Source organism: Mytilus californianus, unplaced genomic scaffold (genome assembly GCF_021869535.1).
Source record: "Mytilus californianus isolate M0D057914Y unplaced genomic scaffold, xbMytCali1.0.p SCAF_8, whole genome shotgun sequence".
NCBI classification, from domain to species: domain Eukaryota; kingdom Metazoa; phylum Mollusca; class Bivalvia; order Mytilida; family Mytilidae; genus Mytilus; species Mytilus californianus.
This window is the reverse complement of record NW_026262734.1, coordinates 10452828-10524916: the sequence shown is the minus strand read 5'-3', so window position 1 is coordinate 10524916 and position 72089 is coordinate 10452828. Positions and strand designations below refer to the sequence as shown.

General features: G+C 32.5%; 1 protein-coding gene and 2 long non-coding RNA genes across 4 annotated transcripts; 2 read left to right on the top strand and 1 right to left on the bottom strand.

The window, feature by feature from the left end:
* Positions 1-31122: 31122 nt before the first annotated feature.
* Positions 31123-71597, top strand: LOC127710776 (mRNA export factor GLE1-like). Of its 2 annotated transcripts, XM_052216735.1 has the most exons (13): positions 31123-31299; positions 34650-34777; positions 47022-47235; positions 48717-48865; positions 49765-49825; positions 55943-55989; positions 56392-56663; positions 58103-58227; positions 59096-59177; positions 59788-59897; positions 63087-63299; positions 65682-65872; positions 67751-71597. In XM_052216735.1, exons 1-13 carry the CDS (start codon positions 31228-31230, stop codon positions 68193-68195), a joined length of 2109 nt encoding a protein of 702 aa, XP_052072695.1. In that variant the 5' UTR covers positions 31123-31227; the 3' UTR covers positions 68196-71597. The 2 variants fall into 2 exon arrangements, with proteins under 2 accessions (XP_052072695.1, XP_052072696.1); XM_052216736.1 differs by lacking the exons at positions 31123-31299; positions 34650-34777 and having other exon boundaries at positions 47060-47235; positions 48717-48899.
* On the bottom strand, positions 55432-65416 carry LOC127710789 (uncharacterized). Its single transcript, XR_007986332.1, has 2 exons — positions 65267-65416; positions 55432-55781 (listed from the first exon to the last, which is right to left on the bottom strand). It is a non-coding gene; the product is annotated as an uncharacterized LOC127710789 (long non-coding RNA).
* Positions 60017-61667, top strand: LOC127710788 (uncharacterized). Its single transcript, XR_007986331.1, has 5 exons — positions 60017-60125; positions 60183-60239; positions 60585-60641; positions 61443-61499; positions 61614-61667. It is a non-coding gene; the product is annotated as an uncharacterized LOC127710788 (long non-coding RNA).
* Positions 71598-72089: the final 492 nt, after the last annotated feature.

Sequence of the window (72089 nt, the reverse complement as noted above, 5' to 3'; positions counted from 1 at the left end):
ACATAACCATTATATTGATTACAATATCACATATCATACCACTGTACCATACCATGTTTTAAAGTATGCCCCTAAAATGCATCATACGGATTAAATAAAAAAGTACTCATTATCGCAGCTACTTCTCGTCACTCTAAATACGTTTTGACACTTGTTGTGTATTGGTGATCAACTTCTTACTTACTACAACACATAATATGGGATTGCAAAATGATAGATTTCAATAATTTAGGAGGGGCTCTTCAGCAAAGCAACCATATGTTATCAATGTAAGATATAAAGTTTCAAATAATGACATCTTGGTTTAAATACAATTGTTGAAATAATACACATCAATTATATCACTTGATACCTTTAGTTTTAGTTGGGTTCGTATTGCTCAGTCTTGGATTTTCTATGTTGTTTGGTTACTGTTGTTTGGCTGTAACTGTTACTGTTACTGTTACTGTTCATCTTTTTTTCTTTTTTAGCCATGGGGTTGTCAGTTTATTTTCGACTTGTGAGTTTGTCCCCTTGGTGTCCTTCCCCGCTCTTTTAGAACTTTATTCGTGTGTTGTATATTTCTTATGTACATGTATCATGTGTATATAACTGTAATTTATGTTATGTTTACTATTTAACCCTTCAAGTTTTACTGTAATTATCAATAAATTATTGGTTTTTTTTAATAATCCTAACTAAAAGAATTATTCAGACACTAGTCTAGGTCTGTAATAAAAATTGTGTTTATACAAGAAGAATATTGATTGATTGATTGGTATTTAATTTAACACCACTTTCAACACTATTGTGCTATAAAAAAGTTCTGTAGGAAAACTGACAATCCTAGTCAATTAAGATTGGAGTCGAGTGCACCTGCTCTGGCTAGTGATACAGTAGTTCGACTACTTAGACCACTTGGCATAAAAGCCCCCTACAAGAAAAATAATCAAAGCACCAAGGACGCTATAGGCAGTTAATTAAAAAATTAAGGCAAACTTGGCAGAAGAAAAGATGAATATTGTGGAAGAATTGGTAAAAATATTTATCTCGGCTATTTCCCAAGTATCAAATAATGTTTGTACCGTAATGTTTCCGCTATCCAATCCTACCACTTTCAAAAGTTATTTCTAATTCATTTTTTAAAGATTCAATGTCTGAGATTATGCACATACACTGTCCCATGTTAGGGGAGAGTTTTGTGCCAGCTAACATGTTTAACCCGCCACATTCTGTATGTACCTGTCCATAGTGAGGACCCAGTAATTTGGTGATTGTTGATGGTTGCTGTATATCATATTTATTTTTCATAATTGTTTTGTACATAAATCAGGCTGCTAAGTTTTATTGTTTTACTTTTGTCATTTCATGGTCGTTTATAGCGAAGTTAGACGAAGTTAATATTACCGCCAACTGAGACTGAATATTCCTGCGCTTTTTGCCATTTGGCAAATGTAAACGACTTGTAATTGGAGATTTTTGGCGATGGAATAATACATACAATTGTTCTTTGACATCTTAGCCAAAAGCACAGGGGATAATAAACTACATAAGGATTTCTATTGAGCACTACTTCCTATGTGCAACTTCAAAACTTTTGGGTGGTTCGACCATCATTTAAGGTTTTTCTGGTCATATTTTTTGTATTCCAGAATTAAAAGTATGAAAAAATTGTTCAATTAGTTATAAATAACATAATAGCCAGCTAGATAATAACAATGGCACCTATTTCAGCATTTATTGGGTAGAACACAAATCTAGGGTGCTAGCATAAGGCAACTTAACTGCCTAAAATCGGTTTAATGTTTTGGGGGAAACGCATCAAAACGTGTTCCATAAGAATAATTTAAGAAAAATTCGTAAAGGGTTACGTGAAACCCTGTGTTTCGCCCACGGTTGCTGCTGTCCGATTAAAAAAAATGTTGACTTAAAAGTGAGTTTGTTTATCAGTAAAATACAGAATTTAAAAAAAAACTTTGTCTTCGGATGCTATTTCTTGGAGATTAGCTTATGAATAAGTTTAATGACAATCCATCAAGTTTTACAAACTTATCATATATTAACTATTAAACTAAGTCCATCTATCAGAAAATACTGAAAAAGAAAAAATATTTTCAAACGTTTGTTTCATACATTTTAAAAATCTTAATTATAAAAAAAAAAGCTTCTGTCAAAGTTTCATAAATTTCTATGAAGGTTTAACAAAGCATTTGATGTGTAACAAACTTCAACCCATACTGTATCTACTTGTTAACTGCAAAACTAAGTCCTTTTTTCAGTAAATTACGGAAAATGAAAATACATATTATCAAAATTTGTTCTGGATACTGTTCTGTGGTTATTTAAAAGATTCTGTCCACATTTCATAAAATTTCATGAAAGTTTTACAAAATAATTGAATACTGAAAACTTCAACCTGAGACTGAATCTGAATGTTAAGTGTAAAAAAAAATAGTCCATTTATCAGTAAAATACGGAAAAAAGTTTTGCTCTTGATACTGTATTTTGGTCATGCACAGCTTCTTTCCAAATTTCATAAAAATTCTGTGAAGGTTTGACTAAGTTATTGATGACTGAAAAGCTTTAACTTCAGTCGGGCTGAATCTTAATGGTAAGTGAAATAAAAACTAAGTCCTATTCCATTTATCAGTAGAATACGGAAAATGAAAATAAATATTTTCAAATTTTGCTCTGGAAACAGTTACTCTTTTCACAAAAAATCTTAAGAGTAAAAGTACTCGTAAGTCATAAACATTTTAGTATAACTTACGACCAATTTTTAATCTTAAGACTTTGTTGGGAAAAGAGTCGCTGTATTTTGGTAATAAATAAGCTTCTGTTCAACTTTTATAAAATTCCATGAAAGTTATTGAAGTCTAAATAAACTTTAACCACTAAAGACACGGATAACTAAGAGCAGCTTAGTCCCAAGTCAGGAGCCTGTAATTCAGTGGTTGTCGTTTGTTTATGTGTTACATATTTGTTTTTCGTTCATTTTTTGTACATAAATTAGGCCGTTAGTTTTCTCGTTTGAATTGTTTTACATTGTCATTTCGGGGCAATTTATAGCTGACTGTGCGGTATGGGCTTTGTTCATTGTTGAAGGCCGTACGGTGACATATAGTTGTTAATTTCTGTGTCATTTGTTCTCTTATGGAGAGTTGTCTCATTGGCAATCATACCACATCTTCTTTTGTATAGTTAGCTTACGGGCATGTTTTTGATATTTCTATGGATTGTAAAGTATATATTACGAAATGTTGCTATTCATCAAAGCTTTAGCGTGTTAGTTACGACCTGTTAACGTGTTGTTAAGAATAGTTACGAGATAGTGTTACGAGTATTTACGAGCCCATACGATTTTGTAGCTTGTATACCTTACCCCAAATCGTAAACAGTACGCAAGAATGCGTAAAGAGACGTATCTAATAGTAGTATCAACTACACATAAAGTGCTCGTAATAACTCATAGCAATCCATAAAGCCACCGTAAGACGAACCGAAAGAAATCGTAAGCAACACGTAAGCACTCGTAATAATCCATCAATAATTCGTAAACAAATCGTTAAAAAAAATTACAAGTCATTTACGGAATTGTGTAAGTAGTGAACGGATGGTTGTGTGCTGTTGCGAGCGGTTTTCGCCTGGTGTACGATACCTACGGAAGGTTAAATTCGGAAAAATCGATCCATGCACAATCGTGAAAAGATTTTTCTCTCCTTTCATGATCCTTAAGAGTGTCTGCGAGTTGTTGTGAGTTCTAATGAGTTATTTAAGGGTACCAGCGAGTTATTCACGGATGCTAACGATTGACTACGAGTTAGCAAATCGTAAGGACACGTAAGAAACATCCGTGTACATGTATGTGAGGGGGCATTTACAAGTTTTCGACGGTTCTCAACGACGACGGATGCCAATCGACCACCAAAACACATTTAGATATTTTGTCTACATGAGCTAAATATAAGAATGACATATTGGGATGCAATAATTCCATGTACATTGCAAGTCAAATAATTTCTTCAATTGGAAAAAAATAAGCAAGTATCTCCAAAAAATAACAAGAACTATCTGTTAACTCGTATAATTTTGCATACCGATTATAAATACAATACCTTTAAATTGTTGCAAGTATATATGCGATCTAACATACTTGCAATGATATATTAGAAATACCGAAAAGAATGAATTCAAAACTGTTTGAAATAATTTGATATTCCGGAAAGCGGGACCAAGCATATTACTAATGTTATACTTTACACTAAAGTCACTAAAGCAAGGAGCATTTTTGTTTGATAAATATTGCGGCACCAAATATATCTAGGAGCTTATATCATGGAAAAGTCATATCGATTCTTTACTTTGACTTAATACGTTAAATATTTGATGAAATACAGATTATATATACACGCGCTAAAAATATATTTGCATTTGCAATTGGGAAATGTCTATGACAGGTTCTATAGTATTATTTTACTACGACGAGCACGGGTACCCTATCCAGATCATTATGTAAAAAAAATTTACAAATACACCACAGAAGGCTACAAAAGTCACGGAAAAAGGGACATGGGTGTTGCTTTTCTGGCGGCGTTGGCAGCAACGGTCGAGGATGAGTCAAAAATTATTTAGTTTTCGGCTTTAGTCAGTTTGATAGGAACTACTTGATCAATGATATTTGTTTTACAAAGTTGCATTAGTATCAGTTCATGTCAGCTATTTCGAGCCCCTAACCCCTAGGTCAAGGTCTAGCGACTTTTAATTAGTAAGCAATTTTCGATGTTTAAGATGCCTGCTTAAGTGAGTTTGATAGGAACGACTTGTGATAGATCACTGACATTTTCTATAAAGTTGCAATACAATCAATACTTATCAATTTAACTTAGAGACTATTTTGACTGAGGCCCTGTCCCTATGTCGTGGTTTTGAATTGAGAAGCAATTTTCAATGTTAGCTTCTTTTCTGCTTAAGTCAGTCTGATATATATGAACTACTTGTGAAAGACCAATAACATTTTCCACAGAGTTGTATTACTATCAGTACATACCAGTTTGACGACTATTTCGAGGCCCTGTCCCCTAGGTCATTGTCAAGCGACTTTGAACTGATTTGATTCTAAATTTCTACAAATAGGTGAAACATTTCTTTGTGTAAACAGTTTTTTTGACGATGAAGCTTAAAAGTCTCAAGCTAATGCTGGAAAGTCGAACGCTGACGAATTTAATTACTGAAATTTAAAGTTTATCGCTGGGGCTGTATAGTCTTGCTCTGAAGATGTTGGGATCAGCGCTGAAGATGAATTGTACAGCGCTGAAGAATTAAAATCTAGCTCTGACGATATTGCGATCAGGACTGACGATTTAATGTCCAGCGCTGATGATGTTAAGTGTAGCGCTGAAGATATAAAGTGCAGCGCTGAAGCTGTGAACTCAAGCGCTGCAAATATAAAATTGATCGCTGTAGATGTATTTAAAATCTAGCGATGGAGATGGAAAGACTGGCGCTACAGATGTAAAATGAGCGGTGGAGATAAAGTTCAGCGTTAAATATATAAACCCCAGCGCTGAAAATGTAATGTCTAGTGCTGGAGATTTAAAAGTCTAGAGCTCGAAATAGAAGCATGGTGCTCTAAATGTAACGTCTAGCGCTCGGTAATTAAATTTAGTTTTTAAAACTGCAATGTATATTAAGTAGTTATATAAAATCCACTGTCCGAGTTTATACCGTGTTCACTTATCACACCGTTTGTTAAAAAACAAATAGTAAAAATCCAAAAGTATTTTGTCGGATGATTGCTGTTTCATCGATGTGTACACACATGCACCTCCTTTTATTTAGATCTGAATTATGAACTAAATTCAAAGAAATATTTTTAATATTCTAAAAGGTCCTGTGTATGAGAAGTCACCTTAAACAAATTTGTAAATAAAGAAATAAGAAATGCATTTGTTATAATATAATTGTGATATCAAGAGATCTAGATATATAACATGTTTTGGATGGCATTTCCCAGTACAAAATCTTGTGTAAAACCCATATGTTTTACACCACCAAAACGAAATTGTTCTCCAAATTATATTCACGTATACAAACACTTTGTTTTATTTTGAGACTAAGAGAAGAGCGGGAAATATAACTGCTTTAACCTAACTAACATGATTATTTAGATGGTGTCGAAAATCGTTAAACGATTAGGACGAAAGAAGCGGGAAATATAACTGTAAGCTATACATAACATGCATGCTGATTATGCATTTCTCACGGATATTTGATACAGGGAAGGTCGTTGTTTTATCATCACTCCTACATTCCATCCTCTAGTTTCCGCCGTAATTTATAATTAATCTGACAGTGATCGACATCATTCTAAAGTATTTTGCTACACCGACAAAGGAGTTTGTTGCATTTTAGATATGACATTAAAAACATTTTGTCAATATAATATCTTATACAGTAACTATTCTAAGACAACGACCATCTTTTCATTTTATAGTGGAACCATGACGTTTCTAGAAAATGAAAACAAATAATCTGATGTGAATTGAAAAAAATATAGATTGTTTCTACCAGAAATAAGCTAGAATATTGATTTAAAAAAGTTTGTTCCTGTGTGTTTTAGAAAAAAGGTTTGTCCTTTAAGTTGGAAAATAATGTTTGTCCCATGCAAGTATAACCATACCCCCTTAAAAATATGAATTGTCGGGCCAAAAATTTATTTGGCTTTCATTTAGAAAAAAATAATTTTTAATCAAAATAATCATGTAATTGTATTATGCCTAATGAAAACGTGATTCAGCTTTTAGGCATGGAGAAGATTAGCCCATAAATATGATTCCGCACTACAATCAGTATCTTCTACGGAAGCTTATTACCGCCACACATTTGTTTTTAAATTTCTTTCTAGGTTTGCGTTTTCAATTATTAATTTAGTTTTGTATATGTATATAATCAGAAACTATATTGGATTTACATTTACATCCATGATATAATTTCAAATTTTATAAATTTAACAAGAAAATAGATATGGTATAGGCAAATTCTAATTGAAAGGCCAAGATTTTGAAAATGTTGATTAACAAAAAGGGGTATAGTAGATTAGAGCAAAAATAATGCCATACAATTGAGAAACTATAAGTCAAATAGAAACAATGATCTTTGTGCTTTAAAATAAATTATTTAGAATAAACATTTTTAAAATTTTGATGTAAGAAATCGTTTGTTGAAATTTCAGAAAATGTCTGCGTTATTTCGCAAAAGTTTGCGTTATAACGCAAAGGTCTGCGTTATATCTCAAAGGTTTGCGTTATTTCGCAAAGGTTTGCCGTTTAGCGCAAAGGTTTGCGTTAAAACGCAAACATACATGTAGGAAGAAATATAAAAAAAAATTGTGTGGCGCTAATACGCTTCCGTAATCTTCCGCCTATACATTATATCTTTATTATAGGGAAATTTCTCAACTGGACATTCAGTTTGAATTTTTTACACTACCTTTTAGAATAAATAAATGTAGATTGTGCGCTTATCCCAGGGTTTAGGACACAGATCCAGAGTAACCAACAGTTATAAATAATGTAACGCTGCATTATATCCAAGTCGAAATATAAGGCGTGCCGAGCGACTTTTAAAAGGAGTTCTTATATTCAGTCATTGGCTGAAAAAGTTCAACCTCACTGATACTTTTTTTGCTCTACAAATTTAAGCTTTGGTCTAAAGCATAAAATATTAATAAACATAAGCTTTAAAAAATTAATTATTTTCATGACAGTATCAAATCGCACAAAGTAGGAGGACTGCTGTTCTATAATCCCCGACAGTACAAAAAACACATGTGTTTCGGTACTGACATACTTTTCCAAAATTCGCCGATGATAAAAATTCGAAATTATTTTAAAAGAAACTAGAGTTCCAACTTCCTAAGGGATAGCTGAACTTACGTATATTTTGCTATTCTTTGTATGTTTCTTTTGTTCATAATTAAAGCTCCTAGCATATGCTAGTATGTCTATACATTGTAAAATTGAGAACGGAAATGGGGAACATGTCAAAGAGATGATAACCCGACCAAAGAGCAGACATCAATAGTGGCTTTGAACTAGCTGTCAGTAACTGCGAGTACTCTCAGATCTGTACTAAGTGTCTTTTTGTTGTTGGGATGTACAAGTACCCGGCCACGTTCTCTTGTATTTGTAGTATTTGTATTTTTATCTATCTGATAAGTTAAGCCTTTTTCAACTGATTTTTATAGTTCGTTCTTATGTTGTACTGTTACACCACTGTCCCAGGTTGGGGGGGGGGGGGGGGGGGATCCCGCTAACATGTTTAACCCCGCCACGCCACATTCTCTATGTATGTGCCTGTCCCAAGTCAGGAGCCTGTAATTCAGTGGTTGTCGTTTGTTTATGCATGTGTTACATATTTGTTTTTCGTTCATTTATTGAACATAAATTAGGCCGTTAGTTTTCTCGTTTGGATTGTTTTACATTGTCATTTCGGGGTCTTTTATAGCTGACGATGCGGTATGGGCTTTGCTCATTGTTGAAGGCCGTACGGTGACCTAAAGTTGTTAATTTCTGTGTCATTTTGGTCTCTTGTGGAAAGTTGTCTCATTGGCAATCATACCACATCTTCCTTTTTATATCAGCCGAAGACCACCAATGGGTCTTAGTTTGCTTTCAAAGTTCTGGTTCTGACCTGATAAAGGTCAATGAAGTTAGGTGCTTCAGATGTAGACTTTTTGAAGGCTTATATAACCCTCTAGAAGACTTTTAGTTTAATGTGTTGCTGGATTGGTATCTCATCGGCGTATGGGCCACATCGCCTTCTATACATACGTGTTTAAGCTAAATAATATTAAACTATTAATTATAATTATAAAAAATACAAAAATGGTAGTAGACACCGTTTTTGCATGAACATGCAGGTACGATAGTAAAGCCTTTCTTAACCTGGTTAATGTCAAATCATAAAATTAGAAATAATTTTAAATCAACGGACAATAAAATCGTTACACTTTAATATATTTCAATAATCATGATAATGTAAGAGAAATAAGACAATAGCGTACTCAGGGGCGGATCCAGCCATTTCCAAAAAAAAGGGGGAGGGTGTTCCAACCACATGTCCCCATTGCAAATGCATTGGTCGTCCAAAAAAAGGGAAAGTTTCAACCCCCGGACCCCCCCCCCCCCCCCCCCCCCCACACACTTTTTGGATCCGCCACTAGTACTAAACTATGATCTATCGCCATTCGTATGTATTTGTTAGTTTTCAGTTACTAGTAGTTTATATTAGATAGACTTCAAAGTACAAATAACCCCAACTTTGTATGGGGTATAGAAATATGGTTTCACCTGGGTTGCGTTCAATATTGTAGCGGCTACATAGGGCTACGTAGATTTATGACTATTGAACGTGAAACTAGCCTAGTTGCTACATAGATATTGATAACTGCTAGGCTAGCTACTCGTTCAGTAGACATAAATTTACGTAGGCCTAATTAGCCGCTACGATATTGAACGCAGCCCTGGCTTTCAAATTTCTTGATCGGTGTGAGAAAAATATTTCTCATCTCTAGTGAAATATCCCTGGGTTGCGTTCAATATCGTAGCAGCTAGCATAGCCACTATGTCTTAGATATCTATCTATGTTGAAGGATATGCTATGTAGCTAGCAAAATGGCGTCATTAGTAATAACCTTCCAAACGCCATTTTGTATTCGCTAGATAGCATGATTGTTTTGGGCTAACTAGATCTATTTAGCGGCTAGGCTAGCTATACGTTCAATAGCCAAATTCTAGGTAGCGCTACGTAGCAGCTACGATATTGAACGCAACTAGGGAGAATTGTGAAAACTGCTAGCACGGAGAGTGATACAAAAAGTTATACGAAAAACTGCGTTAATTTGATTGGCATATCCAGCATCATAAGACGATATTACGGCATTTCCATTGGCTAATCGTTAGTGCATTTCAAAGTTTAAGACGATGTTGTTTCGTCCATGGCAACGGACATATATGATTTTTTCAATAAAATACAATAAACACTCACACTTTTCACCGGACAATCTTCTTTTTGTCAAATTTTATTAAATTCTGAAGGGTACAAATAGTCTTAAAATGTCTGATGTTAAAGTTTGACGACAAAGGCTCGTTAATGATATGAAATTAAACTAGTGGATCTGTGAGCTATAGACTGCTCACTAAGGATACCTCCGTCCCCTAAAAGTATAAGGTAAATAGGAAGTTGATGAGTGACGAATCTGAAAACGTATCCAAGGTATAGCTGACTCATATAAACCCTCAAACCAAATTTCAGAAATCCTTGTAATGTAGTTCCTGAGAAAGATGCGACGAAAAGTATTCATTGGACGGACGGACAAACAGAGGTAAAACAGTATACCCCCATTTTTTTAAAGCGGGGTATAATAACTCGAGTTGATATCAAGCGATATCATGAGTATTACATATTTTATATATCAATATGTATAGAACACGGTGATTATACATAGCTGGAACCTAGTCTACGTCCGGTTGGAATGGGAACGTTATCTCCGAAAGGTGTCACAGTCTCCTCACGTTAAAGAACCTTTGCAAGAACTCTTTGAGGGGTCCGTTATTGGCCTGTTGCAAAGCGAAATATCCGTTATCATACTAGTACTCGTTTTCTAATGGCAGTCCAAATTTCAAACTCTTCTTATTGATGAACTTACTTAGCAGAACCTATACCTTTTTTTTATAAATTGTTTAATAAACACGAAATAAGTGCTACTAGACGTTCAATCAATCAATTAACCAACCGAAGAACATATATTTTCATTACATATTCTGTGCATTAAGTTATAGGTGTAAGAGATATAATAGCTGATTTAACTACGAGTACTCTTAGATCGGTACTTTGTGGGTTTTTTTCTTTATTTTTTTGTCGAGCCTGCGACTGCTGCCGCAGAAAGCTCAACAAAGGGATGGTGATCCGGCTGCGGTGGCGTTAGCTAACTTCTTAAAAGCTTTATATTTTAGAAGATGGAAGACCTGGATACTTCATACTTTGTATATAGATGCCTTATGTTACGAAGTTGCCATCTGTCATATGTCCATTGTCCTTGACCTCATTCAGTTTCATGGTTCAGTGACTACTTGAAAAAAAGTTAAGATTTTTTGTAATGTTAATTTCTTTCTTATTATGAGTAATATGATTACTATATTTAGTATGGGCGTACCTTGCAAGGTCATCATGCTCGTCAGACAGTTTTCATTTGGCCTCGATCTCATTTCATGGATCAGTGAACAAGTTTTCGTGGCCATGATATAGTCCATATATATATATCAGATACTATAAGCTATGGGTCTACAATATTTGGTGTATGGAATGATTGTAAGTTGTACATGTCCAACTGACAGGTGTCATCTGACCTTGGCCTCATTTTCATGGTTCAGTGGTCAAAGTTAAGTTTTTGTGTTTGGTCTTTATTTCTAATACTATATGCAATAGGTCAACTGTATTTGGTGTATGGAAATATTTTATGATGTACATGCATGTCAGTCTCGCAGGTTTTATTTGACCTTGACCTCATTTTCACGGTACAATGCTCAGTATAAGTTTTTGTGTTTTGGTCCGTTTTTTCTTAAACTATAAGCAATAGGTGAACTAAATTTGTTGTATGGAAGGATTGTAAGGTGTATATGTCTGTCTGGGAGGTATCATCTGACCATGACCTCATTTTCATGGTTCATTGTTCAAAATTTAGTTTTCATGGTTATGTTTGTTTCTTAGATACTATAAGCAATAGATCATCTATATTTACTAAATGCATAAATCGATTGTAAGATGTACATGTCTGTCTGGCATGGTTCATTTGACCTTGACCTCATTTTAATGGTTCATTGGTCAATGTTTTGTTTTCGTGATAACGTCTGTTTCTTAGAAACTATAAGCAATGTGTCAACTATATTGGGTGTATTGAATGATTGTTAGGTGTACATGTATTTCTCGTTTGGTTTATCTTACCTTGACCTCATTTTCTTGGATCATGTTAAGTTTATGTGATACTTGTAGTAAAACCTTATATTTAGAACTATCAACATAAAATCAATGGTTAGTAAATAAGGCGAGACATTTCAGCGTGTGCACTCTTGTTTTTTTTTCCTCCGTATTATGTCAATCTGATTAGTCAACCTTTTTCCGACTTGTTTTTATAGTTGGTTCTTATGCTGTGATGTAACACAGCCGAACCAGGTTTAGGGGAGGGTTGTACGTTAGTAAACATGTTTAACTCCGCCACATTCTCTATGTGCCTGTCCAAGGTCAGGAGCCTGTAATGTAGTAGTTGTCCTTGGTTGTTCTCTGACTTATGTGGTTTTCTTTTTGTCTGTACAGAAATCATACCGTTGGTATTTTTGATTGAATTGTTTCGAATTTTTTCATGTCGAGGCCACTTAAAACTCTCTATACGGGATGTATTTTGCTCATTGTTGATGAGAACAGTTACCATAGTGCTTACATCTAAGTCGTTTGGTCTGTAGGCTATGTTGGAGGATAGTTGTTTCATTGGCATTTATACTACATTTTCTTATTGTTATGTTGCTTCATAAATGTCTTTAAGGATGCAAATCGTTGGTAGTTGCGACATTCGGAGACTGTTCAGTCTTTTCATTTCTCATATCTATAATAGTATTCTAGTTAAAAAAAATAGCTTACAGTTTATCACCATCTTTAGAAGTTTAGACATATGCATTGAATATGCATGTGATGAAATAAACACTGGCAATGAATGGAATTCTAAAGATGTCGTAGACATGTTGATTTATTGATAGATTTGTAATTGATTGCATCCGTGTCGTTCTCTCACAAGTGCTAGTGAAGATCTCATTTGATTATACTGAACTGTACAAAATCTTGAAAAGTTCATTATTAATTGTTTAAAAATTTGTCCATCTTTGACTGACAGAAATTCTATCACAAACTTCAACATAGAAACTATATTAGCAAAAGTTTCAAAGGTCGACCATCAGTGAGGGGTGCATTCATATAATATTCACGGATATGAGTTTTGCTAACGCTAATACAACTGTATACCAAATAGCCTTTACTTGTTATTAGTGGTTTATCCTATACTGACTGACCTTATTACACACCTAGATCTCGCCTCCGCTACATCGTCGGAGCGAGACAAAAACTTCGTTTTTATTCAATTTAACTATTCTTTTTAATTCATTTAATATAATGCAGAAACACTTTATGATGTGCCGCAATTTAAAAAAAAAAAAATGTATCTTTCGCTTTTCTTGCATGCATATATTCATATCATATTACAATACAAGGAATAGGTTGATAATATGATGTATTAATCATAATGTAACTTTTCATGCTATCATGTCTGTTTATATGATATGATACAATGTATATATTATTATATATGCAATAAGGACTCGACAAATTTTGTTAATGAAAATAGTTGTATTTGTATTACACGTACAAATTATCTACTTTAAATTTATATAGTTTGGATTAATGCTGGTCGAGTATTGATATTAATCCATTTATGAAATAATTACCACCTGTGAATCAATGATTGGTTGATCGATTGTTGGTTGCTTAACGTCCAGTGGCAAATATTTCATGCATGTTCAGGACGAGAACAAGTTAACAATAAATACAATAGGTAGGTCTTGTAATTGAGGCCATCCGGGATGATGGTCGGGGAAATTTGGACCGCCACTGGAAAATGAGGGTATATTGGATAGGGACAGAAATTTTGCCTTGCAACAGACCACCTACGGATCCCTCAAACAGCGTGGCACTCTCTTTACACGATCGGGTCGGATTTAACGTCCCCATTCTGACCGGACGTGACTGCAAACTTGTACATCCCGCACAGCCAAACGGACGCCCCACTTTGGCAAGCGTTTTACTGCCGGACGGACGAAGACCAAGTAACAATATTTCTATTCCCCAGTCACCGGGGGGGGGGGGATCAATGAAACACGACATGTGGTATTTATCAACCAACAAATTATAATTGGAGTGACAGTTTAATTTGAAAAATGGTGTTTTCCTTAGTGTTGCAGATAACAAGTTCAGATTAACCGCCAACATCATTTTAATTGCGATTGATTGATTGTTGGTTGCTTAACGTCCAGTTTCAAAAATTAATTTTGATGCTAATTCTTGGGAATAGATGTAGGACTGTAAACCATGATAAGAATGTAAATCAAGCATAAAGACAGAATGCTTTATGCTTGATTCAGATTTTTGTCATGGTATATACTATATATACAGTCCTACATCTATTACCAATTCTATTTCTAAGGGGTTTTTTCGAAGTACATTCGACTTATAGATAGGTGAATATCTAACAAAAAATCATTCCAAACCTGTAGCGTTAACTATTGTTCAGTAAAATAACTGAATTCTTATTAAGAGGATGTTGATTTATAAGTAACAGATGGGATTATCGTGTATTAAATCTAAGACTAGACATGCTAAATTTCTGGCCCATTTTAATATTATACAATCATTGACATTTGATTGAGGTTGATACATACAGGTTATTAGAAAAATTATTATGCTTAGATTATCAAGTTACTGTAAAACTAATATGTAAAATTGAAGTTCCTTTTCCGTGTCTTTTATTCTTTTAAATGCATAATGTGTATAAATGATCTACTAGTATTTAAGTTGTCCCATCAGCACATATAAAAAGAACATGTGGTATGATTGCCAATGACACAGAAATTAACAACTATAGGTCACCGTACGGCCTTCAACAATGAGCAAAGCCCATACCGCATGTATATATTTTTTTTCTTTCTTTGGATGGTTATCAGAAAAACTTAAAACCTCTATTAATAACGTTTATGTTTATACTTTACTGTTTTAACATGTTACTATCTGCATGCCATAACAGATTTATAGCTTTACTTTGCCATTTCAAAACTGCCATTTCAAAACTAAGAAAAGATATGAATTGTAAGCTGTAACATGTCGATTTTGTTTTCACTCTCAACGGCTTAGATTCAAGACTGTATACCATTGAAAAGTAAAGTTTTTCAAAATACTTGACAAATCACAATACTAAATTACATCACTTCGCTCCTTTGATGAAACTGTTGCATATAAATTTTTATCAACACTGAAATGTAATTACCTTTGGCGTTTTTCTAATGATATAAGTGCGAGAAATACTAGACGGTGCATCATTGAACTGAATTGACCTGCGTAGGCGTGAAGACAATAAAGCTGTCATTTCACTTATCAAGCATTTAACCACTTAACCGACTCACCATGCTTGCATGATGTTGAACACGCGCGTCTTATCGTTCAGTCCCTTTAACTAATACCGCTGCCATAAAAGAATAAAGCTACTTTCAGCTATCATTTTTTAATCATTAACTAGATAAGATAAGAAGATAAGAATTTTATTAATCTAATCAAGAACCCATCATTAACTAAAAAAAAAATATATATATATTTATTTCTTCCGAATTATTTTTAAAAATGCACATGGTCTTTGTTATAGATTGAATTTCTGTTATCAATAGGTTTTTGTCGGAAACTACTAAAGTTAAATTCAACATTTTGATTGCAACATGCGATACACGTAAATTAATAAACGTCTCTTAATATTATGTGGAATGTGATATGACTATTGTTTCTCCCCTATATCTATATATTTTTTCTTCAAATATTACATCAACCCGTTTGAGAGCATTGTAAATGGTATATTTTCTATCTGATTTTCTACGATGAATTTTTAATTATTTTGAGAACAAATGTTATTTTTCGGGTGGCAAACAAATTCTCTCGCACACGTAATATTCCGTATATCGTCAGGTTATCGGAATTCCCATGGCCGGGACTAAGTGTGCACCACTTATTGCGGACCTGTTTTTGTATTGTTATATGAGTTACAATTTATGACGAAAATAAGCAAAGACCCAACGAAACAACATCTGATTCAAAAATTTAATAACACTTTTAGATGTTTAGATGATATATTGGCTCTCAATAACGACGACTTCAGTATGCACACTAAAGAGATTTATCCTGCCGAACTGAATTTAAATAAGGATAATACTAACAATGAACACTACCCTTTCCTGGATCTTGATATCTATATCTTTAACTGGAAGCTTAATACCAAAATTTATGATAAAAGAGATGATTTTTCATTTCCTATTGTAATTATCCATTGTTAGATGGTGACGTTCCTTTGCCACCATCTTATGGTGTTTGTATATCTCAACTTGTTCGATTCGCTCGTGTATGTAACAACGTATTTGATTTCAACGAAAGAAATCTCTGTATTACTGAAAAATTATTACACCAGGGTTTTTCGATATCACAAACTAGTCTACATTAGTGTAGAGTAGTATGCTGATCGGAGCTGGAACTGCTTGGGAGTTTGGAGCCTCTGGCCTTTGTTAGTCTTGTATATTTTTAATTTTAGTTCATTTATATGTTTTGGAGTTTAGTGTGACGTCCATTTTCACTGAACTAGTACACAATTGTATTAAGGGCCAGTTGAGGACCACCTTCGGGTGCGGGATTTTCTCGCTGCGTTGAAGACCCATTGGTGGCCTTCGGCTGTTCTCTTGTCGAGTTGTTGTCTCTTTGAAATATTCCCAAATTTCCATTCTCAATTTTATCATAACATTAAAATAGTTATTCGTTTATTTATGCATGATTAAATTGAGATTTAAAAAAAAATCTAGTTTAGCCCTTCATCACATTCCTGTGCCAGTCCTTACCTCGTCAGATTTTGTCTTAATATGGTAATGATGACAGATATTTGATTGTTTAAATTATGTTTAATAACAACCTTCATATACTTGGTAATTTGCATGTGTAATTGTTGAAAAATCCTACATTGATAAAAGCTGACTGACGACCTATGTCGTGTATTGTTTTAAAGTATTATGTTGAAACACTATTAATCAAACACTGCTTATCATATTTTCCGAAACCAAACCATTATATTATACATTTATCTTTTTTAAATCGTGAACAACAGAAGTTTTTTTTTAAATCTTAGATAAGCAACTTCTCTTATATACGATAATGTTCCCTAAACCCTTTTCCATTAATATTTCCCGTTGCGACCCGTCAGATACTGACAATATCAAATCAGATAGTGAAATACGCTGCATGTAACCTTTTATTGCCAGATCATAACGAATAGAAGTGTTACCTTTTGTTAATTTTATTTGCTTTGTTTATTTTATAAATTTCCCTTTTTTAACTTGCCTGTGTCTGTCGAAACAATCTATGATTAAAGGGAGATAACACGTTCTACTCGTCTATATTACAGATATTCGTAATAAAGGTAAAATTACTTGTTTAAGTAATATTACCCATGCACATAATATTACACGAATAAATAATCGCCTGGACTGCTTAGCGGGGTGGATATTTCACTTTTTTTTTTACAAAAGTGGCGTGCAACAACAAGGACTTTCAATACATACGCAGAAACAAATACATAGCTTAATGACAGAACTGAAATTGTTTTTGTCATTTCTGCTATTTCCTTTTAAATCTAAAGTGATTTTCCCTATATTCTAAACGATGACTAGCTTGCCACGTACTCTGTCAGAGACAATTTTCTCCATATCTTTCCAAACCGATTTTACAGTAATTATATAGTTGCAACAACCCTTAATATGCCAGCTTTAGCTGGCACTTATGGTAGAAGCATCGAATTGGAATAAAGAACGATAACTCTCTCTACATGAGCAATCTAAAAAGTTATTTTCGAAGTAGATCAAGTCAAGTTATTTAACTCTTAAAAATATTTGTTTTCTTTTTTTTTTCATTATATTTATTAAACAAACATTGTATTCTTGCTTGGCTCCAAATATAAGGTCCATTCTTCAAATAATGAAAACGAAATTAGCATTGGAATATCCGTAAGGACAATTTCAGGACATTAGTTTAACCCTTATATTTTTGATGGCTGCCAGATTCTCGTTTAATCGCGATCTTGAAAAAACGGGACAAAACGGAATAAATTTGATGTTAAATGTGACATGAATTCTTATTTGTTTACAAAAACAAGAATTTAGAAATTTTAGTAACTTGTGCAGTTTATTTCAATTTTATTGTACCACGGAAACAACCGAAGTTTGGACAACAACATCTTACGCCATGTTTCGTCGTCTGCTTCATCTTTCCATTATCAGTGACACATCTCCTAAATTACCACAGGTACTTCATTTAAAAGTCACAATATCATAATTAATGATAACATTTGAGTGTAAAAGTTCCGTCCAGCCATGGGAACACAGAAAAACCCTCTGCAGTGCAAGCAATAAATTTTGGGAGAAACGTAGCCGGAGGCGGAGGTGAACACAGAACAGGTCAGGAATAACCACCAATTGGTGGATTATACCTCAATTGACGTACAATCCACCAATTGACATGTAATGGTATAGACCAATTGATGTATAATTTTTTTTTTAAAGCAAATTATTCAACCAAAATGGAGCATTGTTTTCTTAAAACCATATAACTGTATGAAAACATGTCAAACATTCCTAGTTTAGTATAGTGACATAACATATTGCATTTAATCAATAATTGTATTTGCAGTTTCTTCTATTGTTATCTTGTCAATTCTTGATCAATAGTACAGATGTTTCAACAAAAGAATTGTTGTACACATGCATTCTCAAGAGATGCAGCAGGCTTTGACAAAACTGAAACTTTCAGAGGACTCAATAATGGTCATAAAATAGGTTGTAAGTTGCAAAATGATGCTCCTATCTCACACTAGCATTTTATAACAAAAAAATTGCATTATATGCCAATTGGTCTATACCAATATATGTCAATTGGTGGATTATACGTCAATTGAGGTATAATCCATCAATTGGTGGTTATTCCTGACCTGGTGAAGGTAGTAAAATCTGCTACAGAATTTCCCATATCAAGTTACAGTGATAATGAAGTTGGTTATACTGTGGAATGTGGTCACTGTTATTCCTAGCTAACAGACAAATGCAGGTGTAATTCAAAACTTAACAAAAGTTTAAAAAAAAATATATATATTCAAATTCACAATCTTCTAATTTGGAGACTTTCACTGTACTTCCTTTGACAAACTCTCAACAAATCTTGTCATTAATTATGACACATATCTACCTAAAACAGTCCCAGGAGATGGAGACTGTTTTTTTTTCACTCTCTAAGTTTAATCATAGTAAAAGGAGACTTGAGTCTGAGTGATACATTTAGGTATATATTGTATGCTCCCATATTGTCCAAAATTGGATTTTATGGGAATTACAATGGAGTTATGATAACCCATGATAATACCATGACTTTTGATAGGTATAGAGCATGTTACTTGGAAGTATGTGGGCTACATACATCTTTTGAAATTCAAGCTGCAGACACATTATTTGGAGGCAATATAAATATTTGCCTCCAGCAGTCACCAGTATATTTTATGCGTCAGTTTAAACCTGATCAAAACATTTTCACTTTACCGAATACTTTTATCAGGTGCACATTTCAACCTATTATAGCAATAAACAATTATGGCTATAACGTCACAGTACCCAAATTGCACCAAGTACCCAATTTTCACCCTATGTGTATGTATGTATTCAACAAAAATAACTGCAGAAATCTTACAAGTTTTTTTTGAGACACAAATCGTTCACAGTGAGAATATACATGTATCAACAGATGAAGCATTCCTGGGAAAAAGTAAATCTACGAAAACATCAGTGTCGTCACCATGCGAAGTTATCTAATTATCATCTTTTAAAAATGTTAGCAACTTCACAACTACAAGTTAATTTTCATGACCAAAAAAGTACAAACAAAACAGCAATAAAATGCTTCGCCAAGCACAGCCTGATACAACCACAGATGTAGATTTAGCATATAAAAAACACCAAAAATTTTATGTCAGTTGAAATCAAACATATTTTAATTTTGGACCCTTCAAACTTTAATATGGACTGATTTGAAAACAGGTATCAGGTGAGCCCAAACATTTCTATTCAGCAGCAGTCTCCAACTACATATCTCCTTAATTTTATATGATAGTCCCACAAAAATGTTGAAAATGTGTACATTTAATTTTTTTTCTAGATTCTCTCATGTCATGCATGTGAAAGCGGTACCTTTTTGGTCACTATTTATGTGTTGCGTCTTAATATGAATTGTAACACTTTATAGTGACTGACCAGGTCAAACAAATACTTCTCAAGAAACATGCAGCAAAAGAAGACAACTTGGAACAGCACCAGCCACGCCAGACTATGTAGGAATAAAAACTCAAATCGGAATAGCATGGACGATATGTTAGTGATATGTCCTTGTGAATAGTAAGGAAAGCTATCAATAATTCCGCAATTTTATCAGGTTTATCGTACATTTTCTGTTCAAATTTTCACACAATCAGTGAATCGTTCAAAAAGGCTAAACTAACGTTTTATTACCAGCTGATTACTGTGAAAGTTTCAAACAACGGGTGTTTCATTCATGAAATAACGTGTGCGTTTCTGTGAAAAAAATCATGTGCAATTTTGTGAATTAAAGGGAAAGAAGATCCTTTTGCGGTGCACTTGTGCATGTCAATTGCGAACTAACCCAGTATATTTTCATTATCATGACCAGTCCACTGATAATGACGTCAACATTATCAAGGACAAGGAGTATACACATCAAAGGAAAAATGCACAAATTACCGATAAAATGAATTACACACACTGTTTCGTGTGTATCACCTCCCATATCAGTATTTGTTGCATTTATATATAAATGAGAAATAATCAATGTAAAAATGGTAAATTTTTGGAGAAAAAACCCAAAAATTATGGAAAAAAAACCAACCCAAAAATGCTGTTTTTGACCACTGACTCCTAAACTGTTGGTACCATAACCCCCAAAATCAATTCTAACATTCCTTTTGTGTATTGAACCTTCTGGTACAATTTCATACATTGTCATAGAGATCCATTTACTTAAACTAAAGTTATTGTCCGGAAACCAAATGTGTCTTCGGACAGCAACAGCGACATGATAGCATTACTCGAAAGCAAATTTTTGACATATTCCCCATTTCGATTCTCAATTTTATATTGCCGTTGTATAAAAACTTGAAAAGTAAGCTAATAAAACAAATTATGCAAGAAATGACATAAAACCGACTCTGAATTAGTACATGAAATTGATGTAGAAACCCACAAAAAGAAGATGATCAGGAATACATTTATACTGCTGAGCAGTGTTCTCCCCTCAAATTTTAAATAGCATCCTAGAAAATAGATGAATCTTTAGATTATCAACTTAACAATCCTATTTATGGTTCCTTATATGCTTAGATGAAAATAAAAAACCTGATCAAAACATTATTCTAAGCAGGCTCACTGTAAATTCAAACTCTTCTTTTAACAATCAGAATGATCCTCTTATATGAGATGCAGGAAACTGGGAATACAATATGAACAACCAGCTAATTTAGAAAGTAAAAATAATTCAACAAACAGAAAGCGTTGTTTGCAATACTAAATAAAAAAAAACGCTACAACTTTTAGATATTGATGAAAAAGATATTCCAAATCATCCACCTTTTCATGAAAATCAACAAAAAATTAATTTAATAAAGTTATGGATTGTATAACTGTACAGTATTCATAGTTTTGAAATTAAACAAATGTCTTATTGTTTTAAATTTTATAAAATTTGCAAAGAAAGAAAAATGGATATGAAAATGCACAAGATAATGAATGTAAGCATTGTCATTTATATAAATCACCAATAAATTCATTTTCAGCAGAAACCAATAAGGGAGCAACCATTTAGCTTCAAAGGAGGGTATGGTTTTTTGTTTGAGTCAGATTTTTTACACGTGAAGCACTTCAATGCTATCAATCAAAATTATTTAGTCAAAATATAAACACTAGAAGGTATGGGGAAAATCTGGATTCAGAATATTTTTTTTTGTCCTCTGCTTGAACAGAGTATTTTTGTCATCAATTTTTAAAGAAAAATACTAGTCCAAATAATTATGACGTCCAGGAAGACTATTTTAAATTTTTGCTTTGATGCTTCCTGCGACACACCAATTTGAAAAAAAAATACCATACCTCTTACTGCCTTTTGAAGTTCAATGATCTTTCCCTAAACATTTTCCATTTAAACTTATTATTTTATTTTAGACAAAACCTATATGTAGGACATTCGTCCTGAACATGCATGAAATATTTGCCACTGGGCGTTAAGCAAACCAACAATCAATCAATATGTAGGACATAGTTTTGGTAAGCTGGCATTCAAGGTAGCGCCTTCCTCATATTATGCCAGCTTTAGCTGGCACTTATGGTAGAAGCATCGAATTGGAATAAAGAACGATAACTCTCTCTACATGATCAATCTAAAAAGTTTCGTCACTCTCGTTAAATCTCGTACGATTTTTTTTTTAATTTTTCGAAGTTGATCAAGTCAAGTTATCTAACTCTTAAAAATATTTTTTTTCTTTTTTTTCCTTATATTTATTAAATAAATATTGTATTCTTGCTTGGCTCCAAATATAAATTCAATTCTTCAAATAATGAAAACGAAATTAGCATTGGAATATCCGTCAGGTCATGGTCAGGACATTAGTTTAACCCTTATATTTTTAATGGCTGCCAGATTCTCGTTTAATCGCGATCTTTGAAAAACGGGGCAAACGGAATAAATTCGATGTTAAATACGACATGAATTTTTATTTGTTTACAAAAACAAGAATTTAGAAATTTTAGTAACTTGTGTAGTTTATTTAAATTTTATTGTACCACGGAAATAACCGAAGTTTGGACAACAACATCTTACGCCATGTTTTATCGTCTGCTTCATCTTTCCATTATCAGTGACAAATTTCCTAAATAACCACAGGTACCTCATTTAAAAGTTACAATATCATAATTTATGATAACATTTGTAGTGTAAAAGTTCCGTCCAGCCATGGGAACACAGAAAAACCCTCTGCAAGCAATAAATTTCGGGAGAAATGTAGCCGGAGGTAGTAAAATCCGGTGCTCCGCCTCTGGTTGACCATGACTACTATTATTTATCTGCTACAGTATTTCCCATATCAAGTTACAGTGATAATGAAGTTGGTTATACTGTTGAATGTAATCACGGTTATTCCTGTTGCTCACAGACAAATGCAAGTGAAATTCAAAACTTAACAAAAGTTTTAAACAAAAAAAATATATTCAAATTCACTATCTGTAGACTGTACTTCCTTTGACAAACTCTCAACAAATCTTGTCATTAATTATGACACATATCTACTTAAACAGGAGATGGAGACTGTTTTTTTTTCACTCTCTAAGTTTAATCATAAAACAGCTGTAAAAGGAGACTTGAGTCTGAGTGATACATTTATAGGTACATATATATTGTATGCACACATATTGTCCAAAATAGGATTTTATGGGAAGATGGAGTTATGATAGGCTAGCCCATGATAATACCATGACTTTTGATAGGTATAGAGCATGTTACTTGGAAGTATGTGGGCTACATCCTTTGAAATTCAAGCTGCTGACACATTATTCGGATGCAATATAAATAATTGCCTCCCGCAGTCGCCTGTATATTTTATGCGTCAGTTTAAACCTGATCAAAACATTTTTCCTCTACTGAATACTTTTTTCAGGTGCACATTTCAACCTATTAAAGCAATAGGCTATAACGTCACAGTTCCCAAATTGCACCCAGTACCCAATTTGCACCTATTCAACAAAAACAACTGCGGAAATCTTACAAGTTTTTTTTGAGACTAAACAATTTGCATTGTTATGATTTGACATTATACATGAACTTTCAACATCGGTTAATATATTTAAATATACACAAATCGTTCAATATATCAACAGATGAAGTGGGTCTCATTGGGGTCTAAGCGTGACGCGGGATTGTTGAATTTTTGTAAGCGTGACACGTGAAAGTCAAATTATTGTGCCGTGAAAACGGGAAATGAAGTCTAGCGGGATAGGGGAAATTACAAAAAAGTGAGAATTGCTTACGTACATAGTGTAAGCGGGATACGGGAATCTGACAAAACAGTAAGGGGGATCCGGGATCAGAACCCCCCAATGAGACCCCCGATGAAGCATTCCCGGGAAAAAGTAAATCTACGAAAACGTCAGTGTTGTCACCATGCGAAGTTATCTAATTATCATCTTTTAAAAATGTAAGCAACTTCACAACTACAAGTTAATTTTTATGACCAAAATAAAATAAAGTACAAACAAAAAAGCAATGAAATGCTTCGCCAAGCACAGCCTAATACAACCGCAGATGTACATTAAGCATATAAAAAAACACCAAAAATTTTTATGTCAATTGAAATCAAACATATTTTAATTTTGGACCCTTCAAACTTTAATATGGACTAATTTGAAAACAGGTTTAAAGGTGAGCCCGAACATTTCTATTCAGCAGCAGTCTCCAACTACATATCTCCTTAATTTTATATGATAGTCCCACAAAAATGTTGAAAAATTATGTGTACATTTAATTTTTTTTTCTAGATTCTCTCATGTCATACATGTGAAAGTGGTACCTTTTTGGTCACTATTTATGTGTTGCATCTAAATATGAATTGTAACACTTTATAGTGACTGACCAGGTCAAACAAATACTTCTCAAGAAGCATGCAGAGAAAGAAGACAACTTGGAACAGCACCAGCCATGCCAGACTATGTATGAATAAAAACTCAGATCGGAATAGCATGGACGATATGTTAGTTATATGTCCTTGTGAATAGTAGGGAAAGCTATCAATAATTCTGCAGATAACGCAATTTTATCAGGTTTATCGTACATTTTCTGTTCAAATTTTCACACAACTAACTTTTGATTACTGAAAGTTTCAAACAATGACAAGTGTTTCATTCATGAAATAACTCCTGTGTTTCTGTGAAAAAAATCATGTGCAATTTTGTGAATTTTAAAAAGGGAAAGAATATCCTTTTGCGGTGCACTCGCACGTGTCAATTGTGAACTGACCAAATATATTTTCTTTATCATGACCATTTCACTGATACTGACGTCGACATTATCAAGAAGTACACATCAAAGGAAAAATGCACAAATTACTGATAAAATAATTAACACAGCCTGTTTCGTGTGTATCTCCTGCCATATCAGTATTTATTGTATTTATATATAAATGAGAAATAATCAATGTAAAAATGGTAAATTTTTGGAGAAAAAAACCCAAAAATTATGGAAAAAACAACCCAAAAATGTTGTTTTTGAACACTGACTCCTAAACTGTTGGTACCATATGATAACCCCCAAAATCAATTCTAACCTTCCTTTTGTGTATTGAAGTTGAACCTTCTGGTACAATTTCATACATTGTCATAGAGATCCATTTACTTAAACTAAAGTTATTGTCCGGAAACCAAATGTGTCTTCGGAAAACAACAGCGACATGATTGCATTACTCGAAAGCAAATTTTTGACATATTCCCCATTTCCATTCTGAATTTAATTTTGCCGTCGTATAAAAACTTGAAAAGTAAGCTAATAAAACAAAATGCAAAAATGACATAAAACTGACTCTGAATTAGTACATGAAATTGATGTAGAAACCCACAAACAGAAGATGATCAGGAATGCATTTATACTGCTGAGTAGTGTTCTCCCCTCAAATTTTAAATAGCATCCTAGAAAAAATCTTTAGATTATTAACTTAACAATCCTATATATGGTTCCTTATGCTTAGATCAAAATGAAAAACCTGATCAAAACATTTTTCTAAACAGGCTCACTGTAAATTCAAACTCTTCTTTTAACAATCAATCAGAATGATCCTCTTGCTGAACACATATATGTGAGATGCAGGAAACTGGGAATACAATATGAACATCCAGCTAATTTAGAAAGTAAAAATAATTCAACAAACAGAAAGCGTTGTTTGCAATACTAAACATGCTAAATAAAAAAAAACAGCTAAAACTTTTAGATATTGATGAAAAAGATCTTCCAAATCCTCCACCTTTTCATGAAAATCAACAAAAAATTAATTTAATAAAGTTATGGATTGTATAACAGTATTCATAGTTTTGAAATTAAACATATGTCTTATTGTTTTAAATTTTGTAAAATTTGCAAAGAAAGAAAAATGGATTTGAAAATGGCACAAGATAATGAATTTAAGCATTGTCATTTAGATAAATCACCAATAAATTTATTTTCAACAGAAAGCAATATGGACAATAAGGGTGCAACCATTTAGCTTCAAAAGGGCAGGGGGTATGGTTTTTTTGTTTCAGTTAGATTTTTTTTCACGCAAAGGGCTTCAACGCTATCAATCAAAATTATTTGGTCAAAAATTAACACTAGAAGGTATGGGGATAATCTGGATTCAGAATATTTTTTTGTCCTCTGCTTGATTAGAATATTTTTTTTTCATCAATCATTGTCAATTTGGGAATCAGAATATTTTTGAAGAAAAAAAAACATACTCCAACCTGCCTTTTGAAGTTCAATGATCGTTCCCTTAACATTTTCCATCTGAACTTATTATTTTATTTTAGACAAAAACTATATGTAGGACATTCGTCCTGAACATGCATGAAATATTTGCCACTGGACGTTAAGCAAACCAATAATCAATCAATATGTAGGACATAGTCTTGGTAAGCTGGCATTCAAGGTAGCGCCTTCCTCATATTATGCCAGCTTTAGCTGGCACTTATGGTAGAAGCATCGAATTGGAATAAAGAACGATAACTCTCTCTATATGAGCAATCTAAAAAGTTTCGTCACTCTCGTTAAATCTCGTACGATTTTTTTTTTTTAATTTTCGAAGTAGATCAAGTCAAGTTATCTAACTCTTAAAAATATTTGTTTTCTTTTTTTTCATTATATTTATTAAATAAACATTGTATTCTTGCTTGACTCCAAATATAAGGTCAATTCTTCAAATATTGAAAACGAAATTATCATTGGAATATCCGTAAGGACAATTTCAGGACATTAGTTTAACCCTTATATTTTTAATGGCTACCAGATTCTCGTTTAATCGCGATCTTGAAAAAACGGGACAAAACGGAATAAATTCGATGATAAATACGTCATGAATTTTTATTTGTTTACAAAAACAAGAATTTAGAAATTTTAGTAACTTGTGCAGTTTATTTAAATTTTATTGTACCACGGAAATAACCGAAGTTTGGACAACAACATCTTACGCCATGTAACATATATATTTCATCGTCTGCTTCATTTTTCCACTATCAGTGACAAATCTCCTAAATTACCACAGGTACTTCATTTAAAAGTCACAATATCATAATTAATGATAACATTTGTAGTTTAAAAGTTCCGTCCAGCCATGGGAACACAGAAAAACCCTCTGCAAGCAATAAATTTAAGGAGAAACGTAGCCGGAGGTGAAGGTAGTAAAATCTGCTACAGAATTTCCCATAATCCATATCAAGTTACAGTGATAATGAAGTTGGTTATATGTGGTATGTGGTCACTGTTATTCCTAGCTAACAGACAAATGCAGGTGAAATTCAAAACTTAACAAAAGTTTAAAAAAAAAATATATATTCAAATTCACAATCTTCTAATTTTGTATACTGTCACTGTACTTCCTTTGACAAACTCTCAACAAATCTTGTCATTAATTATGACACATATCTACCTTAAACAGTCCCAGGAGATGGAGACTGTTTTTTTTCACTCTCTAAGTTTAATCATAGTAAAAGGAGACTTGAGTCTGAGTGATACATTTAGGTATAATTTGTATGCTCCCATATTGTCCAAAATTGGATTTTATGGGAATTACGATGGAGTTATGATAACCCATGATTATACCATGACTTTTGATAGGTATAGAGCCTGTTACTTGGAAGTATGTGGGCTTCATACATCCTTTGAAATTCAAGCTGCAGACACATTATTTGGAGGCAATATAAATATTTGCCTCCCGCAGTCACCTGTATATTTTATGCGTCAGTTTAAACCTGATCAAAACATTTTCACTTTACCTAATACTTTAATCAGGTGCACATTTCAACCTATTAAAGCAATAAATAATTATGGCTATAACGTCACAGTACCTAAATTGCACCAAGTACCCAATTTTCACCCTATGTTTATGTATGTATTCAACAAAAATAACTGCAGAAATCACAAGTTTTTTTTGAGACAAAACAATTTGTATTGTTATGATTTGACATTATACACGTCTTTCAACATATGTTAATATATTTAAATATACACAAATCGTTCACAGTGAGAATATACATGTATCAACAGATGAAGCATTCCTGGGAAAAAGTAAATCTACGAAAACATCAGTGTCGTCACCATGCGAAGTTATCTAATTATCATCTTTTAAAAATGTTAGCAACTTCACAACTACAAGTTAATTTTTCATGACCAAAATAAAATAAAGTACAAACAAAACAGCAATAAAATGCTTCGCCAAGCACAGCCTGATACAACCACAGATGTAGATTTAGCATATAAAAAAACACCAAAAATTTTATGTCAGTTGAAATCAAACATATTTTAATTTTGGACCCTTCAAACTTTAATATGGACTAATTTGAAAACAGGTATCGGGTGAGCCCAAACATTTCTATTCAGCAGCAGTCTCCAACTACATATCTCCTTAATTTCATATGATAGTCCCACAAAAATGTTGAAAATGTGTACATTTAATTTTTTTTCTAGATTCTCTCATGTCATGCATGTGAAAGCGGTACCTTTTTGGTCACTATTTATGTGTTGCGTCTAAATATGAATTGTAACACTTTATAGTGACTGACCAGGTCAAACAAATACTTCTCAAGAAACATGCAGAAAAAGAAGACAACTTGGAACAGCACCAGCCATGCCAGACTATGTAGGAATAAAAACTCAGGCAAATCGGAATAGCATGGAAGATATGTTAGTGATATGTCCTTGTGAATAGTAAGGAAAGCTATCAATAATTCTGCAATTTTATCAGGTTTATCGTACATTTGCTGTTCAAATTTTCACACAATCAGTGAATCGTTCAAAAAGGCTAAACTAACGTTTTATTATTAGCTGATTACTGAAAGTTTCAAACAATGACAAGTGTTTCATTCATGAAATAACGTGTGCATTTCTGCGAAAAAAAACATGTGCAATTTTGTGAATTAAAGGGAAAGAAGATCCTTTTGCGGTGCACTTGTGCATGTCAATTGCGAACTAACCCAATATATTTTCTTTATCATGACCAGTTCACTGATAATGACGTCGACATTATCAAGGACAAGGAGTATACATCAAAGGAAAAATGCACAAATTACCGATAAAATAATTTACACACACTGTTTGGTGTGTATCACCTGCCATATCAGTATTTGTTGCATTTATACATAAATGAGAAATAATCAATGTAAAAATGGTAAATTTTTGGAGAAAAAACCCAAAAATTATGGAAAAAAAAACAAAAATGTTGTTTTTGACCACTGACTCCTAAACTGTTGGTACCATAAACCCCAAAATCAATTCTAACCTTCCTTTTGTGTATTGAACCTTCTGGTACAATTTCATACATTGTCATAGAGATTCATTTACTTAAAGTTATTGTCCGGAAACCAAATGTGTCTTCGGACAGCAACAGCGACATGATAGCATTACTCGAAAGCAAATTTTTGACATATTTCCCATTTCGATTCTCAATTTTATTTTGCCGTCGTATAAAAACTTGAAAAGTAAGCTAATAAAACAAATTATGCAAGAAATGACATAAAACCGACTCTGAATTAGTACATGAAATTGATGTAGAAATTAACCCACAAAAAGAAGATGATCAGGAATATATTTATACTGCTGAGCAGTGTTCTCCCCTCAAATTTTAAATAACATCCTAGAAAATAGCAAAATCTTTAGATTATCAACTTAACAATCCTATTTATGGTTCATTATATGCTTAGATGTAAATGAAAAACCTGATCAAAACATTATTCTAAACAGGCTCACTGTAAATTCAAACTCTTCTTTTAACAACCAGAATGATCCTCTTGCTGATCACATATATATGAGATGCAGGAAACTGGGAATACAATATGAACAAACAGCTAATTTAGAAAGTAAAAATAATTCAACAAACAGAAAGCGTTGTTTGCAACACTAAATAAAAAAAACATCTACAACTTTTAGATATTGATGAAAAATATATTCCAAATCCTCCACCTTTTCATGAAAATCAACAAAAAATTAATTTAATGAAGTTATGGATTGTATAACAGTATTCATAGTTTTGAAATTAAACAAATGTCTTATTGTTTTAAATTTTGTAAAATTTGCAAAGAAAGAAAAATGGATATGAAAATGCACAAGTTAATGATTGTAAGCATTGTCATTTATATAAATCACCAATAAATTCATTTTCAACAGAAAACAATAAGGGAGCAACAATTTAGCTCCAAAGGGGGGAGTATGGTTTTTGTTTGAGACAGATTTTTTACACGTGAAGCACTTCAATGCTATTAATCAAAATTATTTAGTCAAAATATAACACTATAAGGTATGGGGAAAATCTGGATTCAGAATATTTTTTTTGTCCTCTGCTTGAACAGAGTATTTTTTGTCATCAGTTTTTAAAGAAAAATACTAGTCCAAATAATTATGACATCCAGGAAGGCTATTTTAAATTTTTGCTTTGACGCCTTCCTGCGATGCACCAAAGCAAAAAAAAAATACCATACCCCCTTCTGCCTTTTGAAGTTCAATGATCTTTCCCTAAACATTTTCCATCTAAACTTATTATTATATTTTAGACAAAAACTATATATAGGACATTCGTCCTGAACATGCATGAAATATTTGCCACTGGGCGTTAAGCAAACCAACAATCAATCAATATGTAGGACATAGTTTTGGTAAGCTGGCATTCAAGGTAGCGCCTTCCTCATATTAATAATTAAAAACGACATTTCTGGTACTATTTTCTATTCTCAAAACTACATATTTACATTAACGCTACAAACTCAAGTCGACAAATCTACAAAACTCATTTAAGGAACAAAGATGAAATTCTTGAGACGAAATTTATTATTATTATGGGGTATAACTTAATCCATATCCGGGACAATGATGACATATTTTAGGTAATTTAAACGTTCGGAAGTGCATATATCGGAACTCTCTTGACTTTTCCAAAATCATGGCGCAATAGAAAATGGAGAAAAAAATACTAATCATGTTTGATAACTTGCAAATTTAATTCAATTTTGAATATCCACTGAGATGGATATTTCAAAGGCGCTGAAGAACACATCGAAAGGAAGTTTAACATATGACAGAAGACCTCCTTCAAAGGTTCAACATCGCCTTATCCTTTATTTTCCATTTCCAAAAAAGAACTTTCACATTCGTATAATTTAAAACACTTTTCGGAATTTAGCTGAATTTTGTCTCCGAAAAACCTTTTGACGTGAAGCGACAATAACTTTTAAAATACGAAATCAAATTTTTTAAGTTGTGATACAAAGTTCTGCTGGAACTTGTGACAGTTGTGTGATATAAGTAAGGTACAGCTGGCTACAATAGGCCTTATCACTCGGTACTCGGTAAAAGTGGTAACCCGAACCCGAACCCGAACCGGAATTTGCCGGAAATTTGCCGAACCGGAAATTTATTTTACATATATTATGCCCTTTATGTTTCGTTTTTTTCTACAAACGTTTATATATTTGATGTATAATTAAATTTATCTCATGTATGAAAAGGTTTTTTTCCAAACATCACTAACAATGATAAATTTAAGGTTTATTAATTTCCACCTCGGTAAAAGTGGTAACCCGAACCTAAAAGTTTTTCTTAAACCAAACCTTAATCTGCCTAAGTGATTAAATTCGCTTTCTTATTTTATATCCCAAATGTAATAATCTTTCATATTTGACTTAAAATTGTTCTTACAACTTTGCCAAAAACTTTTTATAGTGGAAATTACCAAAAAAATGGTCGCCCGAACCTGAAAGGGAGACAACTTCATTTTGTATTTGTATTATTGGGTCGATTATGACGCTACTGGTTAACTCGGCCTATACCAAATTCGGACCATTACTTCGGCCTATGATTGATGATTGTGTTTTCTGAATTATTATTTCTTTTTTTTTCTATATAGTTTTTGTTTTGTCAAATAGATAGAAGTATTAACTGTTTTAGTTTATTGGCTGTAATGTGGGTTTTTTCTGGGTTTTTTCTTCGATTAATGAAAAAATAAAACATCCAGTATTTTATGGTTATGATACTTGGTTAAACCTAATACAAAATAATTAAAAGATTTTTTCCCCCAGAAACCGTAACTATCTACTTGTTTTATGTCATAAATGGATTCAATTTTTTGAGTGTGTTTATTTTGAGATTTAAATGTGATTCCTCGATTTTTTATGTTTAATTTATTTTAAAACTTCTATAAGAATGAATTGCTTAATATATGCCGGTGATATTATTCTGTTATCGTCCACTGCAAAGGCCTAACTTATGACAGAGATAGTAATGCCTGGTATCTGACCTTTTGTGGTAGAGAAATCTGGTCACTGTTAATGCAAATACAGCAAGATACTCAGTATCGACATACAATTTATATTCACATCTAATAAGCGAAAAACTGCATGTAAAGTTTTGAAAATAATTTTTAGGTGACATAAAAATAGTATAAACGGAAAAGTCACAAAATACCTTGAAAAGAAGTATGTTGGAATGCAAATGATTATTCATTATGTACATGTATGAAATAAACCATTAAAATATTTTTTGAATGCATGGTAAAAAGTTGTAATACATTTGTATTTCAAAACGAGTTGTCTCCCTTTCGGGTTCGGTTTCCTACTTATTCACTTAGAAATGAAATAAATGGTTGTGTTTTATACAGTTTGAAAAAAATCTTTGTGTTTATGAAATGAAAGATGATATTCATCACACGAAGTCAGAGTGTTCACTCAAGAAATCAGATAATACAGAGAAATAAAGAAAAATAGGTTCCCGAGTTTGGGTTACCACTTTTACCAAGGCGGAAACATAGAAAACTTTTTTTTCAGTCTTTTGCCAGTTAAGAACAAAAGCGTACTCATACATAACATAAAACTTTATATTTTACACCATATCCATTAATTTTTGTAACAAAAATCTCTAAAGAATGATAACAAATCATATTTAAAGATTTCCGGTTCGGCAAATTTCCGGCAAATTCCGGTTCGGGTTCGGGTTCGGGTTACCACTTTTACCGACCTCCTTATCACTATTTAGAAATATGCGCTTCTTGAACTATTGACCTCATACAACAATCACTTTTCCATTGTGGTTTCAGATATTTTCTATTTTGACGTCAAAATTTTACGGGAACCTTTGTGATGTCCAGTAATGGCAGACAAATAGTGATGAGGTGTATTACCCCCAAAGAGTACAAATGGAGTAATGAAGTCAGGTCCCTGTCTGGAAAAAAACACATTTTCAGTTAGTCTCAGAAGTAACAATAATTATTTCTTATTGTTACTTTTTGTGGGTAATCGTAACCAGTACCTTAAAGTAATGGTAGACAAATTAGACCGATATCTACAGTGCTGGAGGTCCATTCTGGGATCCTTACTCTGGGCTTTGGAAATTTTGTTTCATTAGAAAGTAGATTTTCATCCTTGCACATACATCTACTGTTGGTCAATGTGGCCCCCTATTTTTGATGCCAGTTCGGCCATTATTGTTTCAATTTGGGTATACTGCCAGTTCGACCATACTTTGTAAAGTTGTTCGGTCATGTTTTTTTTTGTAAGAAAGGAGCAGAAAATAATTATTCCTACAAACATATATACAAAGAAACAAATGGAAAATACATTTTTGATCATAAAATTATATTCATTGTTAAGCAACTGTTGAGAATTTGTATAAATTTATGTACAAAAAATGTAAGTTGAGAGAATATTCCAGAACGCAAGAATTTACTAGTACATGTATTGATAAAAGGAGGACTATTTATATTAAAAAAAATTAAAGTTTTTTAAAATACCGAAGGAAATATGATAATTATTTAAATTTTAAGTAAAAGAGATTGTAAAGTCCTCATCATAATGATCCCTCTGATCCTTTGATGATATTGTTATTATTGTCTTAACTTAGAAGTGTAATGTAAGAAAGTCTTGTGTCCTCGTGTATCAAAGCAGCTGCACACCTTTTGACAAAATGACTTTGTTAATTAATTTCCCTTTTGAAAACAAACTTGTCAAAACATGTAATGCATATGTTTATGTTAAGAACATTATGAAATAGTGTGGCAAAACAGGTGTTGTGGCGGAAACAATTTATGGCCAAACTGGTTATGTGGCTGAAAATTTTCAAAAGTATAAAGACTCTGAGACTAATTTGCATAGATGTACTTTTCAATATGTCTTTTATTGTCTCCTTGGTATCTCTATGGGTTGTTTGTTACTAACTAGCAGTCAGGTTTGTTCTCAACTATCACTTTGTCAACAAATGTACTGTATACGTATAGTAAATGATATTTTTCACTTTGTGTCTATTATTTCAGCAACATTTCAAATATTCTTGTATTTTTATGTTGCACGATTATCCGTTATTTTTGTTTCATTTATTCAGAAAAAAGTCGTTTGTAATGGTCAGTTTGTCATATACAATACATGTATATTGAGTGTATTGATTTGGTACAATTTCAGGAATTCTTTGACCACTGTTCACCTCCTCCAACTCTTTCCAAACGGTACAATACCCATGATAACTCACCAAATAACAGACTTACAGATGAGGCCTTGCACAAACATCGTAAAGGTAGCTTTCCAGATAGGTAAATATGTGTTACATGTACATTTATACTGCAAATATGAAGTGTGTATATAATATTCAAAATACCTGATGTTATGTAATTGTGAATACACCATGTACACTTGGAAACACATTTTGATGGATTAAAAAAAATATATTTGGGGAATGCTTGATTTCATGTTTAATAAATACCTTTTCAAAGCAATATTAACTATAAAAGTATATAATACAAATCATGCTGTACATAGATTGTCCTAAAATATAAAATGTATAAAAGACTATCATAGGAACTATATCAAGCAGCATTACATATCTACATGTATGTATGATACAAAAATTTGAAAAGCAAATATGTGGATACTACTGACAAACACGTTGATTGGATGGAAATTTCTTGCTGAAAAATAAAACATAAAGGCATTGTGCTTGATTGATGGATGGATGGCAGACTGGATTGATTGATTGATTGTACAAAATCCAAGAAACATATATTGATAAAGTCATTTTTATAAGGAATAAAAAGCAAAAGAAGTATTCATGTTGTTAAAGAAAAAAATGATGAAAAAAAATATGATTATAAAGATACATGGTATTAGATTACATACATGTAAGCAGGAGCTTTTAGAAATAGTTAGAGCATATTACTGCCTAAAATAATAATTCAACAGATCTTTTTGAAGAAACAAACATAGCTGTATTATTTTTCCAACTTGTGTATATTGGTATATTTTATACAGTTATAATCAATGGCAGTTTCTATGGATCTAAAACATGTGACATTGGTCCCCACCAGTATTGGTTTCTTAACCTTCAGTACATGAAAACTAAGAAAAAAGCCTTATTCTGTGAAATATTCTTCTTTGTGAAGCATTGTTTAGATTAGAATAAACATGATAAACAACAAACACGGATTTCGGACTACCATGAGAATTGAAAACAGGAAAATGATTTATTTCAGTGCTTCCAGGCCTTGAAATTATCATAAATTAGTGACATTCCAGCAAAAACCACTGAATTTTGTACATTCATTACATTCAAGAGCATATTTTATTCAATTCCTGAAGGAATTGTTGAAAAACTCTGTATTATTTTGTTGCAAAACGGATGGTAACACTATTTCTGCAAACTTAAAGAGGTTATTTTAAATCAATACCATATAAACAAAACTAGATTTAAATCTTTGAAATTTCTTGTTTAGTTAAACTGATATTAGAAATATTTTGTTTTTCATTTAATTTATCTTTCTACCATGACTATAGTGAAATAATTATGTGATAAGCACTTTTGCCTTGGCATTGTCAGTTTGTATTGGACTTACGAGTTGGTATCTTTTCGCTTCTCTTTGTGTATGCAGAAAAGATGAATATTACATGTACAGAAAATGAAATGTGTACTTTTCCTTTCCTTTTATATAAAAATAAGTATTGTCTAAATATTTTTATACGACCGCAAAAAATTTTTTGTGGTCGTATATTGGTATGACGTTGGCGTCGTCGTCGTCCGGCGTCGTCCTGCGTCGTCCGAAGACACATTGGTTTTCGCACTCTAACTTTAGTTTAAGTGAATGGATCTCTATGAAATTTTACCACAAGGTTCAATACCACAAAAGGAAGGTTGGGATTGATTTTGGGGGTTATGGTACCAACAGTAAAGGAATTAGGGGCCAAAAAGGGGCCAAAAATAAGCATTTTTGTAACTTCCAGACATAACTTGTGTGTTAGTGTATGGATCTCTCTGACATTGTACCACAAGGTTCCATATCACAAAGGGAATGCTGGGATTGATTTTGGGGGTAATAGCCTCAAAATTTTAGGAATTAGGGGCCAAAATAGGGGCAAAATACAAGCATTTTTATAGTTTTATGACAATAACTTGTGTGTAAGTGTATGGATCTTTCTGAAATTGTACTACAAGGTTCCATATCATAAAGGGAAAGCTGGAATTGAGTTTGGGGGTAATTGCCGAAACATTTAGGAATTTGGGGCCAAAAAGGGGCCAAAAATAAGCATTTTTCTAGTTTCCAGACAATAACTTGTGTTCAAGTGTATGGATCTCTCTGAAATTGTACTGCAAGGTACCATACCACAAAGGGAAGGCTGGGATTGATGATGGGGGTAATTGCCTCAATATTTTAGGAATTAGGGACCAAAAAGGGGCAAAAAACAAGCATTTTTCTAGTTTCAGGACAATAACTTGTGTGTAAGTGTATGGATCTCTCTGAAATTGTACTGTAAGGTACCATACCACAAAGGGAAGGCTGGGATTGATGATGGGGGTAACTGCCTCAATATTTTAGGAATTTGGGGCCAAAAAGGGGCCAAAAAACACATTTTTCTAGTTTCCAGACAATAACTTGTGTTCAAGTGTATGAATCTCTCTGAAATTGTACTGCAAGGTACCATACCACAAAGGAAAGGTTGGGATTGAGTTTGGGGGTGATGAATCATAAGGGGGTTCCAAAAATTTGGGGGGGGATTTTTTTTTTTTCCTTTTTTTTTCTTTTTTTCCTTTTTTTTTTCTTTTAAAATTTTCCATTTTAAGTTGGTTATTTCTGATTTATATTTAAAAGCAAATAATAATGATATGGTAGGAGATACACACCAAACAGGATGTGTAAATTATTATATAATAAGTATTGTGCAATAGCAAGAAATATCCAATAGCACAATATTGCGCAATAGCAAGAAATTGTCAATTGTACAGTATTGCGCAATAGCAAGAAATATTTAATTGCACAGTATTGTGCAAAAGAAGATACTTCGTATAAATTGCTTATTTCTTGACCAATTTCAATGGGGTTTTATTCTTGAATTCTTGGGGTTCTTTAATATGCTGAATCTAACCCTGTATTTAGTTTTTGGATTTTGGGCCCCGTTTTTAAATTGGTCCACATTGAGGTCCAAAGGGTCCAAAATTAAACTTTGTTTGATTTCATCAAAAATTGAATTATTGGGGTTCTTTGATATGCCGAATCTAACCGTGTATTTAGATTCTTAATTTTTGGTTCCGTTTTCAAATTGGTCTACATTAAGGTCCAAAGGGTCAAAAATTAAAGTTAGTTTGATTTTAACAAAAATTGAATTCTTAGGGTTCTTTGATATGCTGAATCTAAACATGTATTTAGATTTTTGATTATGGGCCCATTTTTTCAAGTTGGTCCAAATCTGGGTCCAAAATTAAACTTTGTTTGATTTCAACAAAAATTGAATATATGGGGTTCTTTGATATGCTGAATCTAACCATGTATTTAGATCACAAAAGGAAGGTTGGGATTGATTTTGGGGGTTATGGTACCAACAGTAAAGGAATTAGGGGCCAAAAATAAGCATTTTTGTAACTTCCAGACATAACTTGTGTGTTAGTGTATGGATCTCTCTGACATTGTACCACAAGGTTCCATATCACAAAAGGAATGCTGGGATTGATTTTGGGGGTAATAGCCTCAAAATTTTAGGAATTAGGGGCCAAAAAAGGGGCAAAATACAAGCATTTTTCTAGTTTTATGACAATAACTTGTGTGTAAGTGTATGGATCTTTCTGAAATTGTACTACAAGGTTCCATATCATAAAGGGAAAGCTGGAATTGAGTTTGGGGGTAATTGCCGAAACATTTAGGAATTGGGGGCCAAAAAGGGGCCAAAAATAAGCATTTTTCTAGTTTCCAGACAATAACTTGTGTTCAAGTGTATGGATCTCTCTGAAATTGTACTGCAAGGTACCATACCACAAAGGGAAGGCTGGGATTGATGATGGGGGTAATTGCCTCAATATTTTAGGAATTAGGGACCAAAAAGGGGCAAAAAACAAGCATTTTTCTAGTTTCAGGACAATAACTTGTGTGTAAGTGTATGGATCTCTCTGAAATTGTACTGTAAGGTACCATACCACAAAGGGAAGGCTGGGATTGATGATGGGGGTAACTGCCTCAATATTTTAGGAATTTGGGGCCAAAAAGAGGCCAAAAAACACATTTTTCTAGTTTCCAGACAATAACTTGTGTTCAAGTGTATGAATCTCTCTGAAATTGTACTGCAAGGTACCATACCACAAAGTAAAGGTTGGGATTGAGTTTGGGGGTGATGAATCATAAGGGGGTTCCAAAAATTTGGGGGGGATTTTTTTTTTTTTCCTTTTTTTTTCTTTTTTTCCTTTTTTTTTTCTTTTAAAATTTTCCATTTTAAGTTGGTTATTTCTGATTTATATTTAAAAGAAAATAATAATGATATGGTAGGAGATACACACCAAACAGGATGTGTAAATTATTATATAATAAGTATTGTGCAATAGCAAGAAATATCCAATAGCACAATATTGCGCAATAGCAAGAAATTGTCAATTGTACAGTATTGCGCAATAGCAAGAAATATTTAATTGCACAGTATTGTGCAAAAGAAGATACTTCGTATAAATTGCTTATTTCTTGACCAATTTCAATGGGGTTTTATTCTTGAATTCTTGGGGTTCTTTAATATGCTGAATCTAACCCTGTATTTAGTTTTTGGATTTTGGGCCCCGTTTTTAAATTGGTCCACATTGAGGTCCAAAGGGTCCAAAATTAAACTTTGTTTGATTTCATCAAAAATTGAATTATTGGGGTTCTTTGATATGCCGAATCTAACCGTGTATTTAGATTCTTAATTTTTGGTTCCGTTTTCAAATTGGTCTACATTAAGGTCCAAAGGGTCAAAAATTAAAGTTAGTTTGATTTTAACAAAAATTGAATTCTTAGGGTTCTTTGATATGCTGAATCTAAACATGTATTTAGATTTTTGATTATGGGCCCATTTTTTCAAGTTGGTCCAAATCGGGGTCCAAAATTAAACTTTGTTTGATTTCAACAAAAATTGAATATATGGGGTTCTTTGATATGCTGAATCTAACCATGTATTTAGATCACAAAAGGAAGGTTGGGATTGATTTTGGGGGTTATGGTACCAACAGTAAAGGAATTAGGGGCCAAAAATAAGCATTTTTGTAACTTCCAGACATAACTTGTGTGTTAGTGTATGGATCTCTCTGACATTGTACCACAAGGTTCCATATCACAAAAGGAATGCTGGGATTGATTTTGGGGGTAATAGCCTCAAAATTTTAGGAATTAGGGGCCAAAAAAGGGGCAAAATACAAGCATTTTTCTAGTTTTATGACAATAACTTGTGTGTAAGTGTATGGATCTTTCTGAAATTGTACTACAAGGTTCCATATCATAAAGGGAAAGCTGGAATTGAGTTTGGGGGTAATTGCCGAAACATTTAGGAATTGGGGGCCAAAAAGGGGCCAAAAATAAGCATTTTTCTAGTTTCCAGACAATAACTTGTGTTCAAGTGTATGGATCTCTCTGAAATTGTACTGCAAGGTACCATACCACAAAGGGAAGGCTGGGATTGATGATGGGGGTAATTGCCTCAATATTTTAGGAATTAGGGACCAAAAAGGGGCAAAAAACAAGCATTTTTCTAGTTTCAGGACAATAACTTGTGTGTAAGTGTATGGATCTCTCTGAAATTGTACTGTAAGGTACCATACCACAAAGGGAAGGCTGGGATTGATGATGGGGGTAACTGCCTCAATATTTTAGGAATTTGGGGCCAAAAAGAGGCCAAAAAACACATTTTTCTAGTTTCCAGACAATAACTTGTGTTCAAGTGTATGAATCTCTCTGAAATTGTACTGCAAGGTACCATACCACAAAGTAAAGGTTGGGATTGAGTTTGGGGGTGATGAATCATAAGGGGGTTCCAAAAATTTGGGGGGGATTTTTTTTTTTTCCTTTTTTTTTCTTTTTTTCCTTTTTTTTTTCTTTTAAAATTTTCCATTTTAAGTTGGTTATTTCTGATTTATATTTAAAAGAAAATAATAATGATATGGTAGGAGATACACACCAAACAGGATGTGTAAATTATTATATAATAAGTATTGTGCAATAGCAAGAAATATCCAATAGCACAATATTGCGCAATAGCAAGAAATTGTCAATTGTACAGTATTGCGCAATAGCAAGAAATATTTAATTGCACAGTATTGTGCAAAAGAAGATACTTCGTATAAATTGCTTATTTCTTGACCAATTTCAATGGGGTTTTATTCTTGAATTCTTGGGGTTCTTTAATATGCTGAATCTAACCCTGTATTTAGTTTTTGGATTTTGGGCCCCGTTTTTAAATTGGTCCACATTGAGGTCCAAAGGGTCCAAAATTAAACTTTGTTTGATTTCATCAAAAATTGAATTATTGGGGTTCTTTGATATGCCGAATCTAACCGTGTATTTAGATTCTTAATTTTTGGTTCCGTTTTCAAATTGGTCTACATTAAGGTCCAAAGGGTCAAAAATTAAAGTTAGTTTGATTTTAACAAAAATTGAATTCTTAGGGTTCTTTGATATGCTGAATCTAAACATGTATTTAGATTTTTGATTATGGGCCCATTTTTTCAAGTTGGTCCAAATCTGGGTCCAAAATTAAACTTTGTTTGATTTCAACAAAAATTGAATATATGGGGTTCTTTGATATGCTGAATCTAACCATGTATTTAGATCACAAAAGGAAGGTTGGGATTGATTTTGGGGGTTATGGTACCAACAGTAAAGGAATTAGGGGCCAAAAATAAGCATTTTTGTAACTTCCAGACATAACTTGTGTGTTAGTGTATGGATCTCTCTGACATTGTACCACAAGGTTCCATATCACAAAAGGAATGCTGGGATTGATTTTGGGGGTAATAGCCTCAAAATTTTAGGAATTAGGGGCCAAAAAAGGGGCAAAATACAAGCATTTTTCTAGTTTTATGACAATAACTTGTGTGTAAGTGTATGGATCTTTCTGAAATTGTACTACAAGGTTCCATATCATAAAGGGAAAGCTGGAATTGAGTTTGGGGGTAATTGCCGAAACATTTAGGAATTGGGGGCCAAAAAGGGGCCAAAAATAAGCATTTTTCTAGTTTCCAGACAATAACTTGTGTTCAAGTGTATGGATCTCTCTGAAATTGTACTGCAAGGTACCATACCACAAAGGGAAGGCTGGGATTGATGATGGGGGTAATTGCCTCAATATTTTAGGAATTAGGGACCAAAAAGGGGCAAAAAACAAGCATTTTTCTAGTTTCAGGACAATAACTTGTGTGTAAGTGTATGGATCTCTCTGAAATTGTACTGTAAGGTACCATACCACAAAGGGAAGGCTGGGATTGATGATGGGGGTAACTGCCTCAATATTTTAGGAATTTGGGGCCAAAAAGAGGCCAAAAAACACATTTTTCTAGTTTCCAGACAATAACTTGTGTTCAAGTGTATGAATCTCTCTGAAATTGTACTGCAAGGTACCATACCACAAAGTAAAGGTTGGGATTGAGTTTGGGGGTGATGAATCATAAGGGGGTTCCAAAAATTTGGGGGGGATTTTTTTTTTTTTCCTTTTTTTTTCTTTTTTTCCTTTTTTTTTTCTTTTAAAATTTTCCATTTTAAGTTGGTTATTTCTGATTTATATTTAAAAGAAAATAATAATGATATGGTAGGAGATACACACCAAACAGGATGTGTAAATTATTATATAATAAGTATTGTGCAATAGCAAGAAATATCCAATAGCACAATATTGCGCAATAGCAAGAAATTGTCAATTGTACAGTATTGCGCAATAGCAAGAAATATTTAATTGCACAGTATTGTGCAAAAGAAGATACTTCGTATAAATTGCTTATTTCTTGACCAATTTCAATGGGGTTTTATTCTTGAATTCTTGGGGTTCTTTAATATGCTGAATCTAACCCTGTATTTAGTTTTTGGATTTTGGGCCCCGTTTTTAAATTGGTCCACATTGAGGTCCAAAGGGTCCAAAATTAAACTTTGTTTGATTTCATCAAAAATTGAATTATTGGGGTTCTTTGATATGCCGAATCTAACCGTGTATTTAGATTCTTAATTTTTGGTTCCGTTTTCAAATTGGTCTACATTAAGGTCCAAAGGGTCAAAAATTAAAGTTAGTTTGATTTTAACAAAAATTGAATTCTTAGGGTTCTTTGATATGCTGAATCTAAACATGTATTTAGATTTTTGATTATGGGCCCATTTTTTCAAGTTGGTCCAAATCGGGGTCCAAAATTAAACTTTGTTTGATTTCAACAAAAATTGAATATATGGGGTTCTTTGATATGCTGAATCTAACCATGTATTTAGATCACAAAAGGAAGGTTGGGATTGATTTTGGGGGTTATGGTACCAACAGTAAAGGAATTAGGGGCCAAAAATAAGCATTTTTGTAACTTCCAGACATAACTTGTGTGTTAGTGTATGGATCTCTCTGACATTGTACCACAAGGTTCCATATCACAAAAGGAATGCTGGGATTGATTTTGGGGGTAATAGCCTCAAAATTTTAGGAATTAGGGGCCAAAAAAGGGGCAAAATACAAGCATTTTTCTAGTTTTATGACAATAACTTGTGTGTAAGTGTATGGATCTTTCTGAAATTGTACTACAAGGTTCCATATCATAAAGGGAAAGCTGGAATTGAGTTTGGGGGTAATTGCCGAAACATTTAGGAATTGGGGGCCAAAAAGGGGCCAAAAATAAGCATTTTTCTAGTTTCCAGACAATAACTTGTGTTCAAGTGTATGGATCTCTCTGAAATTGTACTGCAAGGTACCATACCACAAAGGGAAGGCTGGGATTGATGATGGGGGTAATTGCCTCAATATTTTAGGAATTAGGGACCAAAAAGGGGCAAAAAACAAGCATTTTTCTAGTTTCAGGACAATAACTTGTGTGTAAGTGTATGGATCTCTCTGAAATTGTACTGTAAGGTACCATACCACAAAGGGAAGGCTGGGATTGATGATGGGGGTAACTGCCTCAATATTTTAGGAATTTGGGGCCAAAAAGAGGCCAAAAAACACATTTTTCTAGTTTCCAGACAATAACTTGTGTTCAAGTGTATGAATCTCTCTGAAATTGTACTGCAAGGTACCATACCACAAAGTAAAGGTTGGGATTGAGTTTGGGGGTGATGAATCATAAGGGGGTTCCAAAAATTTGGGGGGGATTTTTTTTTTTTCCTTTTTTTTTCTTTTTTTCCTTTTTTTTTTCTTTTAAAATTTTCCATTTTAAGTTGGTTATTTCTGATTTATATTTAAAAGAAAATAATAATGATATGGTAGGAGATACACACCAAACAGGATGTGTAAATTATTATATAATAAGTATTGTGCAATAGCAAGAAATATCCAATAGCACAATATTGCGCAATAGCAAGAAATTGTCAATTGTACAGTATTGCGCAATAGCAAGAAATATTTAATTGCACAGTATTGTGCAAAAGAAGATACTTCGTATAAATTGCTTATTTCTTGACCAATTTCAATGGGGTTTTATTCTTGAATTCTTGGGGTTCTTTAATATGCTGAATCTAACCCTGTATTTAGTTTTTGGATTTTGGGCCCCGTTTTTAAATTGGTCCACATTGAGGTCCAAAGGGTCCAAAATTAAACTTTGTTTGATTTCATCAAAAATTGAATTATTGGGGTTCTTTGATATGCCGAATCTAACCGTGTATTTAGATTCTTAATTTTTGGTTCCGTTTTCAAATTGGTCTACATTAAGGTCCAAAGGGTCAAAAATTAAAGTTAGTTTGATTTTAACAAAAATTGAATTCTTAGGGTTCTTTGATATGCTGAATCTAAACATGTATTTAGATTTTTGATTATGGGCCCATTTTTTCAAGTTGGTCCAAATCGGGGTCCAAAATTAAACTTTGTTTGATTTCAACAAAAATTGAATATATGGGGTTCTTTGATATGCTGAATCTAACCATGTATTTAGATCACAAAAGGAAGGTTGGGATTGATTTTGGGGGTTATGGTACCAACAGTAAAGGAATTAGGGGCCAAAAATAAGCATTTTTGTAACTTCCAGACATAACTTGTGTGTTAGTGTATGGATCTCTCTGACATTGTACCACAAGGTTCCATATCACAAAAGGAATGCTGGGATTGATTTTGGGGGTAATAGCCTCAAAATTTTAGGAATTAGGGGCCAAAAAAGGGGCAAAATACAAGCATTTTTCTAGTTTTATGACAATAACTTGTGTGTAAGTGTATGGATCTTTCTGAAATTGTACTACAAGGTTCCATATCATAAAGGGAAAGCTGGAATTGAGTTTGGGGGTAATTGCCGAAACATTTAGGGATTGGGGGCCAAAAAGGGGCCAAAAATAAGCATTTTTCTAGTTTCCAGACAATAACTTGTGTTCAAGTGTATGGATCTCTCTGAAATTGTACTGCAAGGTACCATACCACAAAGGGAAGGCTGGGATTGATGATGGGGGTAATTGCCTCAATATTTTAGGAATTAGGGACCAAAAAGGGGCAAAAAACAAGCATTTTTCTAGTTTCAGGACAATAACTTGTGTGTAAGTGTATGGATCTCTCTGAAATTGTACTGTAAGGTACCATACCACAAAGGGAAGGCTGGGATTGATGATGGGGGTAACTGCCTCAATATTTTAGGAATTTGGGGCCAAAAAGAGGCCAAAAAACACATTTTTCTAGTTTCCAGACAATAACTTGTGTTCAAGTGTATGAATCTCTCTGAAATTGTACTGCAAGGTACCATACCACAAAGTAAAGGTTGGGATTGAGTTTGGGGGTGATGAATCATAAGGGGGTTCCAAAAATTTGGGGGGGATTTTTTTTTTTTTCCTTTTTTTTTCTTTTTTTCCTTTTTTTTTTCTTTTAAAATTTTCCATTTTAAGTTGGTTATTTCTGATTTATATTTAAAAGAAAATAATAATGATATGGTAGGAGATACACACCAAACAGGATGTGTAAATTATTATATAATAAGTATTGTGCAATAGCAAGAAATATCCAATAGCACAATATTGCGCAATAGCAAGAAATTGTCAATTGTACAGTATTGCGCAATAGCAAGAAATATTTAATTGCACAGTATTGTGCAAAAGAAGATACTTCGTATAAATTGCTTATTTCTTGACCAATTTCAATGGGGTTTTATTCTTGAATTCTTGGGGTTCTTTAATATGCTGAATCTAACCCTGTATTTAGTTTTTGGATTTTGGGCCCCGTTTTTAAATTGGTCCACATTGAGGTCCAAAGGGTCCAAAATTAAACTTTGTTTGATTTCATCAAAAATTGAATTATTGGGGTTCTTTGATATGCCGAATCTAACCGTGTATTTAGATTCTTAATTTTTGGTTCCGTTTTCAAATTGGTCTACATTAAGGTCCAAAGGGTCAAAAATTAAAGTTAGTTTGATTTTAACAAAAATTGAATTCTTAGGGTTCTTTGATATGCTGAATCTAAACATGTATTTAGATTTTTGATTATGGGCCCATTTTTTCAAGTTGGTCCAAATCTGGGTCCAAAATTAAACTTTGTTTGATTTCAACAAAAATTGAATATATGGGGTTCTTTGATATGCTGAATCTAACCATGTATTTAGATTTTTGATTTTTGGGCCCCGTTATCAACTTTGTCCACATTGAGGTCAAAAGGGTCCAAAATTAAACTTTGTTTGATTTCATCAAAAATTGAATTATTGGGGTTCTTTGATATGTCTAATCTAACTGTGTATTTAGATTCTTAATTTTTGGTTCTGTTTTCAAATTGGTCTACATTAAGGTCCAAAGGGTCCAAAATTAAACTTAGTTTGTTTTTAACAAAAATTGAATTCTTAGGGTTCTTTGATATGCTGAATCTAAACATGTATTTAGATTTTTGATTATGGGCCCAGTTTTCAAGTTGGTCCAAATCGGGGTCCAAAATTAAACTTTGTTTGATTTCAACAAAAATTGAATATATGGGGTTCTTTGATATGCTGAATCTAACCATGTATTTAGATTTTTGATATTGGACCATAATAGGTGAATGTCCAATTTAAAATTTTTAAGTTCTTAGACCACATTCATTCTGTGTCAGAAACCTATGCTGTGTCAAATATTTAATCACAATCCAAATGCAAAGCTGTATCAAGCTTGGATGTTGTGTCCATACTTGCCCCAACTGTTCAGGGTTCGACCTCTGCGGTCGTATCAAGCTGCGCCCTGCGGAGCATTTTATTGATAATTGATATAGAGCTAAGGACAAGGAACCAATATTGACCTTTACCTATTGCACATCACTTAGGTCAATAAAAACTTTAACATTGCAAAAATATTACTTCTCTTAAATCACTTAAAGTTGTACAAAAAATAAATCTGATATAAAATTGGATAAGATTTTCTCATTATTTATTAATATGTAATAATTGTTTAGTAATGCCAGTGAATCATCATATGATAATGTTGTCCAATCAACCATCAGAACAGACTCTTCATCACCAAGGACAGTGGAGATTGTCTCCCCTACATTACCAGTTGAGATTGTCTCCCCTCCACATAAAAAGAACATAATTCCAGTTTCACCAGAGTACACAAAGAGTATACTAGCAGTTAAGGATTATGAAAACTCTCTTGACAAGGAGATTAAGGTCAGTATTGGTACTAACATTGGTAAATTTTATAGGTAATGAAAACCATGATTTCAATTGTTCAACAAAATTCAGTTCAATATCTACAGTAAAAAAAAATCTAAATTTTACTTCGGATGTTATCTCTCTATTATAAAAAAAAGCTCTGTCCAAGTTTCATAAAATCCTATGACGGTTTGACAAAGTTACTGATGTGTTAAAAAACTGTATCCTATGACTGTATCTAAATGGTAATTGCAAAAAAAAACTAATTTAAAAATAAGAAGATGTGGAATGATGGCCAATGACTGGCAATGAGACAAACTATTCCCCAGTGGCCAAATGACATGGATGTAAGCAACCATAGGTGGGGCCTTCAACAACAAACAAAACCCATACCATACAATGAGTTATCAATAAAGTATGAAAAAAAATATTGAATTTGCTGTAGTCGCATGTGAGACAAAAAGAAAAGTAATGAGATGAATGTAAATGTAAATTAAGGTAATAGGTGCATAAATGGGCAATCTCACTGATTTTTATAAAATTTTGCAAGAAATTTGAGCATGTGGAACTGCATATGAATATCGAAAAATTATATACATGTAAGTAACTTTTATACTTTCAGATATATAGCAAATTAAATATTCAAAAGTACAAATGTATAGGACGCACGTAAATATTGAAAAAAAAAATTGACTTTAAATTGCCTTTTCTCAAAAACATGTCCTACGAATTTTATTTAAAACTGATATAATAATGCCATTAATATTTCCGTTTTATTGATATCAAATTTTTTGGGGGGGGGGCACAGACTTCTTTTTGCTGTATAAATCATTTTCGTCTCTTTGTAATACATGTATATAAAAACGTTGAAAAATAATATTTCTAGCAACGATGTCATGATTATTTTTGCCTTTTCAGCGTTTTTTCTATGATGTACAGAAGATTCAACTATTCATACTCAAAAAACGAATTCATTGACCCTTATAAATTTGATATCAATAAAACTGAAATTTCAGTAACAATAAAATATCATTTCTAAAGAAAATTTGTAGGACATGATTTCGAGAAAAGTAGATTATAAGTAAAAATTGCTCAACTTTTTAGCGATATTTACGTGTATTCCATACATTTGTACTACTATTTTCTAAATATTTTATTTGCTACAGTGTATATCTCAGAAAGTTTAAAAGTTATATTTATAACTGTTTGGATTTTCATGCGCAGTCTCTTGTGCTCTAGTTGTATGCAAAATTTCATAAAATTCCGCGAGATCATCCATTTACGTACCTATTACCTTAATGCCGTGATATTTTAGTTTATTTATAAAAGGAACTTACTGGTATTGTTGTTATTCATCTTGACAGTTCCTCACAGGTTAAAGGTTTTAAACAAAGAATGGAATGGCGCTAATGTCCAACTGCAGTAGTAAGTTTGGCATTCGTCTTTGAGTTTGTTTTTGAACTTTAAACTGTACAAATATAACTTTCTTTCATTAGATTAAGGTATACAACAAACAGCAAAGGTTTACAGAACATACCAAGAAACTTCAGAATGAGGCTGAGAATAAGTTGTCAGTATTACAGAGAAACCAACAGAACAAAGCTGAAGAACAACAGCAGGAAACAGAATTACAATTCATGCAACAGTATGCAAACCTTAGAATTACAATTCATGCAACAGTATGCAAACCTTAGAATTACAATTCATGCAACAGTATGCAAACCTTAGAATTACAATTCATGCAACAGTATGCAAACCTTAGAATTACAATTCATGCAACAGTATGCAAACCTTAGAATTACAATTCATGCAACAGTATGCAAACCTTAGAATTACAATTCATGCAACAGTATGCAAACCTTACATGTATCTGTAACTTGGGAATTCAAATTATTATATATTCCGTATATTTATATTGTCCTATAAATTGGAGCATTTTAAATTTTGATAACATAATTTGAATGCAGCATTTTCTGAAATCGTAATAATTAATCTGGTATCTTTTTCCATTGTTCAGCAATTGTAATATTAAATGAACACAGAAGTTTCTGAATTTAAAATATTTTAATGTTTCTTATATGCTCTGGGACAAGACCAGTATACTTAGTGAAAAAATAAAGTTCCTTGTTATAATCAATAATCAATAATGGTATATTTAAAAGCAGGAAAAAATTGTACCCTAAAAAACCTAAATTGACCAATTCTACTTTTGCTTCTTTAACTTAGTTTAAAAATTGGTCTTCTTCTTGGGATGGAAGTCCTGTATGTAAATAAAAAGATTGCAGTATCTTTGGCAAAAATTGAAGACGTCAAATTGTATGATTTATTTTATGTATTTCAAAGTAATACAATAGTTTAAATGAAATAATGTATCAAAGTCTGCTCCATAGATTTATGACATAACTATAGAGTACACGGAAAGGCCATAGATCTGTGATTAGAATTTTTACTCTGTCTGAAAACAAAAACACAAAGGTCCAGACCAACAATTGAATCTTGTTTTTGTTTTTTATGTCATTGGTAATAATTTAAACTTTGTTTCAGAACAATTGAACTGCAGGAAAAACAGAGGAAGTTGAAAGAAGATCATAGAGAGCATGCTCAGGTATGATGATTTATTTGATTGAGTGGCTTAACAGAGATCAGATTAATACTTTTGCTGATTATATTAATTATTATGCCCCCACAATAGCGTAGGGGGCATTAAGTTTTACCCTTGTCCATCCGTATGTACGTCCCAAAGTTGGATTCCATTCTCTAACTTTAGTTTGCCTCAACCAAATGTTATGAAACTTATACACAATGCTTATTACCACACAACACAGATCAAGTTTGAATTTTGGTGGTGTCACTTTAACCGTTCTAGAGTTATGCCCCTTTACAAAAGGAAGAATTGCTGAATTTTTCGTTTCCATTCTCTAACTTAAGTTAGCCTCAGCCAAATGTTATGAAACTTATACACAATACTTATTACTACAAAACTCAGATTAATAAGAAATTTGGGTAGCGTCACATTTACTGGCCTTCAATTATGTCCCTTAATAACTTTATATGATATGCAAGCAGGGGCATCATCTGTGTCCCATGGACACATTCCATATTTATTCTTTAATGATTTCTGTTGTTTTAAGACATTGCTTTTATCTATTTTATAATTTTTACATTGTTCAAATTTATACATTTTTAGGCATGTTCCTAGGTACTTACAATAGACCATTAATATTTGGAACTTGATAATATTAAATCTAAATACATATATCTTCGTTGTAAGTTTATTCTAATGTCTTTAGTTTTATGTGGCTGAATTTTCCAGACTTTATCCCACGTTCGTTTAGATCTATAAAGAGGTTAAACTCCTTACTATCCTACTGTCTGTCAATACATTTATTTTTGGCATTGCACTAGTCATGTCTTCTTTGACTGTCCATGACGTTAAAATACTAAATCCCTGGGATGTGTTTTAGTTGATTTTAGTCTCTGATGCATGATTTTTTATTATTAATTGTTTTGGCTTTTAACTAGCTGTCAGTAACTGCGACTACTCTCAAATCGTACTTTCTTGTTTATTTGACCTGTTGATGCTAATTGTATTGCTTTTTTATACGCCCGTTTACGGGACGTATTATGGTATACCTCTGTCCGTCCGTCCGTCTGTCTGTCCGTCCGTCCATCCGTCTGTCCGTCCGTCCGTCCGTCGTCAACATGTCGGACATTAACTCAAAAACGATTTAACCAATTTGCATAGAACTTTGGTGAATTGTTTATATCTATTGACGTGAGCTCCCTTTCGTTTTTTATAAATTTTAGATTTTATGTTTCCGAGTTATGGGGTTTTATTCATTAAAAAAATGGGGATTTTCCAGTTTTCGGACAATAGCTCAAGAATGCTTTCACCAACTTGCAAGAAATTGTGGTGAATTGTTTATATCTATTGACGTGAGCTCCCTTTCGATTTTTATAAATTATAGATTTTACGTTTCCGAGTTATGGGGTTTTATTCATTAAAAAAAGGGGGATTTTCCAGTTTTCGGACAATAGCTCAAGAATGCTTTCACCAACTTGCAAGAAATTGTGGTGAATTTTTTATATCTATTGACATGAGCTCCCTGTCGTTTTTTATAAATTTTAGATTTTACGTTTCCGAGTTATGGGGTTTTATTCATTAAAAAAAGGGGGATTTTCAGTTTTCGGACAAAAAATCAAAAATGCTTTCAGTAGTTCTTATGAAACTTTGGTGAATTGTTTATATATCTATTGATGTAAGCTCCGTTTAGAATTTTATAAATTTTTCATTTATCATTTCTGAGTTATGGGGTTTTATTCATTAAAAAAGGGGGGAATTTTCCAGTTTTCGGACAATAACTCAAAAATGCTGTCAGCAATTCTCATGAAACTTTGGTGAATTGTTTATATCTATTGATGTAAGCTCCCTTTACATTTTCATAAATTTCTAATATGACATTGAGAATTAATTGAACTTTATTTGTTTATAGTCTGACAACAGATTTACTAAGTATTGCGCAACGGCACAGTGTATTGCACAACAACAAGAAATCTTTAATTGAATATAAATTCAATTCATATAACCAATTTCAAGTTCTTTGACTACATTTATTCAGAAACCTATAATATGTCAAATATTTAATTACAATCCAAATTCAGACCTGTATCAAGCTTGAATATTGTGTCCATTTTTGCCCCAACTGTTCAGGGTTGGACCTCTGCGGGCGTATCCAGCTGCGCTCAGCGAAGCAGTTTATTGTTATTTAATGTTATTCAGGGTTATATCTGGTCTATATACCAGCTTTGATAAGTGTTTGGTATAACTATAAATTTTCACTTCGTACTATGAACATCAAAATTATTTATTTTGTAAAAATATTTCCTTTCTCTATTGGTACTGTACACGTATACCTAACAACAAAATTATTTTCATTTACCTGTGTTTAAAGTTTTTGCAAATGGCTGATATTTTTGTTAGAGCATATTGTTTTTCTTTAATTGTTTTACATTTCTTACTGATATAACATGTTACTTTTATTATTCTTCCCTTAGTTTATTTATTTTGTATTTACATTGTGTCATAGGTCAAATTTATTTATTCAGTGTATGTTCAATGGTGTTAATATGTCCTTTGATTGAGTTAAGCTATTTCAGTTGATATTTTATAGTGTGTCTTTCTATGTTGTGATGTTACACTATTGTTTCGGAAAAAGGGTGAAGGTTTGGTACCATTAAAACGTTTAAACCCGCTGCATTTGTTTGCACCTGTCCTAAGTCAGGAATCTGATGTTCAGTAGTTGTCGTTTGTTGATGTGGTTCATAAGTGTTTCTCGTTTCTCGTTTTTTATATAGATTAGACCGTTGGTTTTCCCGTTTGAATGGTTTTACACTAGTAATTTTTTGGGGCCCTTTATAGCTTACTGTTCGGTGTGAGCCAAGGCTCCGTGTTGAAGACCGTACTGTGACCTATAATGGTTTACTTTTATAGATTTTGACTTGGATGGAGAGTTGTCTCATTGGCACTCATACCACATCTTCTTATATCTATTTATCACTACTTTTGTGTTAAATAAAACATAGTGCATTGAGCACAACATTCTAAACATTTCAAGAAATATATCAATGAATATATACTCACATATTCAAGTTACAAAATGACGTGTATGTGTATAACCAATACTTGCCAAGAAAATTACATAGATTGTGCATGGTGCATGGATCTAGTATCTATTTTAAATATATCAATGATGTCATTGTTAAAGTGATATTTGAAGTTGGAGTTATTTTCAATTGCCCATAATTGTACATTTGTAGTTGATCCAATTCATATAATTGCCTTCTTACGCTTAATGTAATGCAAGTTTTAATTTTAAGTTCCCAATGCAAAATGAATGCAATCTTTACCCTTTCCACTTAGATTATGCCCTACTATAGTATAATAAGACATTTTGTTTTCTGGTCTGTTTGTCCATCAGTTCTCAAGTCTGTCCTTCCTCTGATTGGTTAAAGATTTGGTTTTAAGTAGCTCAAAATAGTTTACCATGATGTTATAGTAACATCAACTTGAAACTAAGTACACATGTTTAATATGATGTAAATTCTTTAGAATATATACCAAATTCAGGGTTTTAACAAATTAAGTAGTTCACAGGACCTGAAAATATGATAGTGCAACTGGGGTATGGGGTCTTAAGTAAAGATTTATGATCTGGTAATGTTAAGAAGTACCGAAAACATTTACCTTCACTAACACCAAAGTTTATCCAATTACTGTTTTTGATTTTACTGCATTAAAGGGCAGACATATCTCTGAGTCAAATTTTATTGAGATTGTTAGTTTGATGTGATATTTGCCAAAACTTAAACATCTTTTTATTAGCAGTAATTAATTTATATGAAAGGAAATAAATGTTTGTTTTTATTATACGTCCGCAAAAGAAATTTTGTGGTCGTATATTGGTATGACGTTGGCGTCGTCGTCGTCGTCTGGCGTCGTCCGGCGTATTCCGAAGACACATTGGTTTTCGCACTCTAACTTTAGTTTAAGTGAATGGATCTCTATGAAATTTTGCCACAAGGTTCAATACCACAAAAGAAAGGTTGGGATTGATTTTGGGGGTTATGGTACCAACAGTAAAGGAATTAGGGGCCAAAAAGGGGCCAAAAATAAGCATTTTTGTAACTTCCAGACATAACTTTTGTGTTAGTTATGGATCTCTGTGACATTGTACCACAAGGTTCCATATCACAAAAGGAATGCTGGGATTGATTTTGGGGGTAATTGCCTCAAAATTTTAGGAATTAGGGGCCAAAAAAGGGGCAAAAAACAAGCATTTTTCTAGTTTCATGACAATAACTTGTGTGTTAGTGTATGGATCTTTCTGAAATTGTACTACAAGGTTCCATATCACAAAGGGAAAGCTGGAATTAAGTTTGGGCGTAATTGCCGAAACGTTTAGGAATTGGGGGCCAAAAAGGGGCCAAAAATAAGCATTTTTCTAGTTTCCAGACAATAACTTGTGTTCAAGTGTATGGATCTCTCTGAAATTGTACTGCAAGGTACCATACCACAAAGGGAAGGCTGGGATTGATGATGGGGGTAATTGCCTCAATATTTTAGGAATTAGGGGCCAGAAAGGACAAAAAACAAGCATTTTTCTAGTTTCAGGACAATAACTTGTGTGTAAGTGTATGGATCTTTCTGAAATTGTACTACAAGGTTCCATATCACAAAGGGAAAGCTGGGTTTGAGTTTGGGGGTAATTGCCCTAAACGTTTAGGAATTTGGGGCCAAAAAGGGGCCAAAAAACACATTTTTCAAGTTTCCAGACAATAACTTGTGTTCAAGTTTATGGATCTCTCTGAAATTGTACTGCAAGGTACCATACCACAAAGGGAAGGCTGGGATTGAGTTTGGGGGTGATGAATCATAAGGGGGTTCAAAAAATTTGGGTGGGGGATTTTTTTTATTTCCTTTTTTTTTCTTTTTTTCCTTTTTTTTTTCTTTTAAAATTTTCCAATTTATGTTGGTTATTTCTGATTTATATTTAAAAGCAAATAATAATGATATGGTAGGAGATACACACCAAACAGGATGTGTAAATTATTATATAATAAGTATTGTGCAATAGCAAGAAATTTTCAATTGCACAGTATTGCACAATAGCAAGAAATCTTCAATTGCACAGTATTGTGCAATAGCAAGAAATCTTCAATTGCACAGTATTGCACAATAGCAAGAAATATCCAATAGCACAATATTGCGCAATAGCAAGAAATTGTCAATTGTACAGTATTGCGCAATAGCAAGAAATATTTAATTGCACAGTATTGTGCAAAAGAAGATACTTCGTATAAATTGCTTATTTCTTGACCAAATTCAATGGGGTTTTATTCTTGAATTCTTGGGGTTCTTTAATATGCTGAATCTAACCGTGTATTTAGTTTTTGGATTTTGGGCCCCTTTATAAATTGGTCCACATTGAGGTCAAAAGGGTCCAAAATTAAACTTTGTTTGATTTCATCAAAAATTGAATTATTGGGGTTCTTTGATATGCCGAATCTAACCGTGAATTTAGATTCTTAATTTTTGGTTCCGTTTTCAAATTGGTCTACATTAAGGTCCAAAGGGTCCAAAATTAAACTTAGTTTGATTTTAACAAAAATTGAATTCTTAGGGTTCTTTGATATGCTGAATCTAAACATGTATTTAGATTTTTGATTATGGGCCCAGTTTTCAAGTTGGTCCAAATCGGGGTCCAAAATTAAACTTTGTTTGATTTCAACAAAAATTGAATATATGGGGTTCATTGATATGCTGAATCTTACCATGTACTTAGATTTTTGATTTTTGGGCCCCGTTATCAACTTTGTCCACATTGAGGTAAAAAGGGTCCAAAATTAAACTTTGTTTGATTTCATCAAAAATTGAATTCTTGGGGTTCTTTGATATGCTGAATTTAACCATGTATTTAGATTTTGGATATTGGACCATAATAGGTGAATGTCCAATTTAAAATTTTTAAGTTCTTAGACCACATTCATTCTGTGTCAGAAACCTATGCTGTGTCAAATATTTAATCACAATCCAAATGCAAAGCTGTATCAAGCTTGAATGTTGTGTCCATACTTGCCCCAACTGTTCAGGGTTCGACCTCTGCGGTCGTATCAAGCTGCGCCCTGCGGAGCATTTTATTCTATTTATAATTTATGGTTATAGATGTTACAGAAGAAACATGAAAAATTAAAAGAAGAAATAAAGAGAAAGTTAGTATACAATATGAATAATTCATGCATTTTAATATTTTAATTTCCATTAAATAGTTGAATGGAATGCTTAGAGACATAGATGTACTCTTAAGTGATCACTTGTTTATAAAAGTCTATTTTTAGTGACCATTATTATTCCTCCAAATTAAATTTACTATTTGAATTACCTCTAGTGACCTTCTGTCTTACTGGACAAGTGACTTTGGTACTCTAAATGTTTACTGTTTTATTACCATTAACATTTATATATATTTAACATGCAAAAGATGCTGAGACAGATGCCACAGTTTTAGATATCATACTGAAATTTAGGCTATACTGTTAAAATTCCAAATCAGTTTTGAAATATGAAAATTTTAAATTATTTTTCAACTTAATAACTAAGTGTTTTCATTGTAGAGAAAAAGAAAGACAGGATAGAATCCAGATAGCCCAGACTATAAGAAATGATATTGCTACTATAATGGAGAGACTGAAAACTATGTATGAACAGTTTACCCCAAAAGACAAACTGCCCGAATCGTTGAAAAAAGCACTTAATTTAGTCAGCAATAAACTTACAGAGGTCACACAGATGGCTTCAAGAGATGTTGATACAAATGAAGTTGTTAAGATGACAGAAATTCTCAAGCTTTGTCTAAATGCATATGAATATATGAGAAAAGAATATGGTAGGTTTTATTTGTTAGCTTATTTGAAGTCTTAATTAACATACAATTGGGTTCATCATAAGCTTTACAAGCTTTTCTGTAACCAAAAGTGACCTAAACGAGCTGTGAATGATTATTTAATTCATGTGATGGATATACTAATGTAATGCCTGTACAGATCTATATTTAGATATGACTGTCATAACCAACAATGTCTTTGATTGACTAAGCATCGTACAGCTTGAAATGTTCCATGTCATGGACTAACTACCAATTATGCTTTAAGGGGTGTCACTCAAGGTAATTTGATAGTTCCTAAGCCAAAAACTGAACTGTTTAAAAAATCTTTTGCTTATTTTGGATCAATTTATGGAACGGACTACCATATGAAATGCGTAAAGTGCAAAACACTTTTTCTTTTAAACAAATTATAAAACAATACTTGAGACAGTCCCAATATTCAGTCTTGAAATGATTGCAACTATTACTCTTTTTTTTAGAATGTATGATTTTGATTTGTATATAATATCTATTCACTACATGCAATCTGTAACTGTTTTATATGTTCTAATTATGGTACATGTACAGTGAACTATCATGACTATACTATTGTGTTAATATGTTGTATGTTTGCTTTTTTTCTCTTATTATTATTTTTTACATGTATTCTATATGAGGGCCTCAGGGAAGATTAGTAATTGTAACCAACTGTGTTTACCCTCTTTAAATAAAGAATTTATTATTATTATTATTATTATTATAATACACATATATTTTGTTATTATGTTTGACTGTTCCTCCATTTAATGTATATATTTTATGCTGATTGAAAACTTATTATTCCAACCATTTCTATTTCTTAATCCTTAGATGGTAAAAGGAGAATTGAGTATTCATGTTGCACAGCAAGGCCTAGGTATTCTCCTCAGTGTTGCTGTAAACACCTTATGTTAAGATTTTGGTGAGGTCCATTCAGATACCTAGTTATAATAAATCATTGATATGTCAAATTTCAGTTTGTTTTATTGTTCAATTGTCAGTTTCTTCATTAGATTATAATTTAATTTTGGATGTAACACGTCTTCTGATTGGCTGAAAGTGTTTTGTCTATCAGCTCATAGACATAATTTTGTCATGTGACCGTGACGTCATCAACGTTTTTATCATGATTTACCCCTTTTTAAAATTAAATTATAAGGAATGACTGTAATATTTTTTTCTGTCTATTCGAAATAACCTAAAAAATGTGGTGCACACTTTTAAATAACCCGCTACGTGGGTTATTCAGTGTGCACCACATTTTTGATGTTATTTCTTCATAGACAGAAAAAATATTACAGTCATTCCTTAAATGACAATAAGATAGAGTAGATATATATAAATGAAGAATTACCATTGTATTTATGATGCTTTTGGTTTATGAATCAAACATACATTTATACTGATGGTTTTTTTTGCAGATGAGTTAACAAAGAAAATTAAAGAAGAGCAAGCTAAAGAGGAAGCAGAAAAGAAAGCCAGAGCAGAAATAGAGGCCAAGGCAAGAGCTGAAGCTGCTGCTGCTGCTGCTGCTAAAGTTACAGTGGTAGGTCTGATAATAATTAACTTGAAACAGATCTCTACTTTTGTGTCATCTGCTGAAATACTCTAAGGACATGATGTAGGTGTACACAAATCTCCAATTTTGTCTCACCTTCCATGAAATACTCTAGTACATGATGTAGTTTTTTTAATTCATGTGTTGACAGCAGTGGATGCAGCATGAACAATTGTTTAAGTTATGATTTGATCAGGAACAGCTCATGCTGAGTTATTGATTTCCATACAATTCAGAACAAGAATCCTTATTGTATTTTGTTACATGTGGAACTATTTAGTCCAGCCCCTCAAAGCTAGATGTTTCACCAGTCAACAAGTAAATGACATTTTTTGATTGGGTTTGAATTTTGTCTACAATAAAGGGGCTAAGGTTAATCAACCATCATAGGAATGATCCAATTTGTGAATAACCCTTTTAAATTAACTTTTCTTTTATATCCAAGATTTGTTATCAAAGCTAATGATTTGCAGAGTTTATATATCTCTTCAGAACAAAAAGTTATTGTTATAATCTTTGTTTAAATGACATTTGTTGATCATGCAAGACTTGAGGGCTTTAATTTTTTCCAGAACTTTTTTACAAAAACAAATCATGGAAAAAAATCAAAAAAATTTCAGAAACATTTGAAACATATCTTTTTGTATGACATGCATAGCATGCACTGATATTTAGACTGTTACCCATTCAAAATCCATAAAAGCTGCTGTAATGGTGCACAGATTCACAAGTTTAAGGTATCCAATGAGAACTTATAAAAAAATGTCTTTCAGATAAAACTGGTATATATGCTATTTTGATATTTTTTTTTATTTAAATGATTTATTGGAAACCTCTTATATGACATAATTTATAGGTCCCTCCAACACCAGGAGTACCATCAAGTCCTCTTGCTACCTCCACACCAGCACCATCATCATCCTCAAGATCTGCTGCAGGTTTGTATTTATTTGGAGATATCCTTAGGACTTGGTCAAGATGATATGAATTTTAAGGGTAAATTTTCAATAGACCAATGTTTGCAATTTCTGTAGTACAATATGCCTACAACTGTACCTTTCAAAAACTGTTGAAATTTTCAGTATCATAATAAAAGTGTGATAATATCTGTAGCAATGTAGGACATCATGATAATATGACCAGTCTTATCCATATGTCAAATATTAAGATATTCTACCTACATATACTACTATAATCATATTATAATTTCTCCAAAGTTTTTCCATCTTATTGTATGCATACTAACCAAAATCTAGAATTATTTCCGGTAAAACTTTTGATGAATGACTTTTTGGAAATTGTATGCCGATTAATTATTGAATTAATCATTCTTTTTGATGTGTTAATTGAAAATTCATAGCTATTAAATCATATCCAACTCTGATAGTTATTCTTGAAATCCTGGATTATTACCTTTATTTTTGAAAATATAACTCAATTTTAATTATTGTGAATAAAATGATTCAATTTCAAATATGAAGAGATATTTTACCTGGTATATAATTGATTGAGATAAAGTTTACATATGAATATTTCATGATTTTCCAGAGGCTGTATTAAGATGTGTAGATCAGAATGCTTTTACACAGTATACCAATCTCCAGGTGCTAATAAAGAAAGCCGATGAAGACTCTAAAACTTTGTTCAATAATCCACAGGTACTAATTAATTATTTTAATATTCAATGTCCGTGAAGTTTTGACAATAATCCACAGGTACTAATTAATCATTTTCCTATTCAATGTCTGTGAAGTTTTGACCATAATCCAAAGGTACTAATTAATCATTTTCCTATTCAATGTCTGTGAAGTTTTGACAATAATCCACAGGTACTAATTAATCATTTTCCTATTCAATGTCTGTGAAGTTTTGACAATAATCCACAGGTACTAATTAATCATTTTCATATTCAATGTCTGTGAAGTTTTGACCATTATCCACAGGTACTAATTAATCATTTTCCTATTCAATGTCTGTGAAGTTTTGACAATAATCCACAGGTACTAATTAATCATTTTCCTATTCAATATCTGTGAACTTTTGACTAATTATCCACAGGTACTAATTAATCATTTTCCTATTCAATGTCTTTGAAGTTTTTACCATTATCCACAGGAACTAATTAATCATTTTCCTATTCAATGTCTGTGAAGTTTTGACAATAATCCACAGGTACTAATTAATCATTTTCCTATTCAATGTCTGTGAAGTTTTGACAATAATCCACAGGTACTAATTAATCATTTTCCTATTCAATGTCTGTGAACTTTTGACTAATTATCCACAGGTACTAATTAATCATTTTGCTATTTAATGTCTGTGAACTTTTGACTAATTATCCACAGGTACTAATTAATCATTTTCCTATTCAATGTCTGTGAAGTTTTGACAATAATCCACAGGTACTAATTACTCATTTTCCTATTCAATGTCAGTGAAGTTTTGACCATTATCCACAGGTACTAATTAATCATTTTAATATTCAATGTCTGTGAAGTTTTGACCATTATCTTCAGGTACTAATTAATCATTTTCCTATTCAATGTCTGTGAAGTTTTGACCATAATCCACAGGTACTAATTAATCATTTTCCTATTTAATGTCTGTGAAGTTTTTACCATTATCCACAGGTACTAATTAATCATTTTCCTATTTAATGTCTGTAAAGTTTTGACCATAATCCACAGGTACTAATTAATAATTTTCCTATTCAATGTCTGTGAAGTTTTGACAATAATCCACGGGTAATAATTAATCATTTTCCTATTCAATGTCTGTGAACTTTTGACTAATTATCCACAGGTACTAATTAATCATTTTCCTATTCAATGTCTTTGAAGTTTTGACCAATATCCACAGGTACTAATTAATCATTTTCCTATTTAATGTCTGTAAAGTTTTGACCATAATCCACAGGTACTAATTAATAATTTTCCTATTCAATGTCTGTGAAGTTTTGACAATAATCCACGCGTAATAATTAATCATTTTCCTATTCAATGTCTGTGAACTTTTGACTAATTATCCACAGGTACTAATTAATCATTTTCCTATTCAATGTCTTTGAAGTTTTGACCATTATCCACAGGAACTAATTAAATCATTTTCCTATTCAATGTCTGTGAAGTTTTGACAATAATCCACAGGTACTAAATAATCATTTTCCTATTCAATGTCTGTGAAGTTTTGACCATTATCCACAGGTACTAATTAATCATTTTCCTATTCAATGTCTGTGAAGTTTTGACAATAATCCACAGGTACTAATTAATCATTTTCCTATTGAATGTCTGTGAAGTTTTGACCATTATCCACAGGTACTAATGAACTATTTTAATATTCAATGTCTGTGAAGTTTTGACCATTATCCACAGGTACTAATTAATCATTTTCCTATTCAATGTCTGTGAAGTTTTGACCATAATCCACAGGTACTAATTAATCATTTTCCTATTTAATGTCTGTGAAGTTTTGACAATAATCCACAGGTACTAATTAATCATTTTCCTATTCAATGTCTGTGAAGTTTTTACCAAAATCCACATGTACTAAATAATCATTTTAATATTCAATGTATGTGAAGTTTTGACAATAATCCACAGGTACTAATTAACCATTTTAATATTCAATGTCTGTGAACTTTTGACCATTATCCACGGGTACTAATTAATCATTTTAATATTCAATGTCTTTGAAGTTTTGACCATTATCCACAGGTACTAATTAACCATTTTAATATTCAATGTCTGTGAACTTTTGACCATTATCCACGGGTACTAATTAATCATTTTAATATTCAATGTCTTTGAAGTTTTGACCATTATCCACAGGTACTAATTAATCATTTTAATATTCAATGTCTGTGAAGTTTTGACCATTATCCACAGGTACTAATTAATCATTTTAATATTCAATGTCTGTGAAGTTTTGACAATGATCCACCGGTACTAATTAATCATTTTCCTATTCAATGTCTTTGAAGTTTTGACCATTATCCACAGGTACTAATTAACCATTTTAATATTCAATGTCTGTGAAGTTTTGAAAATTTTCTCCTAATCTTTGAACCAGCACTTCCTATTTTCCCTAAATTTTCTACATTACTATGTTTAGGTAACTTTTAATATGCTATTCAAATATGTCAAAAAGATAGGTTTTGATATAAAATGGTCATTTAAGTCTGACCATGAAGTCATTAAATGAATTGCAGCTTTAGATACAAGACTTTACAGCAATTTTGTACAGATTTTATCAATTTGTAAACTGGAATATTATCCTACAAATTGAAAAAAAAACCAAAAGTTTTAATATACTCGGAATGATAAATCTATAAAATTCCAAATGCACATATATTTTGTAGGAAGCATGTACATTTCACTTTGAAAAATTACACATTGCACACAAATTCTATTTAAGTGAAAACACTGACACAGTATAAACTTTACTAGATGTACAACAGCAACACAATATTTTAATGCAATGATTACGAATAAAAGGTGATGTGGCATATATGTCAATGAGACAGCAAGCAAGCACCACAATTAACCAAAAGACATCTGAAGGTCAACATAAAGTCATCAACAATAGATATGTATTGTTGTATTTGTATATTGTGATTGCTGGGCCATCTTGAAATTGCACTGAGGTGAGAGTTTTTGTTCCATGTTGACGGCCTAAGTGTGACTTTGAGAAGGAGAACAGCAATAAAAGCATTTACTTTGCCCTTGTCTATTCTTGAAAAATTGCAATAATAAATGCACACAAAAATTTCTTAATTAAATTTATGTATTGTTTTACTTTGCTGCCCAGCTAGTGAGGCATATCTCTTTGTAAACCCTTTTTTTCAGCTGAAGAAGATGAAATTTGACATCCAGAAATCTATTAACACGCCTATCAACAATATATCACCAGTGAGTGGTGATCATCTGAATGACCAACTGACCAGGCTATTGACATTGCTAGCTGGACGGACAGTAGATTTGTCTGGAAAACGATTTTCCTTGGCTGCCTGTCCTCAGGCACTACCATTCTGTAAATATTTGATAGCCAAAATGATTGTGGTAAGTATAGTTTTTTCCAAAGTAAAAAAAAAATATTAATATATTCATTAATGTAATGGTTCAATGAACTGCTCCTGAACCACTGACAGAATTTTATTAAATTTCACAGAATCTTAATCACATGATGTACTTTTATGCCTCCTATTTTGTCACTTTTTGCTGAAACATCTTTTTATACGACCACAAAAATTAAAAAATTTTTGGTCGTATATTGGTATGACGTTGGCGTCGTCCGGCATCGTCCGAAGACACATTGATTTTCGCACTCTAACTTTAGTTTAAGTGAATGGATCTCCATGAAATTTTACCATAAGGTTCAATACCACGAAAGGAAGGTTGGGATTGATTTTGGGGGTTATGGTACCAACAGTTAAGGAATTAGGGGCCAAAAAGGGGCCAAAAATAAGCATTTTTGTAACTTCCAGACAATAACTTGTATGTAAGTGTATGGATCTCTCTGACATTGTACCACAAGGTTCCATATCACAAAGGGAAGGCTGTTATTGATTTTGGGGGTAATTGCCTCAAAATTTTAGGAATTAGGGGCCAAAAAAGGGGCAAAAAACAAGCATTTTTCTAGTTTCATGACAATAACTTGTGTGTAAGTGTTTGGATATTTCTGAAATTGTACTACAAGGTTCTATATCACAAAGGGAAAGCTTGAATTGAGTTTGGGGGTAATTGCCCGAAACGTTTAGGAATTGGGGGCCAAAAAGGGGCCAAAAATAAGCATTTTTCTAGTTTCCAGACAATAACTTGTGTTCAAGTGTATGGATCTCTCTGAAATTGTACTGCAAGGTACCATACCACAAAGGGAAGGCTGGGATTGAGTCTGGGGGTGATGAATCATAAGGGGCTTCAAAAAATTTGGGGGGGGGATTTTTTTTTCTTCTTTTTTTCCTTTTTTTTTTCTTTTAAAATTTTCCATTTTAAGTTGGTTATTTCTGATTAATATTTAAAAGCAAATAATAATGATATGGTAGGAGATACACACCAAACAGGATGTGTAAATTATTATATAATAAGTATTGTGCAATAGCAAGAAATTTTCAATTGCACAGTATTGCACAATAGCAAGAAATCTTCAATTGCACAGTATTGCGCAATAGCAAGAAATCTTCAATTGCACAGTATTGCGCAATAGCAAGAAATATCCAATAGCACAATATTGCGCAATAGCAAGAAATTGTCAATTGTACAGTATTGCACAATAGCAAGAAATATTCAATTGCACAGTATTGTACAAAAGAAGATACTTCGTATAAATTGCTTATTTCTTGATCAATTTCAATGGGGTTTTATTCTTGAATTCTTGGGGTTCTTTAATATGCTGAATCTAACCGTGTATTAAGTTTTTGGATTTTGGGCCCCGTTTTTAAATTGGTCCACATTGAGGTCCAAAGGGTCCAAAATTTAACTTTGTTTGATTTCATCAAAAATTGAATTATTGGGGTTCTTTGATATGCCGAATCTAACCGTGTATTTAGATTCTTAATTTTTGGTTCCGTCTTCAAATTGGTCTACATTAAGGTCCAAAGGGTCCAAAATTAAACTTAGTTTGATTTTAACAAAAATTGAATTTTTAGGGTTCTTTGATATGCTGAATCTAAACATGTATTTAGATTTTTGTTTATGGGCCCAGTTTTCAAGTTGGTCCAAATCGGGGTCCAAAATTAAACTTTGTTTGATTTCAACAAAAATTGAATATATTGGGTTCTTTGATATGCTGAATCTAACCATGTATTTAGATTTTTGATTTTTGGGCCCCGTTATCAACTTTGTCCACATTGAGGTCAAAAGGGTCCAAAATTAAACTTTGTTTGATTTCATCTAAAATTGAATTCTTGGGGTTCTTTGATATGCTGAATCTAACCATGTATTTAGATTTTGGATATTGGACCATAATAGGTGAATGTCCAATTTAAAATTTTTAAGTTCTTAGATAACATTCATTCTGTGTCAGAAACCTATGCTGTGTCAAATATTTAATCACAATCCAAATTCAGAGCTGTATCAAGCTTGAATGTTGTGTCCATACTTGCCCCAACTGTTCAGGGTTCGACCTCTGCGGTCGTATCAAGCTGCGCCCTGCGGAGCATTTTATTTTAAGCATGTATTTGTAATTAAATTCATTTTGCAAGTAATCTGTACTTTGATGGCTATGTGGACTAGTGAACATATTACATAAAACAAAAGAGTATTACGTTGATGTACACAAAACAAGAATCCTATGAAATGCAATATTTCAATTGAGACTAAAAAGTTTTTTTATTAGACAGGAATCAATTTATACACAGTTTTTTTTTCTATAATTTTCACTGTTTATCATATGATATGCTGTTTCTTACATTTCATTATTTTATTTATTATGTTCTCTTACAGAAAAAAGGAGAGGAGCAGGTATCTGCTAAGCACAGTTCAGCTTTTGCTATAGCAGCAGTTACAGTTGGGTTGTTAGCTGATCATCCTGACATACTCCCTATGTTACAGGGACATTTTCACCAGCTGTGTCCATATACAGTACCATACCATATCAGTAAATCTGATGGACAATCTATGGAGGATTATCTGAAGTAAGAAACAAACATACAAATTGAAATATTTCTATCTTTCTCTTGAAGCCAGCTCTTTTGTTTTCTTCAAGTATTCTTGTCTTGAATGCAGTCCCTTTATCATCCATTCTTACTATAAAAAAAATTAAACAAAAAAAGCAGACAAATTTGAGAAAGAATTAATAAAGTATTGCACCAAATAAAAAGCATATTAATCATTTTAAGGTAATATACAGTGCCTCAAATCATTTATTTCCTAGAGCTCTATAGACTAGAAACTTTGATTTCAACAAATTAAAATCTCTTTTTACTATGTAAATATTGTGTAAAGGTGTATTGGTAATTTCTGCTGCATTTGTATTATAAAAAAGATCTCTGATAGATATATAAAGTAGACAGTAGCAAAGCAATGAAAGTTCACTAAAAATAGATACATTTCTGTTTGTTAGTTGTTTAGATACATTTCTGTGTGTCAGTTGTATAGATACATTTCTGTTTGTCAGTTGATTAGATACATTTCTGAGTGTCAGTTGTTTAGATACATTTCTGTGTGTCAGTTGTATAGATACATTTCTGTTTGTCAGTTGTTTAGAAACATTTCTGAGTGTCAGTTGTTTAGTTACATTTCTGTGTGTCAGTTGATTAGATATATTTCTGTGAGTCAGTTGTTTAGATATATTTCTGTGTGTCAGTTATTTAGATACATTTCTGTGTGTCAGTTGATTAAATACATTTCTGTGTGTCAGTTGTTTAGATACATTTCTGTGTGTCAGTTGATTAGATACATTTCTGTGTGTCAGTTGTTTAGATACATTTCTGTGTGTCAGTTGATTATTGTCTGTGTTAAGTCATTATTATTTTGTTTTGACTTTGTTAAAGGGGCACTAGCTGTCAAAGTCATGTTCACTGATTTGACTCAAATTCTCATAATTGATTTATTACCATATAAAACATTTATCCAAATTATAAAAAGTATAAAATAAACTATTTACAGGGCATAGGCTTGATAATAAGTAACTTTGTTTCGTGTGTATTTTAGTCTTGACGCCATCTAATTAACTATCGAGTTGACCTCCAAATACCTCCGATGGTCATATAAGCAATATAAACATAAATAGAAATATAAATAGAAAGTGAACTCATGTAATTTGATTTTTCTAGGTCTGTTTAATTTCATATTATAGATTAAAAATATATGTTAATCATCGTTTTTACCTGTATAAGAATGATTTTTTTGTGGATTGAATCAGTAAATCAAATGATTTACCTTTGTTTCACTTTCAATGTTGACATTCTTTCCCTTTAAATAACTTAACATGCACAATGCATGCATTATCCATCTCTAGCTTAGGGGTTAAATTGAAGTTCACATGAATATGGATTCAATGAGGTCGAATTATTCACTTGCAAGTGAATAATTCATCATCAATGTTTTTTAGCTTATTTTGACAAAATTGAACCATACTGGTTGCTAAAAGCGAATTATTATTTCACTCTCGTAGCTAGCCCTTTTAAGAGAAACATAATTTCTACATATCAAATACTGTAAATTCAGAAATTGTTGTGATGTTTTTATAATTGGAAAAAATGCGACAGTGAAGGGTTTACAATGATAAAAATTTGCACTCATTTGTTTTAGAATATAAAAGAAAATTTTGTGGAAAAAACTTTTACTCAAGCTCCTATTCATATTGTTTATAACTATAGGACATTCTAGGAAAATATATGAATAAAAAGTAATGTCGAATATACTTTAATGAGATAGCAAATCAACAACACAAAGACATGTTAAGGTCAACATAAATATGCAGTGTATAATAACTGGATACCTGTATTTTACATGAACTCATCACAGATACCAGGATTAAAAATTTTTACTCATTATACTTCATATTTCAGGGCTTTGGGATATAAGTATGATTCTGAAGGAAATGCAGAAAAACAAGATCAGTTTCTTAAAAGAATGTCAGGAATAATGAGACTTTATGCTTCAGTCATGGTAGCTCATCCTCCAAGAGGTCCTAATCCATATGGCACTGAGCATGCTTGGGAATGGTTGTCAATGGTGATGAACATTGAGCCTCTTCCTGATATTACAGCAACAATGACATTTGACCTTCTAGAGGTCACAGGACATGCTTTATACAGAGATTATAGAAAACAGTTTGTCAAGTTATTACATGTTTTGATAAAGGAATTCTTACCAAAGTTAAAAAGAGTGGCTTCCCCAAGTGGAGGTGGACCAATGTCAAGGTTGGAAGATTTTTTACAGAATAGTCTAAAACATAATGGAAACATACGACCACCAGAGGGCTTATTAAATCAGCATTTTTGGATGACTTGATGAAGGCTGATTTAGTGGATATTCATTTGTAAAACATAATTATGACATTATTTTTTTTGTATCAAACATTAAATCACACAGAAATTATGAAAAACTAAAAAACACTATAATTGATTCTTCTCTTTTGATAATGTGAAAAAGAACATTCTTTGTTTTATGATGTAAATCATCATGAAGTTGCAGTCAAATATAGCTATCTGTTTCATATGTATAATGATCAAGGGTCCGGAAACAGTCATATATGCCAGTCATGTCCTAAGATGAAACTATTTGTCCTAAACGAGTAATTGGGATTTAGGACAAATTTTATTTTTTTAAAGAAGTAATTTCGGTCATTTCATTGACTCAATGTTTGAAATTGGATTTCTTAATCGCCATTTTGCACTGTCTTGTGTAAGTTGTGATCACTTGTTTTGTTTATAATCCCTTTCCTGTAATAAAACTGCCACTCCAGTAGTTTGATAATCCTGAGGGCCCTCCTAATATCTATATCAATGCCTCCGGGAAACATTGGCTAATGATCGCTAATCACTTTTTACCTGTGGTTTTAATTCACACCTGACAGTGATCACAAGCTCAGAATAATATCTTAACAAAAATTGAAATTCTCTGACAAGTGTATTCATTATTTAATTACTTTTCAAGCAAAGACAATCATCAAATCTGATTTAAAAATTGAACCTAAATTCACGGAGAAAAAAGTATTTTTTCATGTGCTTTATCTACTGTATAATACGCATGTGTGAAATTGTCTTCAGCAAATTTAATATTTAATCGTAAAATGCAAATTGATTTCATGCTAAATTAAACGAGTGCAACTATTGTGTGTTACATTCAAACACTTTTAAAGGTAATAAAATAAAAAAAAAACATAAAAAGCCGGTGATTTCCTGTCAATTTGATAAACAAAACAAATCCCGGAAATGAATCCAGAATTATTCGTACTTTAACATTATCGCTAACTTCCGGTTTTAACTTTTGTCAAATCGAAAGAAACGTTAGCAATGTCTGAGAGATTTACCATTTTGAGTCATTAAAATCATTTCAATTTTAAACTATTGCCTTCCCTAAACTGTTCTTCATGGTAATGGTAAGACATTTACTTAGTAAATGCGATGAAACAGCAATACAAGTTCGTTGATGCTATGAATCTAGTCAAGACTCAAGTTGACATCGACAATTTGGAAAGGGGCACCAACTTTTCAACCATCTCAAAATGACCGAAATTGTGTGGAAAAATTTCCAGATCCTTGATAATGATATATTTTTCATCCTGGAAATTTATTATTCAACTGAGGTTAATGATTAATATCTTGTAAATTGTTTGCCACCAATTCTGTAGTCTCCTGGTAGGGACTTGGTCAAACAAATGATCATACAATTGGTATATTCTGCTGCATCAATAAGTAAGGGGAGTGGATTAAAAAGCAAATACTTGTTTGGCTTATAGTAAGAATAATGTGTGACATTTTTCCTACAGTCTGCAACCTTATGAGCTAACACATTCAATAGCTGACTGGGTGTCAATATAGAACATCACAGGGTATATGCATTTGTCATTAATGAAATTGTCCTTGATATGTATAAATTACTGCCCTTTGATGTTAAACAGTTTTAAACAAATGAATCATAATGAATTTCTGTCTAAATTCAAGTTGATAAGCAGATTTTTACAATATCCTTGTTTTATAGACATTTTCAGATTGTATTTGTTTAAAAAACAGAGTTTATAAATGAGAATATTTATTGTGATATTTGCATAAACATTATTAATGGCATGCACATGGATAATGACATGACTCTGGAAAGAGCCCACTTAGTCTGGGCATGTTAATGTTTAGGATCATAATGAATGAATTTGATGACCTCATGTATACCTTAGAACATGCTATGCCAGGAACTACATGTTACCACTGTATAATTAAAGCCAAAGTGACCATGATATTTACTTGACTTAATAACACCATAGCATCAAACATTGTAAGAGTCACAGCAAATCTATTTTAATTCTTTGGTAGGTGGCATTCAATGCCAAAAACGAGCAGCAACTCCAATGTTATAAAAAAATATTGTCTGTGCTCTGCTTACCCTTCCGGAGCACCTGAGATCACCCCCAGTTTTTGGTGGGGTTCCTGTTGCTTAGTCTTTAGTTTTCTATGTTGTGTCATCTGTACTATTATATGTCTATTTGTCTTTTTATTTTTGGCCATGGCGTTGTCAGTTTGTTTTCGATCTATGAGTTTGACTGTCCCTCTGGTACTGGTATCTTTCGTCCCTCTTTTAGCAACTTTGAACCTAACTTTGTGTAGATACCATAGGAACTAGGTCAGATATGATTGAAAGATCAGATGGGGAAAATTCTTAGAAACTTACAGAAGAAGAATCCATCAAAAATAGATTTAAAATTCAGAGCTTATTGTTTTTTCCTCTTTGATCCATTTATAGCTTTGTAATGGTTAGAAATTAAAATCTTTGAAACAATCCTTACAGTGTATAGATGCATGGGATCAGAATCCCCAAATTATAACAGCCTTTGTATCATGGCAAGACAATTTACATAATTGATTAAAAGGAATAAATAGGATTATCTATCATTATCAAATTCTAAACCTGATTAATGTACAAAACAATAAACGAAAAAAAAATATGACATACAGCACAAACAACAAGCACTGAACTACAGGTCCTTCAATACCTGGTAGTAGTAGTATTAGTTACCAATGGTAGTCAGAGTTCGTTAAAGTTTACCTTATCATATTTTAAGGATGGGTCAGGTTTAGGAATTTGTGTCAGATGTTCGGTCTCCTTGGTTTTTTTCTGACGATACAGGTTAAAATATTTTGCCCCATAACACCCATTTTTCTTTTCATATAAGACTTCAATAGCTCATAAAAGGTCATTTACCAAAATTTAAGCAGATTCTAGATTTCTTTTTTTTCGATTTGAGACCCAAATAATACCAATGCAAATATAAGGTAAAAGTCCAAGTCAGCCTTTTACCGCCATTTAAAAAAAAATAAATATCTCGAAAAGGAGCTCCATAACCTATCAATATATTTAGCTAATGGTGTTCCTTAACTAATGCTCTTCTGACTTATAGTATCAATTTTAAATTCTAGATTTTGTTAATTTCACCTAAGTACATACTTAAATATAAATTACAACATTATATTATTTATGTGTGCATGTAAGTACGTAGCATGAGAATTATTTCTGAAAAAAACACACTTTTTAAAGGACAATATAGTTGTACAAGTCACTAAAAATTTAATTGCTTTATTGTGTTTTGATGATATATGACTTGGTTTAATTGATCATTGTAATGTGAATATTCTTGTGTTATATTGTATATACACAATGTTGAATATTGTAATAAACATAAAGAAGTCAAGGTCATTAAACGTCATAGTTGTAGTAAATGAAATTAACCCTTTTTTGTGCATCAAAAGATCTGGAAAGACCTACATCAGTAACACTCAAACCTCAACATCTTAAAGCCTTGAAGGAATAAATGAGGGAGTGGACAGCTTTTGAGGGTATGGGAAGCGGGAGAACTGGGGGCGGGAGGTGGGAGAGAAAAAAAGATTCTAAAGTGGGAGGTGGGAGATAGGGGGCGGGAGGTGGGAGAAGGGTACCCCCCTGTCCACCCCCTCATAAATATGTAAAAACTTCAGAAGTGAATTAACTAAAAGGGACTTAATAAGAACTGCCAGATTCATCTAATGTCAACTTTGCCTGATGGAGTAATTAATAACTACCAAGTTGAATTTGAATTGCATTGTTTGTATAGGACATACACACTAAATGATGTACTTTCAAAATATGTTACATGCTATGTTGTTTGTCAAACATCTAAACATTTATAAGTTAATGCCCAAAACTGTAAATGCACAT

Coding starts and splice junctions, on each gene's coding strand:
- LOC127710776 (XM_052216735.1), top strand. CDS start 31,228: ATGGATATTTCAAAGGCGCTGAAGAACACATCGAAAGGAAGTTTAACA. Junction 58,228..59,095: donor CTGCTGCTAAAGTTACAGTG/GTAGGTCTGATA, acceptor CATAATTTATAG/GTCCCTCCAACACCAGGAGT. Junction 63,300..65,681: donor TGATAGCCAAAATGATTGTG/GTAAGTATAGTT, acceptor GTTCTCTTACAG/AAAAAAGGAGAGGAGCAGGT.